This window comes from Platalea leucorodia, assembly GCF_965183815.1.
Source record: "Platalea leucorodia genome assembly, chromosome: 19".
NCBI classification, from domain to species: domain Eukaryota; kingdom Metazoa; phylum Chordata; class Aves; order Pelecaniformes; family Threskiornithidae; genus Platalea; species Platalea leucorodia.
Genome location: NC_138841.1, coordinates 7,473,894 through 7,543,400, shown reverse-complemented (window position 1 = coordinate 7,543,400; position 69,507 = coordinate 7,473,894). Strand labels below are relative to the sequence as shown.

Sequence of the window (69,507 nt, the reverse complement as noted above, 5' to 3'; positions counted from 1 at the left end):
CTCCTACCTTCTCATGGGTGATCACACACCTCTAGGTCTTCTCCCTGCTTCCTGCTGAGCAGACCATGTGGAAACAAACCCAGAAACCCTCTGTCAAAGCATCAGGATGTGTGGTCCTGAAAGCCCTGTGTCCTGGAAAGGCTTCCTCCAGGCTCAGTGATGAGATGATGGGGACAGCTGCAGACATTGCAGCTGTGGGATGTGGGGGACAGAGTTGTGTTAACTCATGGGCTGCAGCTCCCAGCTGGTGTTTTCTTTCCTCCAGCTTGTGCAGATTCATTTCACAGTGAGGTCTCCAGTAGCCCTGATCTCCTCCATTTGTTGCTCCCCTTCCCACCCAGCCGTGCTCACGTGCTCACCTTTAAGTTTTCAGCTGAGAATCCAGGTAGTAAATTAAGGTGTATGAGCCCACCAAACCATTTTGGGTACATTCTGGCCCCAGTTCAGCAAGGCACTGGTCATTGAGCTACTCTTTGAAAGCCATGGTTTTGAAAGCCAGTGTAACCAGGACACTCCTCCTGGCCTGACCTGCCTTGCTGCAGCATGGAGGTGTATGAGCAAGGCTGTCCCAGCTCCCTGCCTTCCCCTGCTGAAGCACCCCTGCACCCCGTGACAGAGCACGTGAACACATGCAGTCAGAGAGGAAGGAAGAGGTGAACGAGGTGGTGGAGAGGGAAAGAAGATGAGGAGCACTGGTACGCTTGAGAGAAGGTGCAAGGGGTGGTGGGAGCTGGAAGACAGAAGCTGACCACCCTGCTGCAATGACACATTCCTGGGTGCCTAAAGAGGACAGACACATGGGGAAACATTTGCTGAGCATTTTATTGGGTCCATCGGGCCTGGATGGAGGGTGCAATCTCTCTCTGGGTGTTCTAAGAAGAACTCTGGGGGGTTCCTGACCTCCAGCACCAGGTATGGCATGAGGGCTGCCAATGGCCAGCGATGTTACAAGAGCACGTGGGGGGGCACGGAAACCATCACACAGTCAGCCTGTCACTCTGCGGTGGGCCAAGGAGGTCAGGACTGTCATGGCAATGGACGGGAGCGTCACACCGCTTCTGTGTCTATTTCTGGCAGGGCTCAAGGGGTCGGTGAGCAGAGATGGAAGACGTATAATGAAATGTCTAGCCTGCTGTACCATATGGCATGGTATGGTATGGTATGGTATGGTATGGTTATTTGCCGGCTTTCCCTGCCTGCTGGCCCCTGAAGTTGATGGCTGGGCTGGTGGGGACATCCCCCAGCTCAACCTCTTCCAAAGCTCCTAGAAAAGTACAGCACCAGAGAGCATAGCTGTGCTGCAGGACAGGGTGACCCCCACCAGCCCAAGTGATCCTGCCATTGGCCACAATCAACAGAAACCTCCAGTTGCCTGGTGTGTCCGTACCGCAGAGACAGGGATGGCGGTGCCCTGCTGAACTGCGGGCACACCCGCTGAGCACAAGACATGCTCTTGCATCAGCTGTGCTCTCTTCCAGAGCCCCGGGGCAAAGGTCTGCTTGGGGTGGAGGTGGCAGAGTTCCCTCCGTCTCCAAAGGATGGGGTGAGAAAGGGAGATGAAGATCTTGGCTGAGATGAGCTGAGGCCCTAGTCCTGGTTATCCCAACACAAAGCTTTTGAGGCTGTCCCTTCACATTGATCTGGCTGGGGGGGCAAATCCCCTTGACTAGGCTTTCTTCATTCAGGGGACCGATCCTGAGGGCAGCAGGGTCTTTGTTGTCACAACACATCCCAGGGCAAGGTGACCCCCATCTGCTGGCAAGCTCCAGTGGCCACAGTGTCCAGGCCACAGATACCAGTCTCATCTGGGGCACATCCAGCTGGCTGAGGTGCTGTCATCATGGATTAACGTGGTGGCAGCTCCTGTGGGATATTCAGGCTCCCCAGAGAGCTGGCGCTCCTCTAGTTTTTGCCTTCAGGAGTGCAAGCGAGCAAGTCCAGACCTGAGCCTGCTTTCAGGCGAAGGGTGGGTCCTACAAGAGGATCTCATTGCTCCAGGCCTTTCTAAAATGAGCTGAGTTCCAGAGCATGCTTTCTGGGAGCCACCTCCACCACTGCCATTACATAAGACATGTTTTAGGGGGCCAGCAGGCTGAACTGATAAGAAGCCCAGCGTCGGAGCCATAGGGAGGTCTTGCTGAGCTTGAGGGGGAACGGGGACTTTGGGGCCAGGTCCTGCAGGATGAGACCACAGAGCATGTTCACCAGCTGCACCATCCCAATGAGATATCTGCATGCCCCAGAGCTGTACCCCACCAGGACAATCTCTGCACCTGCACTAAGGACAGCCTCTGCGTTAGTGGCACCAAGCCCATTCTGGTGCATGAGCAACATCTGATACAGTGGCCGCTGCATGGCTAGTGCCCATCAGGAGATCTACACAGGCTTCCAGATGTGGAGGTACCTGAGCTGCTGGGTGTCCCAGTTTTCTTCCCTGTAAATTCCCAGTGTACCCAGCTGAGCACAGCAAGACCTGGCTCTGTCTGGCACCGGCTTCACCTGGTGCCTTTCTGGGGTGCTGGCCTTGTCAGGAGCCAGGGTCGGAGCAGGCAGCAGGTCCACCAGGATGGACAGAAAGTGTCAGCTTCTGCCAGTGGCCAGGATGGCCTGGGCAGGATCTATAGGGGCAGATGGGCACTGACTTCCCTGGGGCACGCAGGGGAAGCCCTTCACCTTCCCCACCCCAACAGGGTGGTGGGACCCAAGTGCAGGACACGCTGCTCCAGCCATGGGACTGGGAGGGAGCAGGTCTTGGGTTGTGCCTCAGGTGTTCTTTGAGCACAGCAGGAGAGGAGATGGGCACACGGAGGGGCTGTGTGTCTGGGGGCTGCAGTCCCCTCTCCTTGGGCACACTCCATCCCTAAGGATTTCCAGGGTCCCTGGTGCTGGGACCCTTTCCCAAGCCATCCCAGGGAGCAGGTCCCAAGGGTCGCTCTAGCTGCGGGCAGATCCCCAGCCTTTGTGCCGAGACCCATCCCTCCTGCATCCTCCCTTCCCAGAAGTGACGGTGGCAGGCGGTGGCAGGCGGCCAGCCCCACCTGTCTGACAGGTAGAGCAAGGGTGGGGGCAACTGCTGGCACCCGCTGCCTGCGCGCCTGCCCCAACCTGCCGGGGCCCTGCCAGGGATCGCCCTGCTGCAGCAGGCCGGAGGAGCGGTGCTCCTGGCCAGCAGTGCCACCCTGCAGGGACAGCACAGCTCTGCCCCTGGCACAGAGGGAAATCAGGAGGCAACACGCTGCTGGGTGGGGATATCCTGCACCGTGGCACGTTACCCACAAGCACACTCAGTTACATGTGTGTGACCGCACACGGAGTGGGTCACACAGGGACAGACACACTTGCAGACAAACAGTTACAAATGCATACAGATGCATGCAGAGCGTGTTACACTGGTAAACAGTCACAAACGCAGATACACAGCAGATGCATGCATGGCATGACGGTTATGGACACACTTCGTTGCACACAGATAGGCACAGTGTGTTGCATGCACACAGATACATGTGCAGTGCGTGACACACAGACACATGCAGAGTTACACACTGCATTACTCGGACATGTAAGCAGTTACACACATGGTTACTCACATGCAGTTACTCACACAAGCTCCCACACAACTTCACCCGTGGGCACACCCCCCCCCCCCCCTCAGACAGGTTGCCCCCAGCATGGTGGTAGCCCAAGTCACACTCGTGTCCCATTCCCACCCCCCACAGAAGAAACCCAGGTGCCTGCCAGCCCCCAGCCCCACTGTGGCCAGCTGCTCACTCCCCAGCCTGCCTTCTTGCTCCCAGCTCCCCCGGTTGGGAAGGGCTTTGGGATGGGCAGAAATCCCTGTGGGGTGCTGATGGGGCCAAGGAATCACAGTGGTGTGTCATGCCCTGCTCCATCCCTGGGCCAGCTGGAAGCAACAGGCAAGGGCACCTGAGGATACAGGGTGAACACTCCATTTTGGGGCAGCAGGAACCCCCAACAGTCAGGAGCCGACCCCCAGCCCTGCCTGGTGAAGGTGCAAGCAGATCATGGGTGGACTCTCACCCCTGGTATTTCAGCAAGAGGTGGCAATGCCAGGCCTGTACCTGTGGGAGTGCTGCCCAGCACCCTGCCTGCTCTGGCACCCACCCAGCGTGTCCCCAGCAGGGACTGCGAGGGCCCGTTCAGGGCACAGCTGGGCAGTGTCCAAGGGCTGTGTGATCGCACACTGTTCATTTTCCTAGTTTCAGTCACCAGGGACCTATTGGTGACCGGAGCTCAGAGCTGCAGGGACAGACTTGCCTGGGGTAGGAGACCTCCAGCACTCACAGCATCTCAGCAGGTAACTGAGGGTCACAAACAGCCTCCAGAATCCAGCCGGGCTACTCCAGCCCCAGTCAACGAGCCTCAGCATCTTGCCCAGCCACTTGCAAACAAGCCAAACAGCTCAAGGTCTCCCAGACTGGCTGCAGATAATCTCGACCCCCTTGCAAACAAAGCAGAGGTGTGAGCTGTGCCGCTCTCCTCCAGGCAGAAGGAGAGTCCTGTGTCCTCTTGTTGCTCCTGCCTATGAGATGCAACCCAAAGATCCCACGGGGCCCTTGCTTGACACACCAACACTGCACCTCCCCTGCCGATGGGGTGCTGCCGAGGCCATTCCAGCTCCCTGGGTGCCCCACTGGCTTGGGTGAGAGCAGCGTGCAGCTCCCCAGACGGAGAGGTAGGTGGGCATCCCTCTGCCCTGGCGAGCCGACCACAGTGGGTCGTTCACACACCAGACCAACCAACCAGTATTTATCTCAGCTTGCCCAGGCAAAGACCACCAAGCATCCCTGGGGCTGCGGGGTGAGCAAGACACATGGGTCCCAGAAAGCAGGGCTAGGATGATGGAGCTCACTTGGATGAAAGCAGCAATCAGGTCTCCCATGAGGCAGACACGCTGGCCAGGGTTCAAAGCAAATGACTGCAGTTGGGAGGTGGGGAAGGCTGAGGGTGCAGCATAGCTAGAAGTGACTTGGCACCGTGCAGACACCCAGGCTACACTGCTGGTGCACAGGGCAGGGGAGAGACCAGATGCTCACCCTGGATCTACAACAGCACTTTGGGAATACAGATGCAGAGCCTACAACAGTCTCTAGCTTGGTGTCCCCCATCCCCAAACAGTGAGAGCAAATCCCATTTATCCTGAGGAAACAGGCACCACACAGGGTGTGCCAGAGAGAAATCTGGATGGGGAAGGGGCCCTTGGCTGCAGCTCCCATGACCCCACGATTGTCCCACACTGTCCCTGGGGTGGCGATGATCTCATTTCGCTGTGATTACCCTCCTTGCTGCATGCCAGGTGCTTTGTCACGAGGCAAGAGGAGTGGGAACAGGTTATTCAAGGTCTGCAGGGCCCGGGGTGAGCACAGGCGAGCACGGGAGCTGGGGGTGGCTGGGGGGGGCGAGAGCAGGGCAGCCAGGCAGGGTGCAGCCCCCTCCTCTTCCCACCAGAGCTGCGGGGAGGTGGGGGATCAGGAGCCCAGCGCCAGGCACTGCGGTATAGCCACAGGGCATGGATGGGGGGAGCGGTAGACTTTGCCCCCGCCTACAAGGTGCGGCAGAGAGGCTGAACAGTCTGCAGGGCATAATTATCAGCAAGGCCGGAAAAGGTGGGTTGGGGTCAGGACAGGTCACATTTGGGTCAGATCAGGAGACCTGACCTGGATGGGATCAACAGAAACCCCCTCTGATGGGTTTGCAGCATGAAAGCATCCCTCCACTGCTTGGGACAGGACCTCCTTCCTTGGCAGTCGGTGTGTCCCTCACGGTCATCTTCCCAGCCTGAGAACCTGTGGGTTACATGTCCCCAGATGGACCAGAACATTTTCCACAGCCCCAGGAGCCCCCTCCTGCCCTCCCCAGGTTCTCCTTTGCCACCTGATCACCAAACTGGGCAAACTTCTTTTGGTGAGGCCACAACCCTGCAGGGCACAGGGACCAGACACAGCAGCCCTCCTGGTCTGCCATCCCATGGCGTTGGACCCCCTGGGCACCTTGGAGACCTGGCGATGTTTCACAGGAAGCTCTCCAGCAGCTCCTTTTCCCACTGGGATGTGCCACAGCCACAGTCCTGCGGACCCTGTGCCCACCCCACGTGCCACTGGGGAGGCTACAGTGCTGCCCCCTCTTCCCCTGCACCATACACCCCCCTCTGCCCGCACAGACCCCTCGCTCCTCTCATGCACACACACGTGCCAGCCCCTGGGACTGTCTGGTTCTTCTCCCCTTTTTGCTTTTGGGATCCCATAAACACCATGAACCTGCAAAAACCCATCTTCTCCCCCCTGAGAGCATGGGTGGTGGGATCCAGCCCTAGGCAGGGTAGCTCAAAGCACACGTCTGCAGGTTTCAGCAAGCCCGAAGCTTGTCTCTGGAAACAAAACCTAAGGGAAAGAGAGGGAAGGAGCATCACAGGTACTGCAATGCCCCCCCATCCATGTCCCTCCCTGTTCCTTGGGCTGGTGGTTCGGGTGTTGGAGGTGATCCAGAAGATCCCCTCGGAGGAGTCAGGGCTGGAAACCTGGTACCACATGTGGTCTGTACAGAGAAAATTTGGCCTTGGCCAAGGCCTCCAGAAAACAGAGGAGGGGCCAGGGAAGCACTGTGAGAGCTGAGGATGCTCCCGGGGTCCAGGCCTCCCCCGTGGCTGCAGAGCACGCAGCCGGACGCCAGTGAAGGGCCGGTCTGGCCACGCCGCTCTTGGCTCCATCCCCAGCCCAGGGCAGGGGGCCAGCAGGAATGTCTGCCCCCGGGGGCTGAGAGACCCCATGGGTCCCCCTTCTTGTGGACAGGTCAAGCATTGCCATAACACCATGTGTGGTCCTTGCTCCAGCCACTTGCCTGGGAAATGATTGCAGCTCCTTCCTGCCCTGATGATGGTTGGAAATTTTCTCTTTTCCAGCTGAAATATGGCCACAGACACCGTTGTACATTCACTTCTCCTTGTGTGACCTTTGCCCATAGCCAAAAATGCTGTCCCCCTCTCCTGTGAGCCTGTGTGAGTCCATCAGACAGGGCTGCACCCAGACCCCAAGATCTGGGGATGGGGGGCAGAGCAGAGCCTGGGGTCACCTGCCCTGGCTGGGGGCAGCAGGATGCCCTGGGGAGAGGTGACCCCATACAGAGAGCTCGCAGGGCACCAGCCCAGTCAGGTGGGCACGTAAGCAGTGCGAAGGAGAGAGGGTTTGGGAGAGCTGCAAAACTGACCTCCTGCCAAGGGCACAGCCAGGCTAAGCTGCATGATGCTGCATGGAGCCAACGCCTGAGTGGGTCCCTGGGTCCCTCCCTGCCTGACCTGCTGCCTCATACCACCACTGCTGATGCGGGGCCACTGTAACCCAAGCACTGTTTGTGTTGTGGGAGGTTTGTGTGTGTGTGTGCACGCGTGGGTACGTGTGGGCAGGGCCCCTGAGCATGGAGCTGGGCAAGGACGTCATCTCAGCCAGGGGTGCGGCACCACCCAGACATTCATTTTGCAAACAGACGTGGGGTCATGAACTACATAAAGGGCAGATGTGGGTTCTGCCAGCACCTGGGCTGAACCGCACCTCGCTCGTCCAGGTCACCACAGGAGAGCAGAGTGGCGTTGGGGCACAGGGGGAGGATGGGAGGACACAGCAAAACCCTTTGCCCTGGGATAAATAAAGCACACCACCAGCTCATGTGAAACTGAAACATTTTGGGACTGAGGATTCCCCCCAGCCAAGTTTTGTTCTGGCGGGTTTGTAACAGCGGGGACTCCATTCCTGCTCACCTCCCCCAGCAATGGGCACGTGGACCTGGGGTTCATCCCCTTCTGGCTGGATGCCCGGTGGAGATGCGGGAAGCCAGGAGGTTCCTGGCACCCACCCAGATCTCCAGGGCAGCTGGAGACCCTGCAATCTTGCTGGGTCTCCCAGGGCTGCTGATGGCAGCCAGGCTTTTAGCTCAGCTTAGCCATAGTGGTCCCCGGCACCACTTACTGTTCCTTAGTGCAGCAACAAAAGCCAGAGGCTGGATGTCCTGGTTGTCTGGATGTCCTCCCCCTGCCTGTCCTGGTTTTAGGAGCACAGCTCCCTCTCTGCCCTCGCCACAGCCCATGGCCACAGGGGCTGGGGACCCCACTCTCTGCTATTCTGCCTTCCCATCCCAGCCGTCTTGCAGCAGGGCACATCAGAGTACAGCACGGGAAGACCCCAGGCCACCTCGTCAGCCTGAGGAGGCAGCTCCCCAGGACAGAAGCGATGCATTCAGGAGGTCAGGCATGGCCCAGCCTCCCACCCTGCGGGGATGTGTCAGCCCTGCCGCGGCCCCACTCCCCCGGCAGCTCTCCTGGCAGGTCTCTTCGCTGCAGAGGGCATTTGGGGTGCAGAGGTGGCTGCGGCTCCGGTCTGCCACAGGGACGGGACCCTGTGGACCTGGGGCAGCCCCCTGCCAGCAGCACAGCTTTGGGGCTTGGGCTGCAGGCTCTGGGGAGCTCTGTTCTGGCTCAGGTATGTGCTGTTCCTGAAACTAATTTGCCTGCCAATCTTTTGCTCACAGAAATAAAAAGCAACACTGAGGTGGCAGTGGATACCCCAAACCAAACCCCATTTCAAAAACCCTCTCTTCCCCCGAGCCTTGAGCCCTGTGGTCCTGCTCTTGCACTGTGCTCGTCTGCCTTCTGCCCTTGGCCTGGCTGTGGCCCAGAGCCTGTGCATCCTCCCGACAGCAGATCTGGGACTTTGCAAGTGTGGCAAAGCTGCTTACTCTTTTGAACACAGGATTGGATGAGATATCCACACTGGATGAAGGGAGCACTTTGCCCCCATTCCCCAGAGAAAGGACGGGCTTGCAGGGAGGGGAAGGGCTGCAGGACCCCTTGAACTTCACTCCTGTCTTCTCGGAAACAGGGTGGTTCATATGGCACCCTTGGGCAGGAGCCCTGCAGCCTTGCAGGCTTTGTCTGATGCTGCTACACGTGCCATGGAGTTCATAAGCTCGTCCCCAGCCCTGCACCTTGCTACCCATGCCGCTGACTCATAGCCCGACCTTGGGTTGGCTACCGCGTCTTTCTGTGTCATTGGGCTTCCCGAGCAGCGGGCTCGGCTCCGCTGCTGGCCACTCGGCCATGGAAATTCCCCACCTCCCTCCCGTCCCCCAGACCTGCTCCGCCTCGGCACCCGGGCATGCCAAAGGCTCTGCCCCTGGCCGGCCCCGCACACTCTCCCTAGCGGATCTCGCGCCCTGGAGAACAGCCCACGTCCTGACTTTGCAAAACCCTGGCGGCCCTGGGGATGAGCAAGCCCTGAGAGCAATGGAGGAGGAGCCTGGCTGCAAACACTGGCCTCTTTGTAATGGCTGGGAGCAGGCGAGTGCCAGGCTCCTGGTATTTATTTATTTATGGAGGTGAATGCTAACAGCTTGTTTGAAAGGAAAACGTGCATCTCGGCACCCTGTGGCAGCTGTCCCTCCCCTGTGCCTGCGCCCCTGGCCCGTGCTATGGCCAAACCCAGGCAGCCCACACTGTGCCCCCCAGCCGGGGCCCTGGAAGGTGGGAAGGGCTCAGAGCATCCAGGTCTCACCCAGTCACCAGCCCAGAGCTGGTGGCCCACCCCAGCCCCCCTGCAGGCTGTTCGGGAAGGGTGAGGCTGCAGCAAGGAGAAGTGAAGGATAGCAAAAGCCCCGAGCCCAGGTCCATGCAGCGCTGTCCTGTGGCCAGGACCCGATGCAGACACCACATCCAGCCCTTCAGGGCTTGTCTGGATCTGCTCCAGCCCTGGCATGAGTTCATCCCACATCTGGGCTAGCCCATGGAGTGCTGCGCCCACAGTGGGCAGCTCCTCCCTGCCTTTGGCTCATGACCATGACAAAGATACCGCTGGGCTGCAGCAAAATGGTTTGTGTGACACCTGAAGCCATGTTTCCCAGCATCCCTCTACTGCTGGGACTGGGGGAAGTGGGCAGGGAAGGAGAACGGGAGCCAAAATAAGCGAGGCCACAGTTCGGAAAAGGAAGGGTCTTGGTCAGCTTTGGGCTATCCTATGGGGAGAGGAGCTTTATGTCTACCTAAGGCCCAGACTACAGGTCTTGGCTGCCATGAGACTTCACTCCCACCAGCTTGGCAGCAGCAGAGCTTTTCATGGCATGACCCTGGCTGCCCAAATCCACTCCCCACCCAAGGTACAGCTTGCTCGCCTGTGAAGCCTGGCTGCAAACAGGAATATCTGTGTGTTTTGGGGGGCAGGCCAGGTGGAAAGCTGCTGGGTTTGCTTGAGGGAACTGCATCCCTATGCGTAACCTGGGGGTGTGGAGGGAAGCCGAGATGTTCATATTTATCCTCCATCAGCGAGTGTCACCCCACTAACCACAGTGTCACCCTGGCTCTTGCCTTGGTCACCCCATGCCTGGGCCACCTGGGCACCTTCTTCCCCAGCAGTGGGGATGGGACGGAAGTCCTGCCTCTCCTCCACCAAGAAGCATCGTCAGATCCTTGTGGGAGTTCCTGGCAGAGGAATGCCAGATGGCCCCGTGCTGATCACGGCCACAGATATGACTCCATCCGGGAAGCGTGGTATTTTCAAGTCCCGACCAGAGAACTGGTGCTGCCTCTCCAGTGCCACAGGAAGCCCGAGGTGTTTCGGCAGCAGGTGCTCATTCTTCGCTGCTAGTGACCTGCAGAGAGGAATGTCTGCTTCTGGGGACACTCCAACTCTCCAGCTGCTTGGTGTCCTGTGGGACAAGCTGATGAGTAGTAGGATGTGATGGTGTGAGTGCATGTGGTCGTGCCCATCGGTCCTGCTGCAGCTTGGCTGGTGGTCTACCAACAGCACACCATTACGGCCCTTGTGTCTAGCAAGGCTGGGACAGGTTCAGTGGGAGCAGGTGAGATTTAAGCTAGTCACCAGGAGACGCTGATCACCAGCAGTGCTTTAGAACCGGGTCCAGCAAAGCAGGGGAGGGCTGTAGGAGCACCCCGATCTACTGCAGCTGCTTCTCTGAGCACAGCTCATGCTGTGATGGGGTGGCCCAAGCCAGCCTGGACCACCTCCAGCCTTGTCCACACACACAGTGCTGGACTTGGCTGGCCTGGAAATGGCCACAGGAGGGCAATGACCACACGGGACACCCAGAGAGTGCTTGTGACAAACTGTCTGTCGATTGAGACCCCTTCTGTGCAGAGCTGGTGATCCCACGTAACCCTGCAGGTCATCCTCCAAGCACAGATCTGGGCTGTTTGTTGTTTTGCTGATATAGCACTGGCTTTCTTCCAGTTTGGCTTAAACCAGTTCACAAGTGACATAAATGAGCACATCGACCGTCCCATTTCTGCTGAGAAAAGACACCAGCACCAACCAGTATAACTTTACTGCCTTGAATTCACCCCAGACTGAGGCTGGAGTGGTTTTGCTCTGTCATCAGCAGAGTTTGGTCTGTAGATGTCTTCACGTTATCCTTCTGGACTTGGAGAAATCAGTTCAAACCAGCCCATCCATTTGATCAGTGCAGTTTCCCAGTGGGGACTTGCCTAGGAGAAGCCTGATGAGTCTGTCGCTGGCTGAGCTGGCAGTGCTGGGGACATGGGTTTGGGTCCTGGGGTGCTTGTGAGCTCTCCTCGGCTATTAGCCCTAGCTAGCTGTGAGCCTGCAGCCACCAAACAGGAGATAACAAACCCTAACAGCAAAAAGCAGAGTTCAGATCCCTGCCATGGCTGAGACCTTGTCCCGGGACAACGATGGCATGGAGGAGGGATGGTACAGGTTCAGGACTCATGGGTAGACTGCTACGGACCCAGGGTGCAACCCCCTCCCGGCACCCACCCTGTCATGGCAAGTTGCCTTTCCCATGTAGAAATTCTTGTGTCATCACCACCACAATCATATAGGGGTGACGGCATCCACGGGGTAAAGCAGATCTGTTCGCCCCTGAAAGCAAGGCTGGTGAATCTCTCCCATACCCTGCAACAGCCCTTCTTGCTCCAGCAGTTGTGGCTCACGAGGTCTCCCCACCCTGCAGCCTCCCAGCTCAAACTGGATCTGCATTTTTATTGCAAAGCCTGCAACGGGGGGAGCACGGGGAGGCAGCAGTGGGGACACAGCCAGCACTGGCCCTCCCTGCCAGCTGCTCGTCTCTCCCCATGTGCTGTTTGCTCAGTGCCGGGTGCCATGTGAAGGCAAACACGGCTGTGCCGGAAGGAGCAGAAACGAGGGCAAACAGAGGCTGGCATGGCCCCACAGCCCCCTGCTGCGGTGAGTGGCATTTGGGGGGGTTCCCAGGGCACAGCTGGAGCCAACAGCACCCCAGGGTCCTGGCAGCCCCTAACGTCTTCCCTGAGACAGCTCAGAGCACAGCAAACAGGAACCACCACTAAAGGGTCCCTTGTTCCAAGAGGAGAGCTGCACGACCCGCAGCGGGGAGATCTCAGCCCAGGGGCCCCGGCTGCCGCAGCCCCAGCAGCATCCCCTCACTCAGCCCCGAGCCACGTTCACAGAGTGCAGATTTAAAACTGTGCTGCATGAGCCAGGCAGACCAAGCTCCCAGGGACAGAGAGATTGATGTCTCCTGAGGACAGAGGGACAGTCCCCAGCAGGAGGATGGTTGACGCCGTCACACTAAATTTGCCATCTTCGTGCGCTGTCCTGAGGAGCAAAACCTGGACCAGTCGGTGCCGCTGTGGGGGAGTGACCCTGTGCTCCACTGGCAGTGTCCCCGCACCTCCATGCAGTGCCCTGCCCTCCTCTCTAAGGCCCAGGCGTGTCCTGTGCTGGTGCCACATCTGCAGCCAGAGGGGCTGAGGTGATGCACCCCTGGCCCCCTCTGCTCGCAGCGCCCAGGCTGCCCCAATGGAGGCGAGGGAAGAGAAAGGTTGAAGCATCTCCCCAGTGCTGCCTGGGGAAGGACGAGCTGGGTCCAAACCAGGGGCAGCAGCAGTGGGGTCTCATGTCCCCATCGGAGATTGACGTGTGCTGGCCTGGCCTCGTGGGTGAGCTGTCTAGGGCCCTGTCTGGCAGGGTGGCCTTCACCAAGGCAGCAGCACATGGGGGAGGCAAGGTGCCCATTTGACCTGAGCAGGGCCATGCTGGGACTATGCACACCCAACTCCTTGGGAACCTGCAGACCACGGTCAGAGCTGACCTCGTGCCAGGCCAGGACCTGGCTGACCCTTGGCCGTAGGGGCCTCTGAGCCAATATAAATCACCTCCTCCTCCTATAATTAGCACAACAATTTGCTGGGGAGCTGTGCTAATTTCTCATATGACGTCCCAGGTCTGAGACAGTCCTAGTTTTCCTCCTAACACCTGCTGAGAACACACCCCACTTGTCACTTGTGTGCCGCGGCAGGCTTTGCTCCCTGCTGGACCCACAGGCAGGCGGGTGCCTGGCCTTGCACTTTGGAAGCCATTTACACCTCTTGAAGGGGAGCCCAAAATAGTGTCTCACACCTCCCTGATCTACCCCGTAGGTACCAGCCAAGGGGACTCAGTGTCCCTGCCATGCCAGGAGCTATGCTGACCCAGACCAGAGCGATGTGGCCCTGGAGAGCGTGGCCTGGTTGCAAAAGAGCACTGGCATCTCCAGGGGCACCTGTGCCAATTTAAAGCAGAGAGAGAAATACAGTGTTCACAGGCTGATAGCTGCATGCATGAGGTGTGTCTGCAGATAATGACGGCAGGGTCTGAAGTCCAGGAGATAAGAGGCTGGGGAAAGCAGTCTGGGGAGCTGCCACCAGGAGAGATTTCAGGGTCCTGCAGAGGGAGCGGAGCAGGTTAGCAGCGCACAGCGCTGGGGCTGCCAGGTCGTGCCAGGACAGGTCAGGTCCACACTGGCCACCGGTCCAGCGCAGCTCTGGTTGCCTCCACCCTGCTCAGCTGTGCAGCCCCAGAGCACAGCCCTGGCAGAGGGGCAGGGGGACATCACTGGGGGATGTGCTGGGATCAGTGGAGGTGCCAGGCCAGGGATGGTGGGAGGCAGGAGAGGCTCAGGGGCACGGCTGGGGCTCATGGCAGGCAGAGGGGGGCGAACACTGCTCTGCCAAAGCTCCCTGTGTCCGCCCTTTCCCGCACAACGGCCCTTTGTCCATGCCCGTCACAGCGGGGACGACGTCCCTGCTGCTGCCACTGCTCCCTGAGCGAGCACTGAGCCCCATGGCCCCAGTGGCTGTCACAGGCAAAATAGGAATAATTAGAAGGAGTTGCCTTTTATTACAGGTGTCTCTGAAGGCCTGGCAGAGTCCGACCCTTGGGGGCCCTTTGATCTCAGCCTTTGAAACCCTATAGCTTTGCTGACAGAGCTGCTCTGTGTTTCCAGGTCACCGGGATGATCATTTCCATCTGGGAACAATGAGCTCTTTATGCCGCCCTGAGTGCTGGACCCTCCCTGTGCTGAGCGGACTGGCGCACGGGGAGGATGCGCCGCCGCACAAGCCCTCGTCAGGGTCGTCTCCTTCTCTGGGTGGATGATGCTGAGAGGTACAGCAGCAGGAGGAGCCCACCCAGCTCAGCACCCTCATTCCACATGGGAAACGGGAGGTTTTTAGTGCTGGGAGGCCAAATTCCCCCAATGCATAGCCCTGGGAAAGAGCCCTTCGTCCCCGGGATGTACCACAAAACCTTCCTGCTCCCCTGGGGGAAACCCCTGCACATCCCCAGCCCCAGTGGCTAACCCAAAACCCAGCCTCTGGGATGGGCCAAGCAGGCACATGGCAGGGTTCTGCACATGGGGTTTTCTGCACACAGGGGATTTCTGCACCTCCCAGTGCATCGCACCCAGCACCTCACTGCAGGGAGCAGGGCATGTCAGGGCTCCCAGAGCAGGTCCCCGAGCCAGGGCACTGCCGGGTGGGCACCTCTGCTGCCTGCTGCTGTTAGAGGGGAAGGCTCCTGGTGTTGTCCCTGAAACAGCGGCTCCCCAGGCACTGTCCTGGGGCCCCTGACTGCTCCAGACTCTACAAGCTCAGCCCCCTGCACTTTGCTGGTGCCTGGGCAGCAGAAGAAAGCCTTAAGCCTGTATTTCTCAGGGCAATACCGACACTGCTGGTTGGACAGCCCTGCTACAGAGCCTGGGAGCTGGTCACCTGGGGACAAGCCCAAGAACAGAGAAGAACTTGGGAAGGAGAAGCCCCTCAGCACCCTGTTGGCCCTTGTCCCCCTTTGGGACTTTGTGTGAACTGAAATAACAGCATCTGAAAAAAACAGCGTCTCCATTGTCTGTCGCTGTGCCTTTTCCAGCTCCGCAGCCTTCCCCAGGCTGGGAGGCTGCAGGGGCACCTTCCTCTCCCCTTCCTCTCCCCGCTGCAGCCTGCCCAGCTCCCTTGCCTGCCTGGGGGATCTGTACCTCCACCCTTCTGTGGGTCCCAGCTTGGCATGGGGCTGCTGAAGACTGTGGTTTGCATTTACCTTTGTCAAAACAACACATTGTTCTCCAGCAGCAGGCACAGGGACTGGTTGTGCAAGTTCCCTTGGTTGTGACAGTCAGTTTTTCCTGGGGTACGAGGCAAGATTTTGACTAGATGAGCTCCAAGGTCTGGTCCCTGGGGAACAGGGTGTCCCCACAAGTGCTCTGGGGACACGCACTGGGGATGTGTCTGGGTCCAGTCTGACTCCTTTGGGCTGTGCTTGGGTGATGCTTATCATCCCCATGCACCATGATGGAGCCAAGTATCTCATGGCTGTTCTCAGCCTGAGGAGCGAAATGAGTTGTCCCTGGGGAAGCCAGCAGCCTTAGCCACTGTCTTCCATGTTCCAGCAGCAACTGGCTCCACTGTCATACACCAGCCCCCCCTCTCACCTGTACCCACGGAGGCTTGGCAGACCCTGTGGGATAGGGCATGCCGAAGCCGGAGCACAGATCCTACGGCAGCAGCTGCTGTGGAGACTGTGGTTGCGGTGACTGACTGGCTGATCAATTAATGGATAATATGAACAAAGCCAGCAGTGTCCTTGTGTGCGGTTTCTGGGTGCGTTTGTTGCCCTCTCCTTGTGCTGGATGTCACCTTCTGTTTTTGCAAAGCAAATACCGGCTGTGCAGGGGTGGTGGAGCAGGGACACCTGCTCATTTGCCAGGTAAATTCCCCAGGGAGCGGAGCACGAGCTAAGGCCAGCGGCCAACCTCTCGACTTGGCCCCACGATGCTGTTGTCGTCAGCGGAGCGCGGGATGTGGGGCCCCATCTCCACATCACCCCTCCTGCTCCCTTTCCCCACCATGCTCCAGCAGAGCTATCTCCAGGCAACCCAGCCAGAGCAAAGGAGCGTCTCTCCCCTGCCGAGCCTGGTGTGCTTGTGCCAGCACATACCTTGCATACCTGGATGCAGGCATCACCAGGAACGCTAACCCTTTCCTACTCTCCAGACAGCAACACTCACCTGGGTGCTGGCCTCCCATGGGTGCTGCTGGCCTCCTGACCCAGTCCCAGCACCCTGAGGATGCAGCACTGCGTAGGCACCGCTGGCACCCACCTGGGCAAGGAGCCAAGAGCCTCTGTGGTGCCAAAACTCGTGCTTTGCTGTCTCTGCATGTGTCCTTGCTGCCTGAGAGCTGATTTACTCCATAAGCGAGCTGCCCTGTTTAAACCCCGCCACCCATACGCTGCTACAACCCCTCTTGCACTTCAGTTGCGCCTCCCTTCAGCAGCCCCTCGGGCAAGGATGCTCCCAGCTGCCCCAGCAAAACAGAAGTCATGATGTATAGAGAGTCCACTGTAGGTGGGGGGCTTCTCAGCAGCTCTTTGCCTCCCCTAAGCAGTGCTGAGCTGGATCAGACTGGATCCCTGCATATCTCCAGGATGGTAAAAGGTCCATGATGCTCCCTGCAGCATCTTCCACTCATAGCTGCAGCCTGGCCAGAGATGCACCGGCTCCGGTGGCTGCTCCCGGCCTGTACCCATGCTGTGCTCAGGCCATGGTGATCTGACAGACGTCCCGCACCCAAACCTGGTACATGCAGGGGTGTAAAGGAGCCTGGGGACAAATCAACCTGAGCCACATGTGACACTTTACACTGGGTAATTGCTCTTCTGGTTCAGTACAGGCATCCCAGCCCACACTTCACATGGAACATCCCTGGAGGAGGAGGGTGTCTTCTCTGCTGGAGGCTGAGATCCAGCTGAGACCGTGTCAGAGCAAACATGAAGCTGCCCATGAATGTCTGGCACTGCAGGTGCTGCGTGTCCATTTTGGCATGCATGTGGATGCGTGTGCCTCTGTGTACATACCTTAATGGGTGGGAGTCTGCATGCAACTGGGTCCCCAAGTTGCTTGCCAGTGTTTGCATGTTCTCCTGGCTCCGTGTGATCTCTGCAGGGATGGATGCATGGAGAAGGGGATTAGTTACGCCTGCCCAGGAGCTGCAAGTCCTACTCTTTCTCCATAGGTTCTCATTGCAAGGACACCACAAGATCTCCTCACTCTCTTCTCTCTGCCAGGTCTTGCTTAACTCACCCTAAGAGCTCCTCCTGCATCCTCCTTCAATCTGCTGCCTGGCTGGCTTCAGGCAGCCCATGCTGCAGGGTCTGAGACCTGGATGTAGCAGACGGCCTGGGACTGCCTGAAGTAAATCTGTCCCCTGAGCCAGCCTGCCTAGCCTGATCATGTCCAGATACTCACATAATCCAGGTCCAAGCTCCCAAGAGCCCTCTATCCGAAGGCCAGACTTCAGAGGAGTGTGTGGGTGGTCTGGACACCCTCAGCCACGTAGGCTGCCCAGCCTCGCTGCTGCAGCTCCAACTCCCCACAGACCTCCACAGCAGTGGAGCAGGAGGTCTACAGATTGGGGCAAAACTGTGAGTGGGATTTTTTTGTGCCTGAGACCAGGGGAGCTTGTGCCTCCATAGTCCCAAGGCTTGAGCAATGTATTAGAAGTAGATGAGGCATGGAAGAGCACAGAGATAGCCCAAGCAGTGGCATCAGGACAGGCGTGGCTGTTAGGGATCCTGGGGGTTACACTCATATCATAGGCAGTGCCATTTTGAAGCCCCAGTAAATGGTCCAAAGAAGAAAAGGGGCAGGACAACCTTGAAGCATGGCATAGGATCATGCAGGTGTCTCTGGAGGACACTAAGTGTGAGCTATAGGTACAGGCAGTACCTGCTGCACAGTGTACTCCAGGCCCTTTGCTAGGTAGAAGTCTAAGCTGCGCAGGGGGGCAAGGAGATTTTTGGCTATTTCCTGGAGAGGTGGATCCCAGGAGACTTGAGGAGCTGCTAGCCCGGACTCTCCTTGGCTGTGGGTCCTGCCCGCTGGCTCTGTAGCCCAAGAGGCTCTGCCAGGTGGTGGCTGGTCCAGGCTGTGCCAGCCTGAGCACAGCTCTCTGCTGCTGGCACCCTCTGGCTGGTGGTTATTTTGCAGGTGACTAATGGTAAGTGCCCAGGTGACAGGGCTGGTGCTGGTCCCCGAGGGCAGGCTGAGTTGGCTTGAGCTGGGGATGCAGCTCTGAGTGACAGAGCTCTGCTACATGTCTGGTGCTGAGTCCCGGGGGCATGGCACGGAGGAGAGCAGGGAAAGCCAGGCAGGAAGCTCAGAGCACCTGGAGCAGAGCCGGGTCTGGCACCTGTGCTGTGTTTCCATCTCCCCAGATGTTATTGCTGTTCCAGTATTGCCAGCTCCTGAGTAAGAGGAGGTTAAGGAAACCCCAACTTGGTGCTGAGACCAGATTTAGATCTTGTGGCTGATGAAGGAAGCCTGCTCAAGGGCATCCTCTAGCACCAAGCACCCAGTCTGGAGAAGGTTTCCAAGCTGACGGGCATCTTGTTCAGCCCCAGGCAGCGTGGCTCGTGCTCAGCAAGGCTGCTCACAGCCACAGGGCAGCCCCATACTGGGAAAAGCGGTAGGTGAAAGTGCCCAGGGTGATACACACAGGCGTGTGCTGAGCACGGCTGCGCACCACAGACAGCCTGCAGTGTGCTAGCCAAGGGATGGGGAGATCCCTGTGGCAAGCAAACCAGTAAAGCAGAGGAGGACACGGCTGTGGGGTTTACCTGCCTGAGACAGAACCACCTGGCAACCCTGGGAGCTGAGCCTGCCCTTCACCTCCACCTCTCCAAGCTCGTGGGCTGTGCCTGGACCAGCTCTGGGTACATGGGAGTGAGCTGGTGACTCTCGCCAGCCCTGCTCCCCTAACACGGCATGAGCCTCCCTGGGCCCTGCCGGGTGGTGGGGTGAGCCAAGAGCTGAGCCCCGCTGCTTGCCTTCGAAGGCTGCTCATGCCTTCCCCCATAAACCCGGCGCTGGCAGCCTGCACCACGCTGCGCCCGGGCTGCTGGCCCAGGAGCTGCACAACGGACAGGGCTGAGCCCCAGCATTGGCTCTGCAGCCACCAGCCTGGCAGGGCCAGCCTGGACCCCCACCAGCCCCTGCCTCTCCTCCTGCCCAGGGGTGCTGGGGAGCAGAGCCATGGCTGTGGTTTCGGAGCAGATGGGGCTGGGACAGCTTTGGGGACCCCCCAGGTGCTCGCAGCCAGCCCAGTGCCCTGTGCCACGGGTTCTGGTGTCATGCTACACCAGACGGGTGGCAGCACCCTCCTGGCACGCTGCCACAGTGCCTTGTTTCCATGCCAGGGAACTGTATCACTTCACAGCAAGTGGAAAAGAGCTAAAGTCCTCCCTTGCATGACCTTGGCACAGTTGGCTTTTCTCGGAGGTAGTGAAAGGTGTAGAGATGGCCTTGAAGGTCTCCCAGCACCAGTTCTGGCCTGGCCCCCAGTGATGAAGGAGAGGGAGGGCCAGCTGAGCACTGCTGCCAGGGAGATGGTGCCTGCCGGTTCAGAGAGGCAGAGCTAAATGCTCCAGGCAGAGCACGCAGTGTGCCTGCATTTTTTTTCTCCGTGCCTTGCTTTGCAAGCTACATTTGCACTGTGCTTTGGTAAGAGGCATTTCAATCCCCCAGCAGCTTTGGCTGGCCCTGGGTGCACATCCTGGGGGTACCTGGGAGCAGTGTACCACCAACCCTTCGCAGGGTGGAGAAACCATCCCCAGCTCTGAGACCACTCTGGGAAGCCGTCCTCCCAACACGGGTGTAATGCGTGACGTGCTCAGCCCTGCAGAGGATGTGTCTGACGTGTCTGGAGTCTCGCAAGCTGCTGGTAAACTGCGTCAGCTGCCTCCTACCCGGGAGACCTTCTACCATGGATGGGGAAACTGAGGCAGGGTAGAGGTCGTGACTCACTCCCATCTTCAGGCAGTGCTGTGGAGGAGCCAGGACCCTGCACCGGGCTGCACTGCCCGTAGGAGGAGGGGAGCCACACTGGTGCCACCAGGCAGAGGAGAGGGCAGGCTGGCTGAGCAGGGACGGCGAAAGGAGCAGACTGGAGCACGGGATGACTCAGCTGCGATGTGGGGGGGTGAGGCTCAGGCTTGGCCAAACCCAGCCTTTCGCAATGTGTTTACCAGGACCTGGGCGGCCGGTGCCTTCCAGGACGGGCAGCCCATCCTCCTCAGCCCCGAACCTGCTCGCCAGGCTCAGCCTGGCAGAGGAGGGATCGTGTCCCCACCCCAGCCTTGCTGGCTCATGGTGGGGAGCCGGGCAAGTAGCCTCCAGCCAGCTCTCTGCTCCAGTGCTGTCGCTCTTCCCCTGCCCCAGGGGAATGTGATGCACCATGCAGGTCGGGAGTGTGCTCCCAGGACAGCCGAATACTGCTGGGTGCACCGAAACATGTCCCCAACCCACGGGGAGGTGGTGGCACATTGGAGTATTTATATCCACATGATATCACCCCGGGGAGAGAGACAGAAATTCCTCTGCTTTCCTTACACTGTTTGCTAACTGGTGTCTCAACCACCCAGCCACCTTCTGTCAGCTACCAGGTTACGTGTCTCGGGCGGGCAGGACACAGAGAGTGAGGGGCAAGTCCCTTTTTATGGATGGTTTTAGAGCAAAATGTCCTGTTTGGAAAAAATTTCCCCAGAAGAAAGCCAAGGACAACAGATCCAAATGACATTTTATTTCATTCCAGCTTCTTGTGGAGTTTGAGACGGGAAATGCTGGTCAGAAACACCAACATTTCTTTCCACAATGAGCTGGAAAGGAGGCTGTCAGGCCGTGGGCGATCTCCCTGCTTTCTTCTGTAGGTGAACTCAGCTTTGCTGCTCCTGGGGATGAGCACCCAACAGCAAGGGTCACCAGTGCTCCTGCAACCCACCACAACTGGGAACGCCTGCTGTACCGTGGGCAGGAGCGCCTAGCACATGGGGACGCCCAGAAAAGAGGCCCCGGAGCCATCAGTGGAGGTCCCTGTTGATCCCTGCCACACTGGATACGGGACACCGCAGAGTGATGCCATCGTCTGCTGAACGCCCCCCGTGCCTAGCCAGTCAGGACCCTTTGTCGTGCCGCACAAATGAACTGTTTTCAGCAGTGAACCTCAAAATGCGGTTCCCAGCTAACACAGTTTGGCTTTGAGCAAGGCTGGGCCCTCCAGAGAAAACCACGTGTGGGCCCGTCTCCTGCCGGCCTCTTTGTTGGCTGTTTTCCATTGCGTGATTCATGTCAGTTCCCAGCGCCAACGGCTGGGAAGGGACCTGTGTCATTGCATTGTCCCTGGGATATTTATTGCTTGGTTACCGAACTAGGTTCAGGCTGGCAGGAGCTCACATTACAGGCAGCAGGCAGAAACTGGTGTCCCCAGCCTGGCAGGAGTGGTGGCGGGGGCAAGGCAGGCAGCTGGGCAATGCTCGCTGCTGCTGGAGACCCAGCTCCTCCGGTATCGCGGGGCCGTGGGGACGGCTGCCGAGAGGCAGCCATGCAGTGCCACGGCTGGGCATCATCACTCTCAATACCTGTGCTGGCTGCCTGGGGAGGGCTCAGCCACCCTCACTGCCCTCTGGGCACTCGCTGCTGGGCACTCACTCCTCCTCGCCGGTGCCCGAGCATTCACCCCGGCTGCTCCACTGCCCCAGCTCCACAGAAGGAACATTAGAGAGGGCAGGGCCCACACATGAAAGAGAAATGTCTTCACCCACCCCATGCCATGAATATCTGCCCACGGGGTGTGTGCGCCCGTGGGCAGGGCAGGTTTTACATCGGCTGCTTTACAGGGATGGGTCCCCAAATGTGCATCCAGCCCAGCCCGCCGCCCCTTCCCCTCCCACCTGCCAGCCTACAGCGGCTCTCCCTCAGCTCAGTCTGGCTTGCAGCCTCCCCACTGCAGCAGGACCTGGCAGGTTTCTGGCTCCTGCGAGATACAAAACTCTTGCCATATCCCTGGGCTCAGAGGTGCCCAGGGAGCTGGGGGAGGCACTGCACGACACATCCAGGGGTCACCCATGCCTGTAAATCAGTAACGAAGCCGGCAGGTCCTTTGCTGCTCCTGTTTTGCCACTCATGTGACTCTCCTTGTCTGCGGCCTCTCCCCTCAGATGGCGGGCAGGAACAGGTGACGATGTGACTATCGACGGCCATGTGCCACTGGGCTGCCACCGCCCTGCAGCATGGTGGCACTGGGATGTGCACCAACAGGCGCATGGGGAGCAGGGCATGCGATGGGTGGGCTCCTTTCCTATGGGGGACCGACCTTACTCCATGCTCCCAGTGCTGAGTAGCAGATGGCAGTGGCAGGGCATGCTGGGGCTGGGGGCTCAGCCTTTGGACACAGACCTGAGCCTCTTCTCCTTCCTGCAGTCCTCGTTTAGCGATGCCCCTCACTCGGTACCTGCTCTTCCCTGACCACTCCTCATCCCCCTGTGAGTATGTGGCACGAATCCACCCGGCCAGCAGCACCTCAGTGGTCTCTGGCAGGTGGCACAGCCTGGAATACACCTGTCCCTCCAGCAAGCTCTAGAGACTGAAATAAAGTTTTATTTCAATTATCGTATCCATAACAGTGAGGGACAAGAGGGGGCAAGGAAAAAAACCAAAACAGTTTCTATGGCAACCAGGAATAATCTCCTTGGAGACAGCGCCGTCTCTGTCAATCTGCAGTCCAGACCCCCGTGATACGTCAGTTCCCTGATACAGGGGACAGCATAGTATGTTGGCCACAAAAACCATTGGAGAGGACCCAGGAGGTGTGAAGCAGAAGTTGCAAACAGCAGGGTCCCTCAGCTGCGGAGCCCTGCCACCCCCGAAATGCCTTTCTGCCTCTCTGTACCAGCTCCCTTTGCTTGCTCTCCTGTCACACTCTGCAAAAACCAGAGCCAGGAGGAATTTCTGTAGTTTCACAGCTGGGGTGCAGGACAGAGACCTGCCCTCTCTCAGCCGGTGAGTCAGCAGCCAAGCCTGCACCACCACTTTGCTGCAGATTACTGCTCCTCACCTGCAGTCTCAACCCATCTTGGGAGAGCCTCTGCCCCGTCCTGCACCTCTCCAAGCTCCAATGGTGGGTGATGGAGCACCATTCACCCTGTCGCACAGTGGCAGGGGTGTTCCCGCATGCAGATCTCATGGGTCGTCCCGACAGCCCATGACTTCTGGAAAAAGGCACCATGTGCTGCATCATCTCATTCCTACATGGGGCAACTCAACATGGGGATGGCACAGGGGCTCACCACCCATACCTGGAGTACCCAGAGACTTATTTGCTCCGAGGCAGCTCATGATACAGCATGGCACAAAGCCCTCCATGCCCACACCTGGAGGAGACCTTGGAAGGGGTCACCCAGAGAGGTTGTGGAGGCATCATATGGGCATGATCCTGGGCAGCCTCCTCTAGCTGACCCTGCTCCGAGCAGGCGTGTTGGACTAGGTGATCTCCAGAGGTGACCCCAGCCTCAACATTCCTCTGGTCTCCACTTTGGGAACCTTACGGCTTTCTGGAGGGAGGCACCTGTGGGGAGGTGTCCCCATGCCACCGAGTGTCCAGGGCCACAGAGCCTCACCAGAGCCACGTTGGGGCTGGAGGAGGAGAAGATGCCCAGTCACCCTCCGGGCTCCAGGCATGTCACAGGCCAATCATTTCAGTTGAGGCTATGCCGACGTCATTTCTTTCCAGCAACCGGAAATTCTGATCCCCTAGTAGCCCTTTATTAGCAGTCACTTCTGATTGGCTCCAGTGCAGAACAAGGTGGCTCCCAGGGCCAATCAGAACACAGCTGCCACTCCCACAGGTGTGGCAGCGAGAGGCAGTCTCTGATTGGCCGTTTAGGTCTCTCCTGAGGGTATGTAAGTGAAGGCTTGGCTCTGATTGGCTGCTTGGGTCCCTCCTGGAGGCTCATTGGTTTTCATGACTGATTTCTTGTTGGCTGCTTCATGGCAGCCTGGGACAAGGCCTGGTGTCATGGCCATGCCAGTGCCCCAGCCCCTGGCCCTGGCTCACAGGGACACCCAGGCCACGGGTGGCTGGAAGGCTCCTGTCCCTGCTCCTTGTACAGCCCCAGCCCCTGCCCATGGGGTGGAGACAGCAGCCCTGGGGCTGCCCCAGTCCCCCGTGCTTGGCTGGCGGAGCACGGGGCAGGCAGCCCACGGGGCAGTGGGTCTCCTGCGGGGCCAGCTCCTGGGGCCAGGGCAGAGCCTCCCCTTGGCTCGCCCCATGGGCGCACACTGTTGGAGGCAAGCCCAGGCACACACATCCCCGATGCGGGAGCCAGTGTCGCGCCTCTGGGATGCTGAGGATGCCCCTGCTTCCCTCCTGGGCATCCCCATCTGCTGGGAATGACCGTCAAGGGCCTGGGCCAGGTTTTAAGCATCAGTTCCCTGTCTTTCCTGCTGCACTCTGTGATCTCGGAGCAAGCCCCAGAGCCTGAGAAAACAAAGAAATACAGGTGGAAAATTATTCCTGGCTGCAGTCCTGAGAGCTTTAAACAATATCTCTGATTTCTTAGGAGAATAGTAGAAGGGAGCGGCTCCATCTGTGCAGCAGAGCATGGAGGAGGTCATAAAGCACACGGGTAGGCAGAGGCACTGGACGAAGTCAGGGGAAACGGGTACGTGCACCACTTGTGTTCCTTCCCTCCTTGTTGTTGAAGCTCCCTTTGTGGCACTAGGTCAATTAGCATAGCACAGGAACACAGAAAGGTCCTTTCCTACTCCATCATACCCGCACAGGGGGTTTCCTGAGAAGCTGTGTCTTTGGCCTTATCAGACATGTACTGACTTAACTGGCAATCATTTGTCACTGTAAGGTCTTTCTGTAGCTTTTAATGGCATCAGCAGCACTGGCTCCAGAAAGGATCCCCGTGAGACTCAGCTGGTGACCTCAGTCTTTAGGGAGCATTTCACTGCCAAAACCGCTCTGACTCTTCCCCATTACATGCTGCTAAACCACATGCTGTGCATCCCCTGCTAGTCAGCAGCACCACCAGTGAGTTCCCCAAGCCTCTGTGTGAAGGCATTTCTCCGGGTGAAGGTCCTGGCATTTTTTCTCTCCATTCATGTAAAGTAATGTATTCTGAAATTTTCTTCTATGGCATCCCCATTTGAGGGACCTTATCTAACTTCTTCGCTGTGAAGAAGGAGTCCAGCCCGGGAAGCCCCTGGGTGCCTCTGCAGGGAACAACAATGCGAGGGATTGGTCTCACTTCTCTTTACAGCTTATCTCCCATGAGTGCTCCTGTTGTACTCCATCATTTGTTGACTCCAGCCTCTTTGGCAGGCAACCATCTTTTGTGTACTTAAAAAATGTTTGAAAGTTAGTTGTTATGCCTTTAGCAAGTTGCTCCTCAAAAAAAATTTTGGCTTGTCTTTCTGTGGTTTTACTTTTCACTTGCCCAGGTTTACACTCTTTGCTGTTTGCCTTGTTTGGACATGGCTATGGCTTATTCAAAGATATCACTTTACTTCCAACAGGCTCCCATACTTGCTTTTTAAAAACATTTGCTATAATACTGCTAGAATCTCTTCAGACAGAGAGTGTACCTTTACTCTGTGCCTCCAGTATCATATTTACATCATGTCCAACATTTTACTCTTTTGGTTGCTACTTTTAATTTCTTAATTTCCTCATTTTTTTAATTTCTTAATTTTAATAATGTCCCTCTTTTTGCACATAACTATTGCTGCAGGTTTTATGCTGCTGGTTTTCCTGTCCAAGACATCGTTATCAGACTAACATTTTGGACTAGGTTTGTTGTCCTGCTTGTAAAGCTATGTTACAGATACACTAAGACTGGGATGGAGAAAATGTGTGTGGGAATGGCTGGGTGTGAAACCACCAGAAGAAACCTTAAAGAGGAAACTATGAGAATCGCCTGCACTGATAACCAGGGGCATAATCAACATCAGGCAGATGCTGCGGAATCTGGTGTCTGCATCAGCCCAGATGGCTGCACTTTGATAAGGCCTGGGTGTAGATGACTCAACAGCAGAAGACTTGTGCTTTGATAGTAGGAGGATGGCAACAAGATACACGCGCATCCCTTACATCTTCCTCCTCTCCTAACACCATGATGGCACCTGTAAAGACACCCATAAGAAGGAAGCCCAAAGGGCAACAATCCTGCCTGAGGCTCTTAGACGGTGACATGAGCAAGGATCAGAGGCTAAAGATGCTGTCATGGAAATGGTTGATTCCTAAAGGGTACAAAAGACCTGTCCTCACCAGTTTGCTGTAGCCAATAAAGAGGAGCCCATGAGATACAGTGAAGACCCATCTGCTAGCATCCCTCATCCTTGGTGCTGCACAATGGTAACCTGGTCAGACCCCTTGTGCGGGTGAACGTGAGGATGAGTGAAATTGGGAGAGTGGCAATGTGAGAGTGAGTCAGTTTGGTTTAAAATAAAAATCCCCTTCCCCAAGGAATTTTATTACATCAACAGCACATGGTGTGCCTGGCCCAAGGGCCAAGTACTGCTGAAGTGGAAGCACGAACCCCAGCCTGCACCCCACTGGCGTGGCCTTGGAGGGCTTTCCTAGGGCTAGTCCACACCCAGGTTGTGGTGGCTGAGATGCCAGTGGTATCTGTGCATATTCAGTCTCTGCAACACCGGCTGGTGACTTGGCTGGGTGTATTCCTTGAACTGGATACATTTGCCCAGCACAGTTGCTTGGAGGCTGAGGAGTTGAAGATGTGCAGGCCAGGCTGACGATGCTGCTTCCAGCAGCTGCTAGGGACACACTCTTGGAGGGTAAGGTTGGATCCCACAAAGGCAGGGTGCTTGTGAAGTCCTGAAGAGTTGCAAAGAGCCACCACAGCGGCTGCCAGCTGGAAGTTGTGCTGCAGAAGGGGATGGCTGGTGCTGTGCAGTGCTCAAACCTGCCCAGACACATGGAGGCCCACGGATGGGGGGGGTCTCCTGAGGACAGCACAGCCACCTCTACCGTGGTTCTTCCCTGGCAGGCAGCATTACTTCTGCATCCTAGAGCCCAGGAGTGCTCTCTATCCTGTCTCCAACACTGCAAGAAGAGGATAATGCTGGAGAGAGGATCCATGCTGCCAAACACCCTAACTCTGCTGAAACCCAACACATCTGTGGATGGACAGGCTCACCCAGGAGAATATCCCTGCTGTGTCATCCCCAATGCAGGGAACCGTGGTTGGTAGGGAAAGGGGCTGCACAGCAGAGGTGGTGGGGGGGGTGTGTCCAAAGCAAGGTGCGGGTGTGGGCATGAGGGCTTGTGACCATGTCACCCTGCAGGGAAAGAAACTGCCCACAGGCTCAGGGATCCCCCGTGGGTCAGGTTGTTGTCCTTCCCTTCCCACCCCATCCAGGCTGCATTCCTGCAAGCTGACTCACAGGTTTGCAGATACCACCTAGCAGTCAGGGAGGGCTCGGTTCCTCCTCCTGGCACAGCAGGTTGGCAGGACTCTGCCATCCAAGGTCAGAAACGTGTTTGGGATTGGGGAAAGGGGGAGGGAGAAGAGTGGGTATCATGGGCTCAGGCTTGGAGCTACAGTAGATGCATCTTGCAGGGCTCCTTGCTCCTCTGGGAGGAGAAGGTTCCCTCTCTGTGTCTGGGCACTGCTCTTCCCACTCACAGCTCCCCCAGGGTTTATCTGCCACCGGGCTGCTGCCGTGTGGACCCTCTGGGTGTTGTGCCGCTGTCCTGACCTTGGGCTGGCTGGACACATGGCTATTGAGACCTGGTCCCCCTGCAGTGACTGGTCAGCGTAATCCCATCTAGATGTCCCAGGCTCAGCATCCCTCCAAAGCAGACTCCAAGGAAACTGCAGAAACACCAAGTGGCTGCCACCCAGCAGTTAATGCTCCTTGTCACTTTTCAGTGGGAAAAGACCAGTGGGTGTAGAAGGCTCCATCCATCCTCCAGGCTGAGGTCAGAAAACTTCAGCATCCTCGAATACAGGACAGGAAGAAAAGTGAGAAAATTTTGATAGGGAAAAGAGAAAAGTCATTTCAGCATTTGTGAGCGTTTGTGCTCAGCAGTTGTGGGTTCGACCTGGGATCCATTGAAATCCATCTGAGTAGTCTTGCTATTTGATAAAGGAGCATTTGCATTCCTGCAGGGCTAAAGAAGGCTTCTCTGAACAAAAAGCGGCACCTTTAAAAGGGCTAGAGCTGGTCCAAGGGTTTGTTGAGTGCCCAGTAAATTAGCAAAAAAATCTTCAAGTGAGGTTTGGTAGTTTGAGTTGGAGAAGATAGGAGATGGTTTGACCAGGTGGGATTTTAAGACCTTTTTCAGTGCAATTCTAGGTTAAAAGGTATTTTGAACGATGTCCCTCCTTACTCCTTTTGGAAAATGTCCTATTAAAATCTTCTAACTGCTCTCCGCAACATGTTATTTCTAAATCCAGCACACTTGGTGCAATCTGCTGCTGCCCTGTCCCAGTGAAGACAGAGCCCCACGTGCCCCACAGAAAGGGAAAGGACATCCTCACATGCAGCTTTTCCCACAAGTGTCTGACCAGTTGACGCACTCTGCACTGGCAGGAGTGTCCTTGCACCGCCTGGCAGCGTTACCGCCTGCCTGGCAGCTTGACCCTCCACTGGCCCTGGAGCCTGGCACGGCGCTAACTCAAGTACCTGCCCACAGCACCCTATCTGCCAGTCTGCAGCGAGTGCTGGGAGCGGGCAGATGGCCCTAGGTATTCATGGGTTTTCTATGCCCACAACCATGAGCTTACAGGAGCCCAGGCACGCAGGGCAGGAACACCCTGGCTGTGCCCCGCCAGCTCTGCTCAGCGCTGGATCTCTGCTTCCCCCTCCCTTTTCTGGGGGCTTGCTCCCTCAGCACCCTGCAGATAAAGGGATGTCAGGTCCTGAGGTGCTGGAAACCTCCAGTGCTTTGCCATATATGATGCTCATGGGGTATTGCGTTTTGCATCCCACACTCTCTCTCTCCCACCCTGCCTTTGGTCTCTGCTGGCAGCCCCACGATTGCTCCCATACAGTGAGATCAGAGAAAATGTTTTATCATGAGTGTCCCAGCAAGGATGGAGAGACCTGCCAGGCTGGGCAGCACCTTGTCCTGCCCCGCTGAGCTCACCTGCATGGCCATGATTAGGACAACAGAATTAAGACACCCTTGTAGGACCAAGGCACCATCTGCTCCAAGTATGAAGAGTCCTCAGGAGTGTGCTGGGATTGTGGCCAGTCCTGGACCTCTGCTCTCCATCATATAGTCCAGCCTTTCACCTCTCCCACGCTGGAGTAATTGCAGCCCATGTGGCTGGTGACACAAAACACCAACGTCCCCCTCCTGCGGACCAGAATGTGTAACTCTTCTCCTGCAGTTTGGAGATGGAGCTGTCAGGTGTTTTAGGGAAAAGAAACAGTACCTCTACTTTTAGGCCACCAGGCCTAAAGCTGCCCAGCATCAGTGGCTGGGATCCCCATGGGAGACATGCCTGTGGCACGCTGCCCTTCAGCCTGAACGTGCCCTCTCTGCCTGTGCAGCACCCAGCAGGAACCACCCTGTCTGTAAGTGCTCCCCAGCAGACAGTAGAAGTCAAAGCATGTCCCAGGGACTCTTTCCCCCCTGTCCTGATGTGCTTGCAGCATACCACTGCTGCATTTTGTGTATCCCCAGTCTGGGGGCCCCAGGATCCCATGGCCTGGTGCTGTGGCCTTGGGGAGCCCAGCTCTCCGCTGCTCACGAGCATGCACCATCCAGGCCTGACTCTGTTCCCAGGTGGTGCATCTGACTCAGTGGAGCAGGCAGGGAAGCTCCCGGTGTGATGATCAGGACATGGCAGGCAGCAGACCATGCCCGTGGCCATGCTGTCAGGGACAGAGGGGTGAGGAGTCGCCTCAGGCACGAGCCCCAGCCAGCACCAAAAGGGTTCCTTGGAGTTTGATAGCTTCTGCCAGGAGACAGTGGCCCAAATCCTGGCAGACTTGTGGCATCTGCCAGGCAAGTGGTCTGTCTTACCAGCTCCTCAGCAATTGCCCAAAGCTGTGATTAGCAGAAAGATATCCCCCACCTACAGTCACGAGTGCCATCAGCACCAGGCTGCAATTACTGCTGCATCACCACCTCGTCAGTGCTCGTGAGCCAGCTGGCCTCATGTCACCCATCGAGCTGCCACACCTGGAAGATACCGGCAGGCTATGGCTGTGTCACCTGGTGACTCAGGGCCACTGGCTTCGGTGTGAAGCTGGAGCTACTGACCTGAATCTAGGGGAGAACATCTTGCAAGCTGCTGGCTCCTGCCTTATTGCAGCGTGGAGAAGCTCCAGCCCTTTGTGGGCTGCTGGCTGGCGGCTGTGTGGGTCAGCGTCTCAGTGCTGAGCAACTCACCATGTGGGACTGAGTCACAAGGAGAGCGGGGAAAAGGCACAGGGAGCCTGGGGTTTTCTCCATCACTGGGGAGAGGACGTCTCCGTCTTGCTGGCCAGCTGCCACGGCCGTGGCTGACACCTCTGGCCCACAGGCGGCAGGGCTTGGAGCCTGGGATGGACGGCGCCAGCGGCCCCAGGAATCCTGCTTGCACCTATGTGCTTGTGGCTGGCCTTGCTGATGCTGCAGATGTTGGGGTAGAGCAGCTCCAACATTGATGGAGCCCATCTCACCCACCTGTGGCTGTGTCCTCGTGGCTGTAATGTGGGCATCCCAAGATGCAGGGAGTCCAGTCCCTCCTCCACAGGATAAGAAGCTTGGCAGGGAGGTTTTTCCCTCCCTGCATCATCCATCATCCTCCAAGCATCCCAGGCAGTACCACAGCCCTGGAAAACAGAACTTGTAAGGCAAAGGCTTAGGAGATTCCCTTCCTGTGCTCTTCCCTCTCCTGAGTCTGGTCTGTAGATACCTTCAGAGCATGTGGTACTGACCATGTGCATCTCAGGGACCTCAACAGGGGTCCTGCCCACCTCATCATCAGGCCAGGCCTGGCCACACAACATCAGCACAATCCCAGCACCGCGGTGCCCAGCGCTCTGCGGTGGGCACAGGTACCAATCCTGCATGGCAAAGCACAGACAGATGCCTGCCTCCCCCCACGACCTCCTACCTCCCAGGACCCTGAGCGCAATCCTTTCCCTGACTTCCTTGGCCACAGCAATGACCAGCTCCAAGGGACACCCCTGCCCGTATGTGGCTCCAGCAAAGGCTCCTCTGGGTCCGGAGAGTGGCTCTGTCAGGAGGGTCTGTCTGTCTGGCAGAGCATGGGCACAGCCCATCCAGATGTATGGACAGGCTACGGACAGTGAGAGCTGTCCTGGGGACAGGGCAGTACCCCATGACCAGGACACCTCCAGGGCAGAGGACAGGTTTCAGGGGGGCCAGTTTGCTGTGATGGTGGCCTGAGTGGGGGTAGCATGGAGAACCCCCAGCCCTGCTGGGGCGTGGAGAAGGGAGGGCAGTTGCAGGGGGCTTGGGCACGGGGTCCCCAGCCCCAGCCCTCATTTGCATGTGCACAGAGAAGGGAATTTCCCCATGTTTTCCATCAGCAAGCAGTCGAACTTTCTGCATGGTGACCTTCGTCCCCACCCAGGGTGGGGCGCCCATGGCAGCTGCCAAATATCACTGCGGTGACCCGCTCCCCACCAGCGGGCTGGGGAGCAGTCCCTCTGTGCGGGGGGAGAGCAGTGCTGCCTGGGCTGTGGGCAGCCAGAGGGGGCAAAGGAGGGGTCTGGACCCTGGCCCCAGCACCCACGCACTGCTGGCTCAGTGCACAACAGGCCGGCAAACCAGCCCTGCCAGGCCCCCAGCATGTCCCCCAGGGTGGGCAGGGTCCCCCAGTCCCCAGCCATCCCCGGACATCAGTGGAGTGGGTGCCCAGGCAGTCCCCGCTGCCCACCCTGCTGCCAGCCCCCGGCGCTGACACCTCGCCCCGCAGGAAGGGGCGAGCAGTGGCACCAGCCCTGTGGTGTCTGATCACAGATGTCAGCACAGACGGACAGTTCTGGGGGTGCTCAGCACCTCACAGTATCAGGCCCTGGCTGCTATGGCCAGGTGCTGCCCATGGATGCAGCAAGGGCAGCACCTGCTCAGGATGGTGAGGATGAGCCGTCTGGTTTGAAGGCAAGCTGGGGGAGACCAGGAGATGCCGCTCAGGAGACCAAGTCTGGATGTGGGGTGGGGCAGGGGTCTCTGAGTGGCACCCGTGCAGCATGGAAACCTGTGGCCATCCCCACCCAGGAGTCCGCAGCCCTGCCAGGCTGCCTAGAGGAGCCCGGAGGCTCCTAGAGGAGCCCCTGAGGGCAGGGCTGCCTGTGTGCAAGGTCCCCGTAGATGCCCCACAGCCTCTCACAAAGTTCCCAGCCCATCTGTGCCTAGTGCTGGGCACAGACCCCCTCCCGCAGGGGCTGTGATGCCAGACCACCCTTCTGCCAACCTTGAAGCCCAGCAGCCCTCAGGGGGGGCCATCATCCAGAGCAGTGCACCCGAGCACAGATGGCTCACGTGCCAGCTCCCTCCTCGCTGCTTTCCAAGGAGAGACAAACCATGATATTTCGGGTAAGTGCAAATCACCTTGGCTTTTGCTCCAGGACCTTGAATGGTTCAGGCAGAGCATGGACGGAGGCCAGCGCTGTGCCTCGCTCAGGACTCCTTGGCATCTGTCCTTCTGCAGGCAGGTTATTTTCCACGGGTGTTTCCCCAGCGCCCATGTTTTGGCAGGCAGGTAGGTTGCAGTCACAGGTCACCCAATCTGCCTCTCCCTCTGCCGACACAAGCCGGGATGGCAGCCCTGACACAAGTCACCCAGCACAAGCTCTCTGCCCTCAAAGCTCCCCCAGACCTTTCTCCTGCTCATCTGGAGCCCCAGCTGTGCTCTACACCCCGCTGGGTTTTAACCTGCACAGCTGCAGGCCAGTTGGGATTCACTGAGAGCAGTCAGGGACGTGAAGCACCCTGAAAGTGGTACTAGGAAATGGGGGGTGGCAAGCACATAACCCTGCAGTGTGGTGGTTTTCACTAGTGCTCCAGCTGACGTCCCCCAGCACTTAGAGGGGATGCTGCAATAATCCCCGTGCAACTGTCACCCCAAACCCAAGCTCCGTACAGCTCTGAAGCCACCGGCCACAGAGCGTGACAGCCAGAGCAGGGGGACACAGCAGCGAGGGAGCATGAGGTTTACCCCAAAGCAGGGAAAAATGGGGGAGTCATTACTAGAGCCAGAGGGACTGAATTGAGGCAAATGGAGAAACCAAATCCCTCGTCCCTAAAAAAAAACAAGGTGGAGGAGTTGAAAATGGTTTGTTTTCTACATTAAACTTTTGAGTGTTTTTGCTCCGAGTTGCATTTTTGCATTTGTGAGTCCTCGTGCACTTACAGGGAACTTGGGGGTGAATAATCAAGTGGGCTCCAACAAAGGGGCCAAGCTCAGGGCCTCTCCAAACGGCCTCTCACTGCTTCCAGACCATCGCTCATTTTCTTCCATGGGAAAATAATGCCTTTGCCCTAAGCTGAACTTGCCTTGGGTTCTCAGTTCCTCCCCTGAACACAACGTGACTGCCTTGCTGCAAACAGAAATGCAGCCCCTGCTCACATGAGCTGATAACGCTTCCCTGCACAGACAAGGCTGCGTCCGGCGCTGTGGCACCGACCCATGAAGAGCCCGGACGTCCCCGCGGTGGCCCCTGCGAGGAAGCCCCGGGAACTCACCTCCTGCTGTGGCTCAAGGAAAATCCCAGTGTCATTTTGGTTTCCCTGCTGCAAAGTGGGGTTGAGTGTTCATGTCATGCTTTAAACCAGTGACTACTGGGAAACCTGCCCACGGGGAGCAGAGCCAGCATCCCGCAGGAGGCCGGGAAGGCCACGGGGTGCGGGTTTGCTCCCGCAGTCGGCTGCAGCGAGCTCAGCGCAACGTGGCTGCGGTCAAATGGGAGAGGCTTTTCACGAGCTCCGGGGAGGAGGCGCAGGAGCAGAGGAGGGGGAGCAGCAGGCTCCAAAGCCTTTCATGGCTCCTGCCTACAGCTGGCTGGCACCGTGGTGTGCTGGGAACAGCTGGGCAAACATGGCAGGCTGCTTCACCCCAACAACCCCCAACTGCTGGGCTGAACCGTTGCATACCATCCCTGCAGGAGACAGCAGCTTGCAGGATCGATGCCATCGAGATGCTGATGGGAACTCCAAGCAGCACCCTAAAGCACTGAGTGTGGCAGGCTCAGCCCAGCACACCGCGGGTTAATTTTGAGACACAGGAGCCAGGGTGGGCACAGACACTGGGCTGGCCTCAGCCACCAGTGGGAAGACAGGACAGGAGGGAGAAAGGGGGTTGTCAGTGGGGAGTTTCATCGTCCTCTCCCAGGGCATGAAAATCACACAGGAGCATCTTCATTCAGGACGAGGGGTCAGAGCAGTGGTGGGGAGCTCCTCGCCCGTGCCCACCCCCAGCAGCCCTGCCTTCAGAGCAGGAGCTGCCCGAGCACTGGCTTTGCCTGCACCAGCCGCCTGTGTTTACTGTGTCCCCTCCCTGCCCTTTCCCGCCTTTCGAAGGAACCAGGCAGATCCCTCTGACAGCACAGGGCAAACAGGCATGTTCCAGCCCCGTTATTGCTCTGCTCCCGTGCAGCCCGGGCTGTTTGGTGGAAACAAAAGGGAGCCGTTTTCCTCCTCTCATTGGGTCTTTGGGCCTCGTCTGCCCCAAGTCTCTCTAGCAACATGGACGTGCGAGGTGCCACAGGGTGAGGGGCACCCGCGGTGGCAGGGGGTGGCAGGCGTCTGGAGCAGCTCTCCCTACCATATCAGCAAGGCAGCCAGGGCAGATCCCCTTCTGCTATGATGCTATTGTGATAGCCCTGAGGAGCTCGTCAAAGCTCTCCAGAAGGCAGACTGAAGCCTCGGGGGGGGTTCTGACATTTATACTGATTTAAGAAAAAGAGTGTTTTCATCAACACAGAAAAATCAGGGGTGAAATTGAGTCTGAGCGTGCCCGCTCTTCAGTCACTTCAGGCTGTTTGTAGTTACGGGGGGCTCTTGCCCGCTTGCAGGGCTCTGGAAGAGCTGAGCTACGGTGGGTAGCTGGTGGTAGCTGGTGGGTAGCGGCTGGTGCAGGCAAAGCCAGTGCTCGGGCAGCTCCTGCTCTGAAGGCAGGGCTGCTGGGGGTGGGCATGGGCGAGGAGCTCCCCACCACTGCTCTGACCCCTCGTCCTGAATGAAGATGCTCCTGTGTGATTTTCATGCCCTGGGAGAGGACGATGAAACTCCCCACTGACAACCCCCTTTCTCCCTCCTGTCCTGTCTTCCCACTGGTGGCTGAGGCCAGCCCAGCGTCTGTGCCCACCCTGGCTCCTGTGTCTCAAAATTAACTCACTGTTGGGGTCTGATGAGGGACATGCTTCTGCCAAGAGCGGGGGATGAAGTGGATGGCTTTGGCACCTCCAAGAGCCCTTGGTGAGGATCCTCTGCAACACTATGGCTTGGCAGAGCAGTGCAGGAGCCAGGCCATGCGGAGAGGAGCAGGGCTGCCAGAGGTCATGGACTTTGGCCTCAGTGCCAAGGTGCCGGGACGGTGCACATCATGCAGGGATCAGGGCAGCTCATCCCTCCCACCCTGCTGCTCTCCCAGCCTGGCTGCAAATTCAGCTCAGCATCACTCATGCTACCACCTCCTAGCAAAAATGCTCCTCATTCCACCCACAGACAGTCCCATGTCCCCTCAGATGACCACCCATCCAAGTGTGCATCTCAGCACATGGCATTATGCTCACAGGCACAGCTGTGTTATTGCTGCCCAGACTTTCAAGCTGTCTCCATCTCAGCCGTGCCCCTGTGCTTGGATTAGAGCAAATTGCATGGGGCAATTCTCCTTCTCTCCTGCAATCACAAGGCCAGTGAACAATGCCATATAGACCGGGACTGGACACAGCTCACCCCGCTGGGCTCCTTCATGAGGGTGATGCTGGAGCATGAGTGGGAGGACACTGGGGCTTCCTGCGGAGGCAAGAAGGGAGTCGGAGAAATTCATCAACTGACATGGGGGCTCCCAGCTGGCACAGACGCTGCCCACTCACACACCCTGGTGTCTCGGTTTCCCCACTATCCCCTCCAGCCTGGGAGAGACGGTCCAGCAATGGGATCAGACATGGCATCTCCCTCACGTCCCCCTGTGTCCCTCCTGAACCATCCCCAGCACCCAGAGAGCCACGGTGGGTACATGGACACGGTGGTGGGAGGTGAAGCAGTTGCCAGGTGGATTTGTAACTGCCCTTGGCTGCAACAAAGCTGTCTTGCTCCAAAGGAACAGCTTAAAAAAGCCCCCAGATGGGGAAGACATTTGGTGTGGTGCAATGCAGGCTCAGAACCACTTCTGACTTTTGCCCCTTTTCTCTCAGATGATTTTGAACTTGTTACCGAGGGGGCTGTCCCCGTGGGCCCCAGGGTGGGGAGATGCAGGGCTTAGGTGGGATGTGATTTTTATGCAGACTTGCTCAAAACTTGGAGGGTTGAATGAAATATCTGGATGAGGGGATTTAGGAAGAAACCTCCCCTCTGGGTCACAGTGGAAAGCTCTGACTGATAAAGTACCTCCAAGGAGACGTCTGCAAAACCCAGACATGCTCATCTCCTGAGAAACAGTTTCAACCCGTCTGTGAATCTGGGCTGGAGAAGATAAATGTGCAGTTCCCAAATAGTCTCCGGGGCTGTTGTCTGCCCTCAGTTTGGGGACAGCCAGGAACGCACGCTGGCTGGGAGCTCCTGGACAGAGAGAGGGAAGGAAGAGGAGTGTCTTGGAGAGGCTGCTTGGGCAGCGATTCCCTGGGTGACAGAGCTTGCACAAGGTCACTCCTGTGCCACCGAAGTGTCACCTTGCCCCAGTGAACTCTGCTGTTGTCTTCAGGCAGCTCCATGACACACCCATCCGTTGTGCAATGGCCATAAATTGAAACTAAAAATATCTCCCTCTCCTTACAACAAGACACCTGGCTGCCTTGCGCCGGGGCCAAGAGGGTGCCGGGTGCCAGCACCCTGCCAGGAGCCGTGTCCCTCCTGGCTGGCGAGGAGCGCACCGAGGGCTCCCTCCTCCGAGCTGATGCGGGCACTGAGGAAAGACCTCCTCCTCCTCCTCTGCGCTCCTGCCCCAAGCCCTGCCTTGCCTCTGTTCATCCCTTGCTCAGCTCCATCACCAGGCAGCACGGTTTTCCTCCAAGCCTCGCCAAAGTGCAATGGCATCATTCCCTGAGCCTCATGTGGGGACTGATGCCACCATCTCTGCTACCTGGCCTTTGCAGAGGGAGCTGGGATTAGCACTGGAGGTTCACTGGGGAGCACATTCATGTTATCCATCCTTCAGTTAACCAGACTTAATTAAAATGCTGACACTGCTTGGCTGGCCAAGTTGCCCGTGCCCTGGCTCTGCTGGCATCCCCACATCTGAGCACAGCACTGTGCCCCCATGCAAACTGGACACAGCTCAGCTCTTTTTGGGGTTTGTTCTCCACTAAGGAGAACACTTGGCTCATTTTAAGTACAGGATGGTGGGCCAAGGCCAGAGCAGTCATGAACCCTGGGGTTGGTCCCCTCATCTTTCACGTATTGCCTTATGTCCTTGGAACCAGAGCACCTGAAGCAATTGGCAGCCCACAGCCGTCTTGTGTGATCCTCGGGCTGAGCCATTCTGCCTTTGTGGTAGGTGGGCTCCACTAGCATCGGGCCAGTCATCGCTTCGAGGCGCCTGTCCCTCTGCCCCCAGGACAGACCTCAGGCATTGCCGCTGTCTGCTCCAGTAGAACCCAGCAAGAGCTGAAATCCTCCGTTCCTCTTTGGAAATATCCAAACAATGCTCAAAAATCATAGCATTATTGAGTCAAAGAGCAGTGCCTGGCTGCAGGAGAAGCAGTGTGAGAAAGGAGAGCAGCTGGGCAGCTGCCAGCTCCTGCCTGCAGGGCGCTGGGCAGAGCGCTGCCGGCAGGAGGCTGGGACTTCAATCAGAAGCGCCAGGCTGCTGGTGTGCCTCTGCTTTCTGTAGCCTTTGCTGGTCAGCACTGTCACACACAACGGAGGAATGGCTCCAGCACAGGAGGGATGAAGGGCTTGCACTTGACTGAGCCAAATGATTTGGGGGCAGAGACTCCTCCTGCCTCACCCTGGAGGGGAGTGGGACAACAGGAGTCTCTGCCAGCCCAGCTGTGGCGGCCGAGCATCAAGGGCCGGCTGAGTACAACGTGATTTTGAGTGGAGCAGGAGGATCCCACTGCTGAAACCCACGTCAGCAGATGTCCTGCTAGCTGTGGTCACAGGCTCACCTGGAAGAGGCAGCCTCTGAGCTCTGGGACTCAGTTTCCCTGCTCTGGCTCCAGTGGCATCGGCTCTCCCAGCTCCCAGTGATGCAGCAAGGGGCCCATGTCCTCCTCAGTGCTCCGGGACGTCAGCCCAGAGGACCTTCTGGCTCAGGGAAGAGCGGGCACGGTGCCAGACAGAGACGGCAGTGGGCTCCCAGACAGGGGGAAGCTGGTGTTTGCTGGCCGCAATGAGGTGAGGCATCCCGGCCCCTGCCACTGCCCCATGCAGGAGAGGGACAGACACCTTGAGCCCCCCAGGTCTGGGGTAGCCCTGCTGCTTCAAGCCTGGCGTGCATCCCCATGGGCTGCCTGTGTGCCACAGGGCATGTCCCCAGAGGGGACCGTGGTCCCTCCAGTCCCACAGGCATGGGGAAGGGGTAACAGCACAGGGAGAAATAACAGGTAAGGGAACAGGAGCCTGGACAGAGGAGAGGTGGTGGGTATGGGGAGAGGTGATGGACATGGGGAAAGATGATGGGTGTGAGGGAGAGATGATGGGTATGGGGTCATAGGTACAGGGGATCAGGGACCTCAGTTCTGTTCATACCCGTGTCCCAGGGGGAAAGTCAGTAGGAGAAGCAGCAACAAACCTTGGGAGAACTGGGCCAGCAGATCTGACACCCCGATGTGGCAAGGAGCTTCACCTGAGGCCAGCCAGTCCTTCATCTCGCCCTCCCGATGAGGGCAGCCCCGTCACCCCTCCAGCCCTGGGGAGGTGGTCTGGCTGTTTGAGGGTGTCCTGAGTCCAGGCTGAGTGTGGCAGGGAACAGGACACACGGTGCCCAGTGCCAGACCTGCTTGGGGGCAGCTGTGAGGGAAGATCTCGAGTGGGAAGAGCTGAGCTTGGCAGCCCGTCCCCAGTGCCAAGCCGTGGGTGTCCTTCGTCTGGCTTGTTCTGAGGGGATGCTGGGGAGATGTTGAGGGATGTTGGGGAATGCTGGGGAGATGCTGGGGGAATATTGGGGGATGTTGGGGGATGCTGGGGAGATGTTGGGGGGATGTTGGGGGATGTTGGGGGATGCTGGGGAGATGTTGAGGGATGTTGGGGGATGTTGGGGAGATGTTGGGGGGATGTTGAGGGATGCTGGGGCGATGTTGGGGGGAGGCTGGGGAGATGTTGAGGGATGTTGAGGGATGTTGGGGGATGCTGGGGAGATATTGAGGGATACTGGGGGATGCTGGGGAGATGTTGGGGGGATGCTGGGGAGGGGATGTCCGGGGGATGTTGGGGGATGCCGAGCGGCCCGGCCTGGGTGCTGGCGCATCTCCGGAGGGCTTGGCAGCCTCCCCGGGAGCGGGTGGGTGACCAGCAGAGGGCCTGGCTCTGCCGCTCCCCAGCGCGGCTTTTATTCTGCCCAGAGCTCTCCGGAGAGCCCAGAGCAGCGGCCGGAGCCGGACAGACCGGCTGCTCCTCCGGACCGCTCCCTCGCCTCCCGCAGCCCCGGGGTCCCTGCGCTCGGGGCTGCTCTGTCTCCCACCACACGCTTTCCCTGGAGGGTGCGGAGGGGACCATGCCTTCTCCACCGTCACTTGTCCTCCTGCTGCTGATGTTGCTGGTGCCGGGAGCTGCGGCGATGCAAGGCAGGGCTGGGCAGCCTGGGGAAGGCAGCACCCACCGTGCCCAGGGTGCAGATGGAGGTAGGACTCTGCCGACGATTTCCCGAGACAGTCCAGAGGTCCAGGTGATGAAGGAGAGGCTGCGCCGCGGCACGGAGGAGGACTCCAAGTCAGTGCAGCAGTACGTGCCGGGGGTGCGGGTGGAGTTCCCGCGGCCCCTCAACTCTGCCAGCCTGCACCCAACCAAGGCCCTGCTGCCATCCAGCACGGACCCATCTGAGCAGCAACAGGGGGTCCCCACGGACGGGGAGGGGGCAGAGCCCCGAGCCAACCTCACCACCATCTCTGACAAACGGTTGCAAATCCAGAACCCCTTGTACCCAGTGACGGAGAACTCCTATAGCGCCTATGCCGTGATGTTCCTGTCCCTCATCGTCTTCGCAGTGGGCATCATTGGAAACCTCTCCGTGATGTGCATCGTGTGGCACAACTACTACATGAAGAGTGCCTGGAACTCCATCCTGGCCAGCCTGGCTTTCTGGGACTTCCTCATCCTCTTCTTCTGCCTGCCTGTGGTCATCTTCAACGAGATCACCAAGAAGAGGCTGCTGGGCGATGTGTCCTGTCGCATCGTGCCCTTCATGGAGGTAAGGGGCTACACAGGGCCCTGGAGGGCTCAGGGACTCATCTCCTCTCTGCTCTCTTGCTTTGGGGGCAGTCCATGCTGCCCACAGCCTGGTGCAAGGGCTGTGTCTCCCAGAGACCCCCATCATGGGGCACAGCAAGGAGCCAAAGGACGGGCCCAATATTGACCTTCCCTTTGCCTCTGTCCTGGGCCATTCCTCAGGTTCTGCAGCCAGCAACAGCATTGCCAGGGCTGGGAAGAGCCCATGAAACCCTCCTTTGTCCAGTCAGCATGGGGACGTGTCCATGGGGTCCCTCTGTCTGTCCCTATCCCAGCCCGACACCGCCCAGCCTCTGGCCTCAGCCCCACAGCGTGCTGGCCCAGCACTGGCCATGGTGGGCTGCTGAGGACGGCCCCAGGGCAGGGGGCTGCAGGCGGGGAAGCGCTGAGAAGCACTGGGGTGGGAGAGCCCAGGGATTATGTTTGGGAACCTGAGATCTTTGCTTGTCCTCAAGCCTCATGTGATGGGTCAGCCACATTCGGGGTGAGCTGGGGACCCACTGAGAAGGCTACAGGGATGGTGGTGACAGGGGAAGGCAGAATGAGCAAAAAATGCCCCAGATGGCACAGTTTTGCATGGCCCTGCTTTTGCATTGAAAACAAACCCACGCTGCGGGGCATCTCCCATCCTGCAGGGATGGCTGGGAGCAGGCTGCTCCCCTCCGTGCCCATGTACAACAGACAGACCCAGCCTGCCTGTGCCTGTTGTCTGGGGCTCCAAAGCCCAGTTTATTAAAGAAGGGTGCACACGTTGGAAGGGATCAGAGACAGTGTCAGGTCCCTAAAGACCCTCTCAGGCTTGGTCAGGCCAGGTGGGATTCAAAACCTGCCCGTCCCACCAAGCGCCTACTCCCATGGTCGGTGCCCCTGACACAAGCCGGCTGCAGGCCGAGGGCAAGGCTTGTGCTTGAGGGCCCGGGGCTGCTGTCCTCGCTCTTCCCAAACCTGAGCAGGTTGGGTGGGACCACTGACACCCCTTGGCACCCATGCGCAGGCCAGCCCTGCCCCTCCCAGGGCTGTCATTGTGCTGAGTAGGGACCTGGCCATCTGTCATCGCCTGACCTGGCTGTGCCCATCACCAGGACTCAAGCCTGCTCGAAGAAATAACAGCTGGAGGGGACAGAGAGCAGGCCTTGGCACTCAGATGGGGAAAGCTCGTGGCCATACGGAGCTCAGTCATTACAGGCAAAGAAATGGCCGCAGGACATTGACATGTCCTATCACACTCCCCTCCCCAACATCCCCCTCCCTAGTCCAGCTTCTGCCGGGACCCACAGGGCTCTCGGGTGCAGGACCTCGCTGCATCCCTGGGTGGCCGAATTATCCTCTCCTGCTTCACCCAACAGCAGCTGCAGACTGGGGGGTAGATATGAGCCTGGATGGGCTGGCACAGCCCCCACTGCCAGGGCTGTGAGGTGAGCAGGTCTGAGCCACCGCTGCCACCAGTGGTCCCGCTCTGTCCTGCTGCTCCGTGCCCCGCTAGCACCGTGACAGTCAGCTCCCGGGTGTCAGTGCCTTTGTGCAGGGTCTGCAGAGGCACGGGGGTCCCTGGACATTCACAGATGGCTTGGCTGGGCAAAGTTGCAGCAGGGGACCCCAGCGATGCCACTAGGTCCTTTGGGCGCAGGCCTGGAGTGATGGCCCTGCACCCTGCCAGGCACAGCCCTAAACCTGCAAGTTACAGCCCAGCACGACTAAGTGGTGTTTGCTAGAGGAGATGGGCAGCCCCCGCCTCTCTGCACTGTCTCCCCTGCTCAGCAAGCAGGAGCTGCTCATTTCTGGAGGTCTCCCACCCCAGGCTCTTACTGAATGAACTGTTTGCCCCATCCCTATCCTCCACCTCAGGCCCCTGATGTTGCAGCCAGGCAGAAAGAGGACTCGGAGGGGAGCAGGAATGTGGACCCGTGTTTGCCCAGGCAGGCTCAGAGCCCCGGCTGAGGATGGGAAGGAAAGGGTGATGTCCCCAAACCAGACCCCTTCCTGAGGAGGCGCTGCCATGGCTTGTCTCTGAGCTGCCCATGGGCTCCCTGGCCATGTCCCTGTGGGGGGTCCCCGGGGGTGGCACCTCCAGGTGCCGTGATTCAGCAGCACCAGGGTGCTCCTGGGACAGCTCGGTCCCCGAGGGAGGCAGGAAGGACGATGGGATGTTGGGCTGCTGAAGGACGGGCATGGCACAGTCCCGGGAGGCATGGTCCTGGTGCGGTCCACCCCGGAGGCTACTCCCGCTCTGCCACCCCAGCTGCCAATCCTGCCCTGCCCTCCTGCCTCTGGGCCCCAGAGCAAGGGCAGAAAGGGGCTTCGGGGCTTCTCTGGTCACCTGGGACCCAGCACCAGGGACCCTCCAGGCTAGGTGGGAGGGCACGGCCAGGCCAGAGCTGAATCTCCAGCAAAGAGTCAGGCACGAGAGGGGAATCAGGCTGCAGCCCAGCAGTTAACATCCAGCCTTTCTATATGGGACTGTGCAAGTGTTTCAAGCTGCTGGATGAACTCTGTCAGGAGCAAATCTATCCTCAGCCTTGTGGCTACTCAAGTGCTCTGTGGGGGATCACAAAGCCAGGCTTTTGGAGCAGAGCTGGCTACATGGGCTCCTGGTGACAGGCAGTGTGCAGGGATCGTGCCTGGGGTGACCAGTGGCACCAGCTGCACCCCTGCCAGGGCACTGGGGAAGGATGCTCTGCCATGTCTGAATTCCACGGCGGGACCAAGGGGACCAGGAGAGACAGAAGAGCCTGGGGGGGTGTAGGGGGAGAGGAGAGGCAGCAGCACAGCAGAGCTGGGAGGGCTACAGGTGCCAGCCAGGGAGCTGGGCAAGTGCTCTGGGTGCTGGTTGTGGGGCAGGGCAATGGTGCTGGATGCTCAGGGTGGCTCTGGGCCTCGGGCAGAGGAGCTGGGACATGAGCAGCATTGTTGGGCAGTGGGGTTGGGTACAGGATGGTGATACTGAGCTACTGCCCTGATGCTGTGTCTAGGGCAATGCTGCTGGGCATAACTGAACAGTGGTGCTGGGTGCTTGGCATCAGTGCTGGTCATGAGCTCCTGTGCTCTGCAACGCTGAAGGGGCCAAGCCAGGACCACTGGAAAAGGCTGGAGCGGGGGGGTGGTGGTGCCAGATCTGTTTAGGGCTGCTGCCCAGGCATCATGCAGAGCCCTGGGAGGCTTCCTGAGTGCTGGGAAGGTCCTTCAGTGCAGGGTGACATTTGATGGCTTCGTGAGGCCAGGAAGGGCCACGGGGCTGGGGGCACCAGCACGTGACTCTGCCGTTTTCCTGGCCAGGGGCTGTGGGACTTGGCTCTGAGCAAAGCTGCAGCTCTGGGGCTGGGACGGTGAATGCTGACTGTGACCCTCGGTGCCTTGCCAGCCCTCTCAGAGCCACCGTGATTCCTCTGCCTCCTTTGGCCTCTTCCCTTTGGCAAAGGGGATGTTTTTCCTGCCATTCTCAAAGCAGCGGAAATTGCCCCAAGCTGTTTTGTGACAACGGTGCCTTCAACTCGTTTGGCCTGTCCCGAAAGCAGGCGGCAGCTCTGCAGAGCAGGGCAGGGACAAGCCAGCCTGGGACAGCTGGGGGGCCTTGGGGACCCTGGGAAGGTGCTAGGGGGATGTGATGGTCCCTGCTTTTCCTCTCCAAGACCCATCCTGGGTAGAGGAAGAGCCTAAGGGACAAACCTGCTATTCCCACCATGGCTGGATGGACAGACAAAACATCGAGCAAAGCCTCTCCCTTCTGCAGAAAAGGGAGCTGGGACAAATGGGTCAAGGGACATTTTTATCCACTGCCCTTTCAGAAGTCACAGAAAAGCATCTCCAACCTTGGGATGCAGCCACAGGATGTGATCCCTCTATAACCTTGGAGGAAGGGTCTTAGGCTGTGGTCTTGGGTAGCCAGGGGTTTGGCACCAGCCTGGTAAAGCCCCGTAATGTCCCTCCAGCAAGGCCCCCTTGTTCTGCCTCCTCTCTCTCCAGGTGTCATCACTGGGAGTCACCACCTTCAGCCTCTGCGCTCTGGGCATCGACAGGTTCCACGCGGCCACCAGCCCCCAGGCCAGCGCCCGGCCCATCGAGCAGTGCCAGTCCATCATCGCCAAGCTTGCCGTCATCTGGGTGGGCTCCATGACACTGTCGGTGCCGGAGATCCTGCTCTGGCAGTTGGCGCAGGACACATCACCCGTGTCCGGTGTGGTGACAGAGTATTGCACCATGAAGCCCTCGTCCAACCTGCCCGAGTCTGTCTACTCGCTGGTGCTCACCTACCAAAATGCTCGGATGTGGTGGTACTTCGGTTGCTACTTCTGCTTGCCCATCCTCTTCACTGTAAGCTGCCAGTTGGTGACCCGGAGGATCAGCGGCACCGAGAAGAAGACCGAGTGCCGAGGGACCAAGCATAATCAGTGCGAGAGTCACTTGAACTGCACCATCATCGGGCTGACCATCATCTATGGGCTCTGCACCACCCCTGAGAACGTCTGCAACATAGTGGTGGCCTACATGTCCCCCGACATGTCCAAGCAGACCTTGGACCTGCTCAACCTCATCAACCAGTTCTTCCTGTTCTTCAAGTGCTCGGTGACGCCCGTCCTGCTCCTGTGCCTCTGCAGACCCCTGGGCCAGGCCTTCATGGACTGCTGCTGCTGCTGCTGCGAGGGCTGCAGCCCCGACACTGCCTCCAGCGAGGGCAGCGCCGATAGCAAGCTCAAAACGGAGATGTCCTCCTCCATCTTCTTCGACAAGCCCCGGGAGTCCCCTCCGCCCCTCCTGGCCCTCGGCACGCCTTGTTAAGTGCCACCGGGGAGCTGTAGAGATCGATCCACCACCTCCTCCCAAGACCAAATGTTGTTTTGCCATTAGTGCCCGTGTCTGGACGTGGAGCAAGCAGAAGAGACAACTCAGGGGGTTGCGCCATGGGCTTCAAACCCCACATTGGGCAAGTGGGGCTTGAAACCCCAGTCCCTGTGGCTACATTGGCGGCCTTCTTGCCTCTGCCCAAAGGCCAGCAAGGACATCAGCACCCTCCCCTCCTGGCTGCCTGGCCAGGCTCAGAGGGGTTGCTGCTCTGGAGATGGAGTTGTGCCAGAAAGGTCCCAGCTGAAACTATGGAGGGTTTCCATGGTGGCTTGCAGAGGACATAGCAAACACAAACTGCCCTCGTCCTGTCCCATTCCCTCCTGCCAGCCCCCTCCACAGTAGGAGAAGGCCCCAGTGACTGTATCCCATCGGATCCGAGCAGTGCCCTGTAAGAGCTCAATAAACCAGTAACCTAGAGCATGTCGCAGCCGTCCAGCACCGCCAAGCAGAACCCCAGGGAGCCCGCGCTTGGGGCTTGGATGGCTCTTCCTTAAAACCTGGGGGCTCTGGGGTGGGCATGGGCAGCCGCGGGGGGGGACGAGGGCAGGAAAGCAGCTGTGCCAGGTCCAGCAGCACCTAAGGGCGATGGGGAAAGGCCCCTCTGCCCCCCCTGCTCTGGGGTGATGCTGAGCGAGCTGATGCCAGGCCAGCCCCTGCAAGGGTCCCCTCCAAAGCTCCGGGCTTGGGGTGGTTTGCAGGACTCTGGTTCCAGTAAAGTCCAGCCAGCCCAGCACTGGGCTGAGGTGCTTCACGGCCTGCCAGGCAGCAGGTTCCTCACCTGCACCATGCAGGACCAAGGTGCTGCTGCTGCACGGTGCTGCCATGCAGCACTGTGGTGGGGGCCATGCAGGGTCCTTCGGGAGCTGAGGGGGTGAGCACATCCCATCCAAACAGCCCTGTGCAGGGCTCCTGGCCTTCCTCCCCCTGCCCATCACAGGGACAAAATTGTCCCAGAATGATGGTTTGAGGGCATCAGGATTTCCAAACCCCACACCCACCCCCTGCCCAAGGCTCCTGCACCTGGGGGGGCTTTGGTGAGCAGCCCGGGCGGTGGGATAGGGCCGAGGACAGGCTGGCCATGCCGGCCCCGTCCGCCAGAGCTGTTAAAGCTCCTTGTCCTGCCGCTGGCGCCTGCCCCAGCCCGCGAAATGCCGGGGCGAGGGAGACGGTTGCTACGGCCGGGTGAATGCGAGGGGCTCACTGCAGGCTTTGTGCGGCATCGACACCCACCGGGCTTTGCTTTCGCAGCACTGTTTCCAGGGAAACAAAAGCCCCAGTTTTCTTCCGAGAGCACAAAACTGGGTTTTTCCTTTCCTCCCCCCCACCAGTGCTGGGCCCCACAGTTTGGGAGCAGCTGGGAAGAAGAGGGGGTCTCATCCTGGTGCAGGGATGGAAGGGGGAGAGCAGAGCCCAGGCTGCCGGCCGTGCCCTCACCCCCTCGCATCCCTGCGGGCGAGCGGGGTCCCGGTGGGGGTTCGGTGGCAGCGGGAGGAAGGGAGCGGGGGCAGCTCTCATGCGCTTGGTCCGTGCCGCTCCGTCCTGAGCCCGGGCCAAGGGCGAACAAAGCCGGGCTTGTTGCTGCGGCCCCGCGGGGCTGGATGCGTGGGGAGGAGGAGAGCCGGGCGGGGAGCAGAGAGGGCGCAGGCAGCACCACTGCAGGCAGCACCACCATCATGGGCTGTGAGCAACACATGGCCCCGTAGCAGGCAGAGCAGCCCATGGTCTGGGCCGAATCCCAGCCCCAGTGCCCGGGTACCCAGGCAGGCTGCCACAGCGCACAGAGCACAACCCAGGGGGGGCAGCGCAGGCCAGCCCCCAGAGGACACAGGGCAGGGGTGCCCCAGCCAGCAATGGCCCCAGGAAGGGGCCGGTGAGGGTAAAGGGGGCAGGGAGATGGGAGAGGAGCCCTGCAGCGATCCTACTCCAAGCCCAGCACCAAAACAGGGCCCTGTGGCAGCCCTGGGACATGATGTGGGGTCAGAGGAAGGGCCGGCAGCAGCGATGGCCACAGCCGGAGGTCTCCAAGCTCATCATTGCACCCAGGCCAAGAAAACGAGGCATCCAGAGCCATCGGAGCTGGCTCCGGCACCTCTGGGGTGAGCATGATAGTGCGGGTGTCCAGTGCTGCCTGGGGGACAGGGACGCAGGCTCAGCCCCCAGGAGGGATGGGTGGCGGCAACGGCGAGGAAGCAACGTGACTGCAACCACACCCCCCAACGCAAAATTGTTAATTTATTATTATTAGGAGGCAAAAAAATTGTACAGTTACAAGAATCATTTCCCAACAGAGGTCAAATCTGAGCCAAAATATCTCTTAAAAAAAAAAAGGGGGGTGGGGGCGGGGGGTGACAACACTTTACAATTCATTAAATTAAAAAAAAAAAAAAAAAAAAGGAAACCTCTCTTTGTGCAATTCTGCAAAAACAAGAACAGAAGAGAAACCCCTGGCCTCATCGTCCCGGAGCCGAGCAGGGGAAGGGGCAACGAGAGGGGCCCTGCAGCCCCCCCCACCCCTGGGCCACCGCCACCCTCTCCCCCAGCCCTGAGTGGGGACAGGCAGGCGCTTCCCTGCTGTGCCGCTGACCTGACCCCGCTACGCGCCCACCCTCCCGCTGCCAGTGCGTCCCCCCCAGCCCAGCTAAGTCCCCCCCAAACTGACCCCAAACAACCTGGCCAGGCCCCCAGGCTGTACCTGCAGAGACCCAGCAACTCATCACACGGCACAGATGGGCAAAGCCTTCCTGACCCCCCCAAAATTTCCTCTTGCCCTCTCCCCACCTGCAGACAAGGACCTAACCATGCCCCCCCCAGGCCTGCCGTCCCCTGCCCCACTGCCCCTGTGTCCCCCCCAGCCAGGGCAGCAGAGCTGGGGGCCGGCATGGGGAGCAGGGCACGGCTTGGAGCACGCCGGGGCTCCGGCGGGCAGCGCTGCGGGCGCACAGGGGCTCTCACAGCCCCACGCCCCTGGGGAAAGGTGTCTCCGTGTGTCCCCCCTCCTTGGCGTCTCTGTGCGATGTCCTCGGCGGGGGCAGAGCCAGCAGCCCCCAGCCAGGCGCAGGCGATGCCTTTTGGCACGTGGGGAGCCAGCGCGGCCGCCCCGAGAGGCTACGTGGGGGCAGCTGGGGCAGGGAGGGGGCAGGAGCCAGCCCCCCACAGGGTCTGCTGGCATTGCTGGGCCCCCCCTGCGCTGGCACCAGCCCCTCGGATCGCTGCCCCAGCGTGGCGGAGCAGCAGGACTGGGCAGCAGGGCAGGACTAGGCCCAGGTAGGGCGGCTGGGGGGGACATGGGGCAAGGGGATGTGGGGCAGGGGGATGTGGGGCAGGGGGATGAGCGGCCCAGGGCAGCAAGGAGGGGTTGGGGCAGCAGCACAGCAGCTGGAGGCGATGGCGGGCGCGAGCTGATTGCAGTGGGTGGTGAGTAATTCCTGTCCCCCCAGAGGGGTGAGGAGCCCAGGGGGTGGCATCGCCTCCCCCCAAACTCTGCCCATAGGGCCAAAGCTCAGGGAAGGGCAAGGCGGCGTGCTCCTGACACCCCTGGGGTGCTCCCTGCCCAGGGACACAGGCAGGAGACCCAGGGAAGGGAGGAGGGAGCCCCAGGGGACCTGCCCGCAGCCTGCCACGGCCCCATCCCCAAGGGGCTGCCTTCTGCCACCGCCCCCATCTTCCTCCCAGCGCTGACCCTCGGCTGGCCTCGGGGAGCCTTCCTACCACTCACAGGGCCCAGTTTAGTAACAGCGCTATCGCTTAAATTAAAAAATTAAAATATATATACATATATATATACTGTATACACAGACAACAACAGAACAGTGCCAAAATGGGAGGAAGAGACAGAGAGAGGGGAGGGGAGGAGAGGAGGGCAGAGTCAGACATTTTCTTTACAATAAAAACAAGGGCTCCACCTCAATGCAAGCGGAGTCTGGGGTCCCCTAAAAATACCCATCTAGAGAGAGAGCTGGAGGGACAGAGCAGGAGAGAGAAAGGGCATGGGCTTGTACAATGGCATCTTTCCGATCTGAGTCGCAGACAGTGGGATCTCAGCTTCTCCTGGACTTCGAGTGCTGGATAAGCCACTGTAGGGTGATGTCTGCGAAAGCAAGGGGACACTTACAGCCTCTCCCTCCAGCCGTCACCCCCCCGTACTTGGGGAAACAGCCTGGGCACACTGCTCCTGTGGGCATGGGCTGCCCCCCCCCACCGCACCCCGCACCGGAGCCGCCGGTACTCACCAATGTTGTCCTTTTCTTTGCAGGAGATGGAGTAGCAACAAATCTCTCGGTCCTGGATGGCGGAGAGGTTCCTGCGGGAGAGGAGAGAGCTCTGGCTGCAGACCCCCAGGGCTGCGCGGCGATGGGAGATGTCTCCAGGAAGCCTTTTGAAAGGTCCCTTTGGACCCCAGCTCCAAGATGGGGGACGCTTTGCAGGGGGAGCATCTCCCCAGGCTCCCGGGGACCCGCACGCGGGTTGGGCGAGGACACCAGCGCACCGTGCCCACGACTGATGGCCAGGCGCGGTCTACAGGGGCTACATGACGGGGCAGGAGGGACCCAACCTCAAGGAGAGCCTGGCCATGAAATCACACAGCTTCCCTCCCCAAAACTCAGTTGCACAGCCCTGTGGCGAGATGGGGCAGGGAGGGTTTGGGAGCAGCACAGGGCTGGCAGCACGGGAGCTGCGTAGGTGGCTGTGGGACAGGGGAGATCTCCGAGGGGTGGCGGGGGGGAGCAGAGATGCTGCAGTCAGCGCAGCATCCCCGTCCTCCAGCCGCAGGGGAGGGGTGGAGGTGGGCAGGAGGCAGCATCAGCTGCAAGGAGGCCACACGCCGGCACGGCAAAGGGTGAAATAAGGGAGAAGCACGTGGATGGTGTAACACACCGGAGCAGGATCCGACCTCCAAGCACCAAGGGCTGCCTGCTGCCGGGGGTGCAGCACCCGCACCAGGGGCAGAGCCACGAGAGGGTGATGGGAGCAGCACCCAGGCGGGAGCCCAGCTCTGCCACCGAGCGCTGGGCCGGGCCGGGCCGGGCCCCAACGCCACCGTGTGGCACGCGGGAGCCAGCCTGGCACTGGTGGCCATGGCTCCCAGCTCCTCCCCGTTCCCACAAGCACAGAGACGTCACCTCCGCCGGCAGCTGCCTCCCGTCTCCGCCAGCCCACCCCAAGTGCCGCGATGCCACCCTGGCTAGGGAAGGAGTACCAGCAGAGCACGGTGGGGTGACCGTGCCTGTGGGGACACAGTAGGAACAGGGGATGACACTGCCACAGCCCCACCGTGACCACCCGGGCTGCCGGCACACTTACATCTTCTCAATGAGCTCCTTCTCATCCAAGGCACCGGGCAGGTCTCGCTTGTTCCCCAGGACTAGGACCTGCAGAAGGGGAGAGGGGACACCTGAAGCTCCTGGCCACCAGACCAGGTGGGAACCTGCTTCTGCCACCCAGAAGCGGACCCTGCTTGAGATGCAAGACAGCCCTGGCCACTTCACCAGGGTGTGCCCAGATGAAGAAAACCCCTTCAGTGGGCAATCAGAAGGCAGAGCACTTCAATTAACAGCCTTAATTAGCCCCTACACAGCACCTCCTGTGTCCTCTGTAGTCCCAGTGAGAAGCTGGCCCCACAGCACATGCTCCCTGAAGGGCACCAGCATCTCTCTTGCCATCTAGGATGTTCTCCCAGGAGCCTCTTGCTGTCTTTGAGCAAAAAAAATCAAGTGAAATGGCTAAAACTGACGTTATCAGGAAGGAGCGAGACGTGGATGCCATGCAGAACTGCTCTCCGCAGGCAGCCAGCCCAAAAAAGCAACAGCTGTTTGCACCATCCACTGATCTCTCCTTACTTCAAGGCTTTTCACATCCACAAAGGCATCCTCAGACTACGCAAGGAAAATAATCACCCAGCAGGACTCGTTCATCCCTCCGGAGCATGCCACGCGACTGTCATCTGACAAGGACAGCACTGAGGCTGTGGCCGCCTTCCCGGGGTGAGCCGAGGCCTCTGCAGCAGCACCGTAACGCAGCATCCCCCAATTTAAATTTGGAGTCTTGTTCTCAAAAAAGCACTCAGAAGGGCTGCAAATGCAGTGCGTTATGTCGGGAGCTTAATTTAGTTGGCAGCGAATGTTTGGGATCTGAGCAAGATCCTCGATTAGCTCCTGTCAAAGGATGCCGATTTTGGATGCTCCGTAAGCATCCCCCTCCGGCACGCGCAGTGTGCCCGCCACCGCCGCCACAGCCCACCTCCTGCAAACGTCACAGCCCAGCAGCCGCTTTCCTAGGAGATGAGACCTTACGTCCCACCATAAACAAGGTGCAAATTCATGCAAGAGGACAGATCTCACAGATCGGGAGGGTTTTTTAGCCTCTTCTAAAGCTCCCTTCCCTGCTGGTTGGCCCGGCCCTGGGCTAGAAAGCGTCACTTCCCCAGCTCCCGCAGGAGTGCAGCAGGGAAGGGGACCCCCCAAGGAAGGGGATCCACCTCCCGAATCTGCTCTGCAAGATGCAAGCCCCTCGCAGCCAACCCTGGCAGCCACCAGCCTGGGGACCACGAGCGGCTGGGGGGAACCTATCCAGGCAACAGCTCACCGGGATGCCCTGGAGCTGCGGCTTGTCGAGCAGGTTGTGCAGTTCATTCTTGGAGGCCTCTATCTTCTCCTGGTCGGCAGCGTCCACCATGTACCTGCAAGGCAAGGGACACCCCTGAGCACAGGCACTGAGGTCCCCGCGCCCCAGTGCTGTGCGGAGGTTTGTGCCACCACCAAACCTCGCTCGCATGGCAGCTGCATCACCCCCACCGTCTCCCAGGCCAGTGTGTGGAGGTGATGGATAACAGGATCCTTCCCCCAGGACCCCTCTTCCCAAGGAAGGCTGTGGGGCTGAGAGCCTCTCGTGTCTTCCAGGGCAGCGGGGGACCTCCCCGTCCCCATCCCTGCAGGGGCCCAACCCGCTGACAGCGGGGACACGGAGGGTGAGGGGAGCCCAAGCACTGCCTGGGCAGAAGAAGCTGCAAAACGTTGTCCCCAAGCACCCAAGCGAAGCTCATCTGCACGTGGCAGCTCCTTATGGAGACACCCAGAAAGAGGACAACAAGTGGAGAAGACAAGATGAGCTGATGATGGAGGAGACGTGGACTCGAAGTCCTGGCAGGGGGAAGGACCTGCTCATCTTCTCTACGGGAGCAATCTTGGGCATGGGGCACAGAGCAAAGGGCACGCGAAGCCAGCAGTCAGCAATGCTTGCTCTGAGCTGACGGGGCAGGTTTAGGGCAGGATTTAGCTCTTACAGGCAGAAACCCATCCTGCAAAGGACATAAGTAAAGCCAAAACTGTGGAGAGGAACTGATCGAAGCAGCCTTTATTTTAAAGATCAAGAAGCTGGGAGAGAAGAAGTGAGAAACACCATCAGGCTTCATCGGGCCTTGTAGGGTTTATTAATACCAACAGAGCTTTTAGCTACTGAAGTGCTAAACACAGGAAAATGTGTATGGCTGTACCGAGAGGGAAAAACACCACCCAGGCACTGCCACGAGCTTTCGGCACACTGGAGGTGGCGTGAGGGCTGGAGGCAAGATAAAAGGGACACGACGCAGCTCGAGGCGAAGGCAGCAGACGGGAGCATGACCTGGACGGCCACAGGTCCTTTTGTTTCCTCTCAACCAGATGGGCCACTTCGGAAAAATTATGGAATTATGGAAGGAGGCAGTAAAAGGAGTGAAAAAAATGGGATTTTGTAATTTCCAGCAAAGCTCACTGTAATAAAAAGTGTCAAGGACATCTCCTGACATGGTGACAATCCACAAGGGCAGGACCAGACACTGCTGTCCCAACAAGCAGGACATGCGGTCCCTCACTCCTCCTCACCTGCCAGACCTACAGCTGGGAAGGGCAGCACAGAAACCCAGCCTCCAAAACCTCAGGGCATTGTCAACTGGTGAAGATCACATAAACCTGATTTTCTAATTGGGTTTAAGCAACACCAACGTGGCCTTCTAGGGCAAATTCTTGTCCTTAGGAGCAGACAGCCTGCGTCCCATGAGTATCTTGCTGGGCTCGTCCCCAGCCTGGACTCCCTGGGACTGCGCTTACTGCAACGTTTGCAAGCAGGGGACATGCAGGGACACTCAGAGACTTGCTGACAGTCAGCAGCGGGCGTTGCAGGGAGACTCCTTCTCTCAGCACAAGATCCATCCGGCAGCACATAAACAGCACGACCTGCAAACAGGCTGCTGGCGGCTGCCTTTAAAACCAGCCTCTTGGAAAGGGCTGAGCCACACCGATATGGCCTTTGCTCAGCCCCTGCGATGGACAGGCAGGAGCACGGGAGCCAGGAAGGGCAAGATGCGAGGAACAGAGCCGGGCTGAGCGATGCTGGAAGGGAAGGGTCTGCCAGGGCTGCGGGGCCCTGGCTTCCCTGTGCTCAAAGCCCGTGGGGGAACCGGTCCCAGGGGGAAGCACCTCAACTCCCAGCACGGGCATCCAGCTCTGGCAGCGAAGGCACGGCAGCTGCCCCGGCTCAGCCCTGCCCAGCACCCTTGGGTGGGGCGATGGGACCGTGTCCCCACCCGCTGGTGGGGCTCAGCGGCAGCGCGGGGGTGACGGGGCTCTCGGCTCCCAGGGGTACTCACACGATGGCACTGACTCCGCGGCAGTACCGCTCCCACATGCTGCGAAACCGCGGCTGGCCACCGATGTCCCAGAGCTGTGACAGGGAGAAGGTGGCGTTAGCCCACCATCCTGCTCGTTACCCCACTGTCCTGCCCATGACCCTTCCCTACGCGGCCACCTGGCCAGAGCACCCGGCATGCACCAAACCCACCCCCATCCCCTCCTCTTCGTCTCAAACCTAACGAGGAGGCTTCCAACTCGATAAAGAAAGGAGACATCTCAGGAAGGGCAGCTGGAGGGTGCTGAAGACCTCCTGGGATGTGCCTCTGCTGGCACGGAGGGACACCCTGGCCCAAGCTGGGGGGCAACTCTCCAGGCCCACCACCCCTCCTGGCTTTTCACTGATGCGTTTGCCATTTCAAAACACTCAGCATGCTCTTGGAAACGTTTCTGCAGCAGGCAGAGATCCCTAATCAGCTTTTCAAGCCCATCCCACCATTATTTCCCAGTCCAACCTGGGGCCCTTGAAAGATCCAGAAGGGGTAGAAACCTCCTCTCCCTTTGCTCTCGAGGCAGAGACCACCACTGCAAGCCATGGCCCGTTTTTCCCGGCACTCCCACCCTCAGCAAGGCGACCACATCCACGAGTCCCCACCAGCAAGCCAGAGGTATAAGAAAACCTCCAGCTTTGCAGCCCAGACTGGCTCTTACTGCAGAGAAGTAAGAATCACAGAATCGTTTAGGTTGGAAAAGACCTTTAAGATCATCAAGTCCAACCGTTAACCCAGCATTGCCAAGTCCACCACTAAACCATGTCCCTTCCCACCATCTCCTCTGGTGGGTACCTGCAGAAACCTAGCAGGGCAGATCTTCCCAGCTGCAGCTGGGGCTGCTGGCATCTTTTAACCTCCAGTGGAAGTCCCACCAGTCTCCCTTCACCCCACCTTTTATCCCAAGAGCCCACACCGGCGATAACATCTGCACCTTACCTTTATGGTAACGTTCCCCTTGGTGATCTTCCTCATGTTAAAGCCCACCGTCGGGATCATGTCTTCATTGAACTGTCCTGACTGCAAGGAACAAGAAGCAGCGTTAGGAGGCATGGAAACCCTGCCAGCCTGCCCCGAGCAGGGCAGCGAGGCTGACAGCCTGCCTAGAAATAACCCCAAACGCTCTGCGAGCCCTGCGGCAGGTACAGCACGACCCTCCTGCTCTTCCACGCCAGGACCAAAATCAGAGCCAAGGAGATAAAATGCCTGCAGGAGGGAAATGCTGCCGCTGCATGGGGCACGGGGCGCCCTGGGTGCCCCAGTGAAGTCCCCAGCCCCGCAGCAAGCTGCCACCCCTAGCCCCAGCCACGCTGCCGTCTCGGTGGGGTGGCAGAGGCTCATCCACCCAACCCTTTCCAGGTGGGATTCCTAAGCCCTCCGCAGGAGGAGGCAGAGACCTTCGCCTGCTGCAGTGACTTCAGGTCAGCCGTGCCGGGCCCAAGCCTCTCCTGCAAAACCTGCTGGCAGCCCCGCGAGGAGCCGGGGTGCAGGCGGGCGGCCGGGCTGCCCGCCCAGGGGAGCCACCTCCCGCAACGGCTCCTTTTCAGCTGCGATTCCCGGGGGCTCGGGCACATTTCCTGCTCCGGATCATTTATGGCCCAGCCCAAACCAGACTGACTTCTGCTTTCCTGCAGGTCTGCCGCCTGCCTGCAGCCTGCCTGCACAGGTCCTCCAGTCCCTGCACCCTGCCTGTGCATGAGAGCCAGCCGCTCGTGCTGGGCGACATGGGGGGATGCAAAGGGTCCCCTCTCCCCCTCCCCAGGAGCTGCCACCGCATGTCCTCCAGCAGTGCAGCTCTGAGCTGCGTCAGGCAGGAGAAGCATGAAATCGCTCCAGATTTGCAGCATCCCAGTGCCGCTGCGAAACTAGCTTAGTCCTGTCAGAGCGGCAAGCAGGAACAGTCCCTCTGCTGCCACGGGGAGATGCCGGCTCACCAGCCCACGTGCCCGGCACTGCACCGGAGGGACAGGACGGCGCTGGTCTGTTAAAGCCCACCCCACCTTCCAGTTTGCTGCTCAAATCTCAACACCATGAGACGGTCCTGGGCTGAGCAGCACAGAGGGATGCTCGGGGCGGCCCCAGCAGCATCCCTGGCACAGGAGCTGCTGCAGCCCTTCACCCCCTGCCTCTTGCAGCCTCCCGCTGGGCAGGCAGCCTCACTGGGACTCAAAATGCTTTTAAAATGCATCCTTGTGAAAAGATGCCGGGGAAGATGGTTTGATAACCAGGATAACACGGCGCTGGGCCTTTTGGCCATCAGTGCCAGAAACCTGTAGGAACCACCAAGCGTGGCTGAACTCATCCCAGCAGCGCTTGACTGGCTTAAAAGCTTATTTTCTCTAGGACTTTTCTGGGTTTTCTTTCAGTTAACACAAACCCTAAAAAGGGAAGGCAATTTATGCCATTTTCTGATAAACAGAATTTTGTGCCTGGTTGAGCCAACCACCCCTCCAGACCCACCATGTCAGCAAGTCCCCAGGGTTTTCCTGACCTCTTCCAACAGTTCTGCAATCCGCGCTGCTTCCCTTTTTCATTTCCCTTTTGAGTTCATCAGCAAAGCCCGGCAGCCAAGGGGTCTCCAAGCCACAGTGCACCCAAACCATGCCGGGGACTGGTGGGGAAGGGAGCCGGGGAGAGGAGGGGAAGCAGGCAGGAACCCCTCTACCACCAGCCGACATGGGGGATGTCTCCTGTGGACTGAGGTTCAACACAATTTGGCTTTATGGACCAGGTTTTAAGGAATTATCAGGCTTTGATCGGAAGATGTGAAGAGCAATTGCTGAAGAGCTCTCAGCAGCTGCAGGCACCTCCATCGGGCATCCCAGACCGCATTGTGGGAACTGCTGGCTGTGTGAAAGCCACCGGAGACGTGGTTCATGTGTGATGGTAGCTCTTCTTCCAGGAAGGGATGGGCTGCAGGAGCCAGGAGTCACCTCCACTTTCTCCCGCAAGAGATGGGAGCGAGCACATCTCTGTGAACAAAGCACGGCCTTGCTCCCTGCCCCAAATCCTTCCCTCACCACAGTGCCTGCCTCCAGGCTGCTCACGGCCAAGGGGCCAGCACAAAACCGCTCGTGCTGTCCAAAAAAAGGCCAGGTTGGGAACGCAACACATTGTGGTCCAGGATGGCTTGCACGTGGTCCCTGCTGTCCTGGCACCCACGGTGGCACTGCAATGTGCTCAGCTCCTTCTGCATCAGCTGCTCTCTGAAAGCAACTTTGAACGGTAGAAACATGATGTCCCCTTTTCCCTCTCCAACTGTCCTAGATGCTTACGTGTCCAGCACATCTGCAACTGCCCGCAGGGTCCAGCCATCCGCAGCTCCACTGCCAGGGAGAGTGGAGACCAGCCCAGCTGCAGGCACACAAAAGCTTCACTGGACACATCTTTCCCCCCAGTTTTGGCTATGCAATGGACACAGCAGCCATGCTGACCCCAGAGACCGTGCCCAGCCGCACCGATTGCTTGGGAATGTGATTCCTCCGGGAGGCACAAAAATCCTTGCAGGCAAGATGAATTTTGTGGCTACATCGGGTAGATCAGGTCTTTGCAGGCTCTAGTTCATTGCTGGTTTTGCCAGGGTCCCCTCAGCACCCTGGCCAAACCACCCTGCCCCGGTGCCCTGGCTGGAAGACAAATGAGCTTTCTGCCCAGCCCCACCACTTTCCAGTTGGGTTACTGGGAGAGGCAGCCAGAATCCAGCTTTTGCAGGGGCAACCGCTGCCCCCAGCTCACTCTGAGCCCCATCCTCTGCCACATGCATGTGGACACCACGTCACCTGCCACTTCAGCCATCATCCCCTGCTCGGCCAGCACCCGGGACCTCAGCTTGCTGGCATACACAAAGAAACAACCTCAGCCTCCATGCCCCATCTACCAGCTCTGGCAAGCAGCATGCAGAGCCGAGGTGGCCCTGCTCCTCGCCATGGCCAGGCGGCTGTCACCCTGTCCTAGCACAGGATGACACTGCTTTGATGCGACCTGCTCTCAATAAATCGCTGCTGGCTGTTTTGCAGCCCCATATCCCCCGGTGCTCACAAACAAGCCATTCCCCGGGGACTGGAGATGGCCGCGCCAAAAGCTTGGCCCCTGGTCATCTGAAGTCATGTCTCCACCAGAACATGGTCCTCCGTGGGGCAGAGGCAGATGCCCAAAGCGCCCTTGGTTGGATGGCTCCCACCAGTGCCTGGACCATCCCCAAAACCACCCAGCCTCACCTCTTGCCAGCATCTCCCGCCGCGTGGCATGGCACTGAGTCCCTGCCGAACTCTGTCCGAGCTCCAACCCAAGAGAGGAACGCGGCAGGTTTAATTTCTCACCTGTAACCTCCCCACCCAGCCTCCCCGAGCGGCTTTGTGCACAGCGCAGGGCGGGAGCGCCTGGCAGCCGGGAGCTTCGCTTGCAAAGCCACTGATCTTCCAGCTCTTCCCCGAAACAGTTAAAAAAGACCAGCCCTGCTCCACAGTCTCACTCTGCCCCCCCAGCACGTCTCCTATCACCAAGCCAAGCCATGACAGCCCCACAGACGGATGCTTGACTCCGAGTACCCCATTTGGATGGGACAAAGCCAAATTCAAGCCAAGCCTTTACAATGTTTCCCTTCAACAGCGGGTCTTACAGCTCTTTGGGGCTCTGAGCATCATGGGGCACCTACAGCATGGAGCCCCGTGTCCCCCTGCAGAAGGCACCGGAGGGGACACAGGTGTCCCCACGCAAACCCAGAGACCTGCGAAGGGGGGCTGCCACCTGGAGCCGGGCAGGATGGAGCTACCCCAGGGCTGGCAGCAAGGAGGAAGAACCACACAGGCCCAAGAAGGAGACAATCCCGACTTTTGCCCCAAGTCTTCAGCATGCTTTGGTTCAAAACCTCCGTGCAGAGGGATCGCGCTGAAGGGACCCGTGTCAGCCAGACCCCACCGCTGTGGGCAGGCCAGCAGCCCGAGCTGGATAAGCACAGTGCTGCGAGACACGGATGGGCACCCCAGTCCCCCTCCACCCCAAAGCAGATGGTCTCACCACCAACACCTGCAATTAACATACACGGCCCGGCTCTGCAGCACCCCTCAGCTTGGAAATTCAACATCGCAGGCTTTCAGCATGGTAGAAAACCCACGGGACCCTCCTGGCCACGCTCCCGGTGATGCTACCACAGCTGAAACAGGCTGCGCTGCCCTCCCTGATCCTATGGGCCCTATCTTCAGGGCACTCTGTATCTTGAGAGCAAAAACGGGATCTGGGGACAAGCCTGCGGATGGCACCCAGGCCATACGCCAGCTGACCCTGGAACCCAGGTGACGCCGGCGTGACCAAGGCTGCCAGCAAGCCCACAGGAGCCAGGCAAGACGATGCTCTCCAGGGCAGATTCATCCCTCTTCCTGCAATGCAGCTAATGGCTTTTTTTTATTTTTAGAGCACGGTATCACAGAAGCCCAGTTTCTTTCATAAAAACGAGTTTTTTCAGATGAAAGGGAAAATCCTTGGGCTGCTTTTGCTTCTTCAGCACCGCACCACAGCTCGAAACACCCTGGATGGCGGCGCTGAGGCTGCACTGGCCCAACGCCCTGTTTGAGGCACCGCCACGTATGCGATGCTCCCAGCAGCTCCCCAGGGACGCGCAGCGCAGCTCTCAACTCCGAGATGGAGAAGGCATCTCTGTACAAGAGCTGCAGCAACGTTTGCTCCCACCTCCCTCCAGACAGATGCCGCAACTGCCTACAAATTTATTAGCGGTTGCTCTCATTCAAGATGCGTCCGTAATGAGGCAGCATCTGGACAGAGATGGTGGCCACACGAAGCGCTGGTGGCTCTAGAGTGACCGCTTGCTGCTGGACCGGGCTTTGGGGTGCTGGATGTGCGCAGCCCCCACCAGCATCAGCACTACTTGATGGCAGCAGAGAACCCGTTGCAGAAACTCTGGAGAAAAACAAAAGCCTCTGGATCCAAGCAAGGGACCGAGAAAGTCCCCTCCTGCGAGCTCAGGGAATGATGTGGGACAGGACCAAAGCAAAGCTGCTCTGCACCGCACATCCCAAGCCAAACCTGCAACACGGGGGCAGCAGGCAACGCCTGCAGAGGACTCCAGATCCTTTGGGACAAGGCAATGGTTGCAGCTTAGCAGCTCTGCTCTTAGCATCGCCCTCTTGAAGGAAAGAGAAGCGTCCTCTCTGCTATTCAGTGCACGTCTCCAAACGATGGAGCCACGCAAGCTGGCTACATGGTACCTGCACCCTTGGTTCTGGCTACCCAGCCCAATGGATGGCCCCAGCAATGGAACCTTGAAGACATGGTGTTTAATCCATCCCCAGCCTGTAACGTCTCGATGCCCCTACTCTGTCACTGCCAGCATCCACCTGCCTCCTCCCCACAGTCCAACCCAGCTCATACAAACTCAGCGCTGGAGCAGCTTGGCCCAACTCCTGTTTCTGAGGTTGCTTGGTCTCCCCTTGGTCTTCTACTGAACGCCCAGGTTGTCCCCTCTTCAGTCATTGCTCTGGCTTCTCGGACACCTCCCAGCCATTGCCCTGCTCTCAGCTGGACCTTCTCCCTTCCCACCCCTTCCTCCCCCAAGCACCGTGTCCCAAACCAGCCGTGACACCCCAGCCAAGGCAGAGGCACCAGCAGCAGGGCTGGGGGTGCTCGCACCTTGCAGGACACTTGTGGTCCCTGAGGGCACAGCACTACTGGTAGCTGTGCTGCAGGTCTGCAGCCCAGCCAGGACACAGGTGGCACCTCATGAAGACAAAGCCTTGTGCTCTCCTTCCTGAGCTGGGTATAATCAAGGGGAAGCTGCAGGGAATCTCCTAATGAGCCTGGCAGAGGCAATTATGAAGTTCTGTGATAAAAAAAACATCTGCACGCACACAAAGGAGCACAGAGAGGCAAGAACGGGTGGACAAACCCAAAATACCCTGGTCCAGCTACTACCAGGGCAGGAGAGCCAGAGCCGGTTCCTCCACCCATGGACACAACATTAGGTGGGGAACCCAAAGTATGGCAGGGGAGAAGCACCTTGGCATTGCACAAGACTTCTTCTGGGATGTCTATGGGAACAAACATGGGAAAACAGAGGGATAAGGGGATAAAAAGGGTCATCAGGTTGCTGGTCAGTATGTTTGTCTGGCCGTGCAACCAGCGCAGCCTGTCCTGTCTTCTTACCAAACTGCATTTCTAACAATTTCCCTGGGTAAGGGCCTCTATCTTCTGTGTGCAAGTGTGTGTTTGGGGGTCTGAGCACCAGCAACTGGTCTCCAGACCAGGGTTCAGAGGCCACTTGTCCCTGGTGCAGCAATCGGAACGAGTGCGGGTGAGCGTGCAGCCACCGCTGAGCAGGTGGAGTGGCCACGGAGCCAGAGGGTGGGCGACCCCAGGGCTGAGACCATGGGAGAAGGTGGCTGCTGGAGGGACCAGGAGGTGCAGGACAACTGCCAGAGCAACCGTGGGGTCTGAGGGTCAACTGAGAGATCTCTGTCTGTGTGTGTGTGTTATGGCTGAGGAACGCCATGGCCACCGCAGGCCGAGCTGGTGGCCACCAATAAAACTGAATTTAAGTGAAACCCTTACTTTCTCCAAGGCTATAAAGATGAGACCAAAGTAAATATTTAAGCAGTGCCCATAGAAACCAACTCTTCCACCTGCTGAAGCTGCTGCTGCTGAGAAGTAGAGTTAACTAGGAGAGAAAATCTGCATAAAGGCAATAACTAAAAAGCAGACAAAACAAAGCCCGGAGCTAGACCAATGTTGATACATTCTCCACTTTTAGAGGAAATGAGGACTGTGTTTTATTTTTCCAATTGAAAAAAAAAAAATGAACAAGAAAAATGGAGAACCAGGCAGTGGGTACAGGCTATGGAAACAGAGGAGAAAGCTGGGGACAAGGACAAACCTCTCATGAGGCTGTAGCAGGTGGACTTTTGCTACCAGCCCAGAGAAAATGCAAGAGAAAATACTCCTTGGCCATCCATCCATGGCTCCAAGCCTGCACAGCCACCAGCTCCCAATGCGTGTGCTGTTCGTCCCTCTAAGGCAGCGAGCACCCGCCACCAGATCCATCAGGCACAGGCACCACGTTTTGAGCTCGTACCTGGCCTGACTCTGCCCATTCCCGCCAGGCCCTCGGGCACCGGCGCCTCCCTCAGACCTCTGCGAAGCGCACGAGGACACGGAGTCCCACCACATCTTCTCAAGCAGCAGCTAGCTTCACCGCAGGCGTAAAGGCTGATCGCTGAGGAGTTAACGGTGATACATCCATACGGGACCTCTTAGGCGAGGGGCACCAGAGCAAAGAAAGACCAGCAGTTGCTATACGGGCCAGGCAGAGAAATAAAGCCCCCGCTGAGCTCGCCACAGCCTGGTAGTCCTTGGCTCCTCAAAGATGGATCAATCCCCAAGGCTGCCCTGCTTTGAAAGACCAGAGATCTCCAACCCAGGCTGCTTGAGGCTCATGCTACCCTTTAACTTCGCAGTCTTACTGATGTTTACATTCTTCTGGGGCTGCCTTTTAACTTTGTGCTCTTTAATTAAAAAAAAAAAAAAAAAAAATTACAACACTCCTTAATTAGCAGGTCTTTGCTACGTCCGGACCTCAGGTTATGCTGAGGTGGGATTCAAGGATTACGCTTGCGTTTTTCAGGATGCGCCAGCGCTCTCACCCAGCAGACGGCACCCGCGCCGTGGGACAGGCGTGGCCGGGCAGACGCTTCCACGCCCAGCTCAACCCCAGCACCTACACATGCCTGTGCCCAGGAAAGCCCAGCCGGGGGCACGGCAGTCCCCAAACCCATCACCTGGGCGCAGCGTGATGCTGGCGCGCATCAGCCCTGGGATGGGACAGTCGCTCTTCTCAGCCGTGCCAGCAACAGCCCTACCAAGGACACCCCAATGAGCCATAAGCACGGGTGTCCCCTGCACCAGGGACAAGTGGCCTCTGAACCCTGGTTTGGAGACCAATGGCTGGTGCTCAGACCCCCAAACACACACATGCACACAGAAGACAGAGACCCTCACCCAGGGAAATAGTTAGAAATGCAGTTCGGTAAGACAAGACAGACCGTGTTGGGTGAGCACAGGGCACAGCCAGACAAACGTACTGGCCAGCAACCTGTTGACCGGCAACGGACCCTTTTTATTCCCTTATCCCTCTATTTTCCCATGTTTGTTCCCATAAATGTCCCAGAAGTCTCGTGCAATGCCAAGGTGCTTCTCCCCTGCCGTACTTTGGGTTCCCTACCATGCCTCCGACCAGGGGCAGGAATGGCTCAGAGCCATGCCATGATGGTGGAGGGGTTTTTTTAAGGCCACCTGAGCATGGCACAGAGTATCCCACCAGGCTCAGTCCCTCTCCCGGCACCCCCAGAGCCCCTCACAGTGCACAGCAGGTTGCACAAACCCTTGTTCCGAGCTGGGCAGCATCGCAGCCGCTGCGCTTCTGGCAAAACCCAGAGTTCAGGCAAGACCCCACTGCCCCAATACACAGGGATGACGCTTGGAGCAAGCCGAAGTGGCGTTACCCACATGGGCTGCACGGAGCACCTCTGGGCTGAACGGCACCGCAGCAAGCTGGGGGCTGGTGCCGAGGATGCCGGGCCTGGTACATCCAGCCCTGGCGTGTACATCCAGCCCTGGCGCCTACATCCAGCCCCTGTGTACATCCACCCCTGGTGCATACATCCACCCCTGGTGCGTACATCCAGCCCTGCTGTGTATATCCAGCCCTGGTGCGTACATCCAGCTGCGGACCAGATCCTGGACTGCCCGAGGGGGCCAGCTCATGGCTCTGCAACACGCTGCTCTTCAGGGCAAGCAGGTGGGCTTGTTTGGGGTTTCTTGCCAAGTGGGAGGGAGATGGTGCCACTGCCCACCTGGATGACCCTGGCCAAGCCCTTCAGACCTGCTTACATTTCTGCTCTGGACAATGCGACTCACACTCTGGTATCACTTGTCCATATTGGGACCAGTGCCCGCATTGGGACCAGTACTGTTTAATATCTTCATTAATGACACAGACACTAGTGTGCACCTTCAGCAAGTTTGCAGATGACACCAAGCTGAGTGGTGTGGTTGACAGGCCTGAGGGAGGGGACGCCATGCAGGACCTGGACAAGCTCGAGAAGTGGGCCCGTGTGAACCTCATGAGGTTCACCAAGGTCAAGTGCAAGGTCCTGCACCTGGGTCTGGGCAACCCCCGATACCAGTACAGGCTGGGGGATGAAGGGATTGAGAGCAGCCCTGTGGAGAAGGACGTGGGGGTTTTGCTACATGAAAAGCTGGACATGAGCTGACAATGTGCGCTCACAGCCCAGAAAGCCAAGCGTCTCCTGGGCTGCATCCCCCGCAGCGTGGGCAGCGGGGCGAGGGAGGGGATTCTGCCCCTCTGCTCCGCTATGGGGAGACCCCCCCTGGAGCCCTGCGTCCAGCTCGGGGGTCCTCAGCACGGGAAGGACATGGAGCTGTGGGAGCGGGGCCAGAGGAGGCCACAAAAATGATCTGAGGTCTGGAGCACCTCTGCTGTGAGGACAGGCTGAGAGAGCTGGGGGTGTTCAGCCTGGAGAGGAGAAGGCTGTGGGGAGACCTTATTGTGGCCTTTCAATACTTAAAGGGGGCTTGTAAGAAAGATGGGGACAGATGGGAGCCTTTTTAGTAGGGCCTTTAGCAACAGGACAAGCGGGAATGGTTTTAAACTAAAAGGGTAGATTCAGACTAGATATAAGGAAGAAATTTTTTACAATGAGGGTGGTGAAACACTGGCCCAGGTTGCCCAGAGCGGTGGTAGATGCCCCATCCCTGGAAACATTCAAGGTCAGGTTGGACAGGGCTCTGAGCAACCTCATCTAGCTCATTGCAGGGGGGTTGGACTAGGTGACCTTTAAAGGCCCCTTCCAACCCAAACCACTCTATGATTCTGTGATCCTGGAAAAAACCCACTGCCCATTTTTTCTTGGCTCATGCTGACAGAGCTTGCAGCAGCAAGGCAAGACCGTGCCCCAGACAGCTCCTTCTCTTCCAGAAACATTGAATCATAGAATCATTTAGGTTGGAAAAGACCTTTAAGATCATCAAGTCCAACCGTTAACCTAACACTGCCAAGCCCACCACTAAACCATGTCCCTATGCGCCTCATCTACCCATCTTTTAAATACCTCCAGGGATGGGGACTCAACCACTTCCCTGGGCAGCCTGTGCCAGTGCTTGACATGGAGAACCCCCCCAAAAATCTTACTGCCTTCTGCGTTATGAAGCTCAGGTGCAACGGATGCAGCTGTCAGGGGCCCAGACTCTGCACCCGGCGGCAGAACCCAGCACAAGGACCCACGTCCCCCTCCCACCCCATCCTGGCCCTGGGATGTGCCAGCCCCCATGCAAGGGGCACGTACAGAGTTACGGGGAGAGGCAGGTGCCAGGCAGACCAGCGAAAATGCATCAGAACAAGATCTCGTTGCTTCTCTCTCAGCATCTCTCTTCTCTACCTCCCCAGCAATCCTTGGAGACCTTGCAGGACATGGAGATGCCAACTCCCCTCCCAGGTTCAGGCACCCAAGCGCATCCTGCAGGGAGGGGTCAGCTGGCCAGCAGACGGAGATGGTGGCTCCCCGGCAGACGGGTGGGAGCAGGCACTGAGCTCTGTGGTCCTTGAGCCGCTGCTGGGATGCGCCTCCACCGGCAGCACTGCCGGAGAGCTGGCCAGCTGCCACAGCATCCATCATCCTACCTGATGCCACGTACGAGGCTGACGTGGTTTCCTCTTGCAGCATTGACTGGAATCACTTTCTGAGCAGGGCTCAAGTGTGGGGTACTGCCCCAGGCTCCCACCACGCAGGTCCGACACCCTGGCACCCAGTCTCTGCGGCTCCGCTCCCTTGGAAGGCTCTCTAGCACAGGTGGAAGATCTGCAATGTTGAATCAAAAGCACCAAAACACCCTCTTTTTCTAAACACGTCCTGCCCTGATGGGTTTTTAGCCCTGGCACCAGCTGAGGGGCTCCTGACACCCTCAAGTCCCACCCTCGTCACCCCCAGACTGGGGAAAAGGCAGCTAAAAGCCAACCGGCGCCAGGTTAAAGCCAAGACTAGATGCGTTTTACAGCCTTTCACCCCTCCTCGCACAAAGGAATTCAAGCTTCAGCTCCTGACAACCAGGGAAAGAAAAAATGAGCCCTGAAAAATAAAATCCCCAACCAGGTGGCCCAGGACGAGTCATCCCCGCCATCGTGGCTGCCTTCAGCAAAGCCTTCGCCTGGCACAGCCATAGCTCTGGGCTGCTGTAGGAAACCACCCGGTCTTCCAGGCAACCGGATTCCATTTTTCAGCCAGGTGCAGCTAAAAATCCTGGAAGACAAGGACGGCACCAAGCCCCCCAGAGCAGCCCCAGCCCCAGCACCTGCCTCCCTCTGTGGGCTGGGGGAGCATCACCTGCACCCGCAGAGATTTCTTGGAAGATCTCTCCAACAACGCCAAAATCCCATACTTTTCAATTCATGTTCTTCCCCTCCCCAAAGCCCAAATCACAGCTATTTCCCCTTCTAACGCTCCCGTTACGTCACCTTAAAGCCAGACGGCTCAAACGCTTCTCATGCAGTTCCTGTTGAGTTGGGATTTTCCACGTGTCATGTTGTTATTTAGCTGTCCCTGACAAGTCTTTCTTTACAGGATGTTTGCTCGAAGGTCAGTGCCTCTTTTTTGTGTGCATCCACCAGAAAATCTGAACTTTCCAAATAACTTCACAGAGAGAGGCAAAACGGCAGCAGAGCCTGAGCTCCTTGCTCGGCACCCTGAGCCTGACTGCCCTGCAAGGGTGTTAAGCACCCTGCCACGGAGGTACCACCCTTCAGTGCACCAGCAGACCATGAAGCCAGCTTCAGCCCACACCGAGACCTTCCCTCGAGAGCTGCTGTCATTCCTGGATGACACTTCTCCCTATACCAGCAATACAGGCTGAGCAGGAACAGTCTTGGTGCACAGGTCTTGCAGGCGGGGTCTTGCACACAGCAAAATTGCCAGGTACGAAGCTTTTACTTGCAGAAGCGGGAACCCCGCTGAAGCCCACGCCGAGCCCCATCTGCTGCGGACAGGGCTGGGAGAGGAGGCACGTGGGGAAAGGGGTGGCACAAGAGCCGTTGCAAGAGGATGAGGACAACCCCAGCGATTTCCAGCCCCACACTGGCGAAACAGCCCAGCAGGTTGGGGACAAAGCTCCGTCACCCTTTAAAACTTATCCGGTTATTTAAAAAGTCGCCAAATTACTTTTCCATTTTCAATGCAGCCTGTGTTGTCGTTAACAGGCTAGCAGCGCCGGGCAGGTCCAGCGCAGGACTAGCCCACATGTGGCACTGCTGTGTCCCACCCCAACGTGGGACTGCAAAAAAGGATCATTAAACATGCAAATAGCGAGGACAAAGTCATCCCAAAAAGGATTGGTGCTCATGGTCACTGTCCCAGAGCCACAAAGGTCCCTGTCCCCCGAGGCTGGCGTGGGTCAGCTGGGAGAACCAGCACAGGACCTGGGCACCGAGCAGTGACTGCCAGCAAAACGGCTCGAGAGCAGGAGCGCCGTTGTCTCCAGGGTGAAAAGCATTTTAGGGTGTCCTCCCTCTGCCCCCGGGCACTTCAGGAAGGACGTTTTCGTCTCTGCAGCACCCGGGACCAAAGGAAACCCTCCCAGGGAGCACAGCTGCAGTGCAATGAAGCCTCCAAATGAGCTGCAAAATCACCTTTGACAGCCGCTGCGCTCCCACCACCCTGAGCGAGCAGAAATAACTCGCTTTGCTTTGGAGCCAAGGCACCGAGCGAAGCAACGTGCAAGGACGAGCAGGACCATGAGGGAACCGGGACAGCCGGAGGATCTGCATCCGCCTCCCTCCATGAAAGCCCCGGGAGCGACAGCCCCAACCTGCCCCTTCGGGATCCGCCCAGCAGCGGCTCCCGCCTCGCAGCGTTGCATCTGGAGAGGGTGACAATAACCCAAAAAGCAAGAGGGGAGACGCCACCAAGCATCTGCACGGGCGAAACCACACCCTGGGCTTCGGGATCCAGAGCCCCCAGCTCCTGCCCCACCGCCAGATCCAGGGACCCTGCGGACGAGGCAGCGCAGCCGGGGAGAGGCCGGGGCTGAAGGGTCCCCGGGGCGGGTGTCGCTGCCCCGTTGGGGTGCAAAGCTCCTGCTGGTGGGTGCCGGCCGAGGGGGGGACAGAGGGTCGTGAGGCAAATAACCTCCTCCACCGGCCACCCAGCCAAACACCCCCGTGGCGCCCAGCCCGGCCCGGTCGTCCCTCAGCCCCACCTGCGCGTCCCTCGGCGGCGGCCGGGCCCGGCCATGACAAAGCGCCTGCTGCGAAGGGACCGAGGGCAGGAGCCTCCCGGGGCCGAGGCAGCCGCAATCCCGGGCAGCCGCAGCCGCCCAGGGGAACCGGCCGCCGCCCCGAGGCCGGCAGCGCCCCAGCGGTGGAGCCCCGGCCGGGAGGGGGCCGGATCCTGCCCCGGGCCTGCGCCGGCTGCGGCCCCCGAGCCGCCGCGCTCAGCACCGGGGATGCGGGGAGCAAAGGCCGGGGTTCGCCCGGGCCCTGCCGGTGCTGCAGGGCCTGCACCCCGCACCCCGCACCCCCCGCTCCCCAAGTGCGTTTCCAGGGTGCGGGGCGACAGGGCGGAGCACTTCTGAGGAGCAACCGGGGGGTGCAATTCTGGGGAGCAACCGGGGGGGTGCAAGACGGGGTGCAACCGGGGGGGTGCAAGACGGGGTGCAACCGGGGGGTTGCAGGACCCGGGAGCGAGGAGGTGGGGTGCAGCCCGGGGGGGTGGGGGGTGCAGCCGGCGCTCACCGCGATCACGTTGACGAAGGTGGTCTTGCCCGAGTACTGCAGCCCCACCAGGGTCAGCTCCATCTCCTCCTTCCAGAACAGCGCCCGGAACCAGTCCAGCAGCTTGTTGAAGAGCGCCAGCATGGTGCCGGGCCGGGCCGCGCCGCGCCGCGCCGAGCCGAGCCGAGCGGGGCCGAGCCGAGCGGGGCCGGGCCGGGCCGAGTGGGGCCAGCGGGGGCGGGGCCGGGCCGGGCCGAGCCGAGCGGGGCCGAGCGGGTCCGGGCCGAGCCGAGCGAGGCCGCCGCCGCCGCCCCGGTATTGTCCGCGCGCCGCGCGCCCTCCTGCCGCACCGCCGCGCGCCGCCCCGCGCCCCGCGCGCGCCGGGTGGGGCCCGCGCGCCGCCTGCCGCCGCCGCCACTGCTGCCCCCTGCCGGGTGGGAGGACCCGCCGCTCCCGGCACGGTGCCTCCGGTACGGCCCGGCCCGGCCCGGCGCCCTGCACCGCTGCACCCCCAGCACCCTGCACCCCTGCACC

At 58.9% G+C, this 69,507-nt stretch overlaps 2 protein-coding genes across 2 annotated transcripts; one reads left to right on the top strand and one right to left on the bottom strand.

Annotated features, from left to right (window-relative positions):
• Nucleotides 1–39,968: 39,968 nt before the first annotated feature.
• Nucleotides 39,969–45,472, top strand: GPR37L1 (G protein-coupled receptor 37 like 1; the record flags this gene model as incomplete). Its single annotated transcript, XM_082330433.1, has 2 exons — nucleotides 39,969–40,661; nucleotides 44,660–45,472. 2 exons carry the CDS (start codon nucleotides 39,969–39,971, stop codon nucleotides 45,470–45,472), a joined length of 1,506 nt encoding a protein of 501 aa, XP_082186559.1.
• Nucleotides 45,473–47,847: 2,375 nt separating this feature from the next.
• On the bottom strand, nucleotides 47,848–69,172 carry ARL8A (ARF like GTPase 8A). The gene is made up of 7 exons (XM_082330229.1): nucleotides 68,995–69,172; nucleotides 55,128–55,208; nucleotides 54,159–54,232; nucleotides 52,121–52,214; nucleotides 50,840–50,907; nucleotides 49,768–49,838; nucleotides 47,848–49,625 (listed from the first exon to the last, which is right to left on the bottom strand). The coding sequence occupies exons 1-7, from the start codon at nucleotides 69,115–69,117 to the stop codon at nucleotides 49,576–49,578; spliced, it is 561 nt and encodes a 186-aa protein (XP_082186355.1). The 5' UTR covers nucleotides 69,118–69,172; the 3' UTR covers nucleotides 47,848–49,575.
• Nucleotides 69,173–69,507: the final 335 nt, after the last annotated feature.

What these genes read in the sequence shown, in the direction of transcription:
- ARL8A (XM_082330229.1), bottom strand. Translation starts at nt 69,117, where the DNA reads ATGCTGGCGCTCTTCAACAAGCTGCTGGACTGGTTCCGGGCGCTGTTC. An exon ending in CCTTCGTCAACGTGATCGCG is followed by an intron (nt 55,209 to 68,994) that starts GTGAGCGCCGGC and finishes TGTTCCTTGCAG; the next exon opens with TCAGGACAGTTCAATGAAGA. An exon ending in CAAAGAAAAGGACAACATTG is followed by an intron (nt 49,626 to 49,767) that starts GTGAGTACCGGC and finishes TTGCTTTCGCAG; the next exon opens with ACATCACCCTACAGTGGCTT.